Below are 69,715 nucleotides of genomic sequence, written 5' to 3'. Positions count from 1 at the left end.
AGCTCCCATCGCTAAGGAGCTCCCATTGCTAAGGAGCTCCCATTGCTAAGGAGCTTCCGTTGCTAAGGAGCTCCCATTCCGAAGGAGCTCCCATCGCTAAGGAGCTCCCATCGCTAAGGAGCTCCCATTGCTAAGGAGCTCCCATCTCTAAGAAGCTCCCATCGCTAAGGAGCTCCCATCGCTAAGGAGCTCCCATTGCTAATGAGCTCCCATTGCTAAGGAGCTCCCATTGCTTAGGAGCTCCCATTGCTAAGGAACTCCCATCGCTAAGGAGCTTCCATTGCTAACGCGCTCCCATGGCTAACGTGCTTCCGTTGCTAAGGAGCTCCCATTGCTAAGGAGCTCCCATTGCTAAGGAGCTCCCATCACTAAGGAGCTCCCATTGCTAAGGAGCTCCCATCTCTAAGAAGCTCCCATCGCTAAGGAGCTTCCATCGCTAACGAGCTCCCATCACTAACGCGCTCCCATTGCTAAGGAGCTCCCATTGCTAAGAAGCTCCCAGTGATAAGAAGCTCTCATTGCTAAGAAGCTCCCATTGCTAAGGAGCTCCCATCTCTAAGGAGCTCCCATTGCTAACGTGCTTCCATTGCTAAAGAGCTCCCATTGCTAAGAAGCTCCCATTGCTAAGGAGCTCCGATTGCTAACGCACTCCCATTGCTAAGGAGATCCTATTGCTAAGGAGCTCCCATTGCTAAGGAGCTCCCATTGCTAAGGAGCTCCCATTCCTAAGGAGCTCCCATTGCTAAGGACCTCGCATCGCTAAGGAGCTCCCATTCCTAAGGAGCTCCCATCGCTAAGGAGCTCCCATTGCTAAGGACCTCCCATCGCTAAGGAGCTCCCATTCCTAAGGAGCTCCCATTGCTAAGGAGCTCCCATCGCTAAGGAGCTCCCATTGCTAAGGAGCTCCCATTGCTAAGGAGCTCCCGTTGCTAAGGAGCTCCCATCGCTAAGGAGCTCCCATTGCTAAGGAGCTCCCATCGCTAAGTAGCTCCCATTGCTAAGTAGCTCCCATCTCTAAGGAGCTCCCATCGCTAAGGAGCTTCCATCCCTAACGCGCTCCCATCACTAACGCACTCCCATTGCTAAGGAGCTCCCATGCTAAGAAGCTCCCATTGCTAAGAAGCTCCCATTGCTAAGAAGCTCCCATTGCTAAGGAGCTCCCATTGCTAAGGAGCTCGCATTGATAACGCACTCCCATTGCTAAGGAGCTTCCATTGCTAACGTGCTCCCATTGCTAAGGAGCTTCCATTGCTAAGGAGCTCCCATTGCTAAGAAGCTCCCATTGCTAACGTGCTCCCATTGCTAAGGAGCTCGCATTGATAACGCACTCCCATTGCTAAGGAGCTTCCATTGCTAACGCGCTTCCATTGCTAAGGAGCTCCCATTGCTAAGAAGCTCCCATTGCTAAGAAGCTCCCATTGCTAAGGAGCTCGCATTGATAACGCACTCCCATTGCTAAGGAGCTTCCATTGCTAAGGAGCTCCCATTGCTAACGCACCCCCATTGCTAATGCGCTCCCATTGCTAAGGAGATCCTATTGCTAAAGACCTCCCATTGCTCAGGAGCTCCCATTGGTAACGCGCTTCCATTGCTAAGGAGCTCCCATTGCTGAGGAGCTTCCATTGCTAAGGAACTCCCATTGCTAAGGAGCTCCCGTTGCTAAGGAGCTCCCATCGCTAAGGAGCTCCCATTCCTAAGGAGCTCCCATCGCTAAGGAGCTGCCATTGCTAAGGAGCTCCCATTGCTAAGGAGCTCCCATTGCTAAGGAGCTCCCGTTGCTAAGGAGCTCCCATCGCTAAGGAGCTCCCATTCCTAAGGAGCTCCCATTGCTAAGGAGCTCCCATTGCTAAGGAGCTCCCATTGCTAAGGAGCTCCCGTTGCTAAGGAGCTCCCATTGCTAAGGAGCTCCCATTGCTAAGGAGCTCCCATTGCTAAGGAGCTGCCATCTCTAAGGAGCTCCCATTGCTAACGCGCTCCCATTGCTAAGGAGCTCCCATTGCTAAGGAGCTCCCATTGCTAAGGAGCTCCCATTGCTAAGAAGCTCCCATTGCTAATGCGCTCCCATTGCTAAGGAGATCCTATTGCTAAGGAGCTCCCATTGCTAAGAAGCTCCCATTGCTAAGAAGCTCCCATTGCTAAGGAGATCCTATTGCTAAGGAGATCCTATTGCTAAGGAGCTCCCATTGCTAAGGAGCTCCCATTGCTAAGGAGCTCCCATCGCTAAGGAGCTCCCATCGCTAAGGAGCTCCCATTCCTAAGGAGCTCCCATCGCTAAGGAGCTCCCATTGCTAAGGACCTCCCATCGCTAAGGAGCTCCCATTCCTAAGGAGCTCCCATTGCTAAGGAGCTCCCATCGCTAAGGAGCTCCCATTGCTAAGGAGCTCCCATTGCTAAGGAGCTCCCGTTGCTAAGGAGCTCCCATCGCTAAGGAGCTCCCATTGCTAAGGAGCTCCCATCGCTAAGTAGCTCCCATTGCTAAGTAGCTCCCATCTCTAAGGAGCTCCCATCGCTAAGGAGCTTCCATCCCTAACGCGCTCCCATCACTAACGCACTCCCATTGCTAAGGAGCTCCCATGCTAAGAAGCTCCCATTGCTAAGAAGCTCCCATTGCTAAGGAGCTCCCATTGCTAAGGAGCTCGCATTGATAACGCACTCCCATTGCTAAGGAGCTTCCATTGCTAACGTGCTCCCATTGCTAAGGAGCTTCCATTGCTAAGGAGCTCCCATTGCTAAGAAGCTCCCATTGCTAACGTGCTCCCATTGCTAAGGAGCTCGCATTGATAACGCACTCCCATTGCTAAGGAGCTTCCATTGCTAACGCGCTTCCATTGCTAAGGAGCTCCCATTGCTAAGAAGCTCCCATTGCTAAGAAGCTCCCATTGCTAAGGAGCTCGCATTGATAACGCACTCCCATTGCTAAGGAGCTTCCATTGCTAAGGAGCTGCCATTGCTAACGCACCCCCATTGCTAATGCGCTCCCATTGCTAAGGAGATCCTATTGCTAAAGACCTCCCATTGCTCAGGAGCTCCCATTGGTAACGCGCTTCCATTGCTAAGGAGCTCCCATTGCTAAGGAGCTTCCATTGCTAAGGAGCTCCCATTGCTAAGGAGCTCCCGTTGCTAAGGAGCTCCCATCGCTAAGGAGCTCCCATTCCTAAGGAGCTCCCATCGCTAAGGAGCTCCCATTGCTAAGGAGCTCCCATTGCTAAGGAGCTCCCATTGCTAAGGAGCTCCCGTTGCTAAGGAGCTCCCATCGCTAAGAAGCTCCCATTCCTAAGGAGCTCCCATTGCTAAGGAGCTCCCATTGCTAAGGAGCTCCCATTGCTAAGGAGCTCCCGTTGCTAAGGAGCTCCCATTGCTAAGGAGCTCCCATTGCTAAGGAGCTCCCATCGCTAAGGAGCTGCCATCTCTAAGGAGCTCCCATTGCTAACGCGCTCCCATTGCTAAGGAGCTCCCATTGCTAAGGAGCTCCCATTGCTAAGGAGCTCCCATTGCTAAGGAGCTCCCATTGCTAAGGAGCTCCCATTGCTAAGGAGCTCCCGTTGCTAAGGAGCTCCCATTGCTAAGGAGCTTCCATTGCTAAGGAGCTCCCATTCCTAAGAAGCTCCCATTCCTAAGCAGCTCCCATTGCTAATGCGCTTCCATTGCTAAGGAGCTCCCATTGCTAAGGAGCTCCCATTGCTAAGAAGCTCCCATTGCTAATGCGCTCCCATTGCTAAGGAGATCCTATTGCTAAGGAGCTCCCATTGCTAAGAAGCTCCCATTGCTAAGAAGCTCCCATTGCTAAGGAGATCCTATTGCTAAGGAGATCCTATTGCTAAGGAGCTCCCATTGCTAAGGAGCTCCCATTGCTAAGGAGCTCCCATTGCTAAGGAGCTCCCATTGCTAAGGAGCTCCCATCTCTAAGGAATTCCCATTCCTAAGGAGCTCCCATCGCTAAGGAGCTCCCATTGCTAATGCGCTCCTATTGCTAAGAAGCTCCCATTGCTAAGGAGCTCCCATCTCTAAGGAGCTCCCATTGCTAAGGAGCTCCCATTGCTAAGGAGCTCCCATTGCTAAGGAGCTCCCATTGCTAAGGAGCTCCCATCGCTTAGGAGCTCCCATCGCTAAGGAGCTCCCATCGCTAAGGAGCTCCCATCGCTAAGGAGCTCCCATCGCTAAGGAGCTCCCATCGCTAAGGAGCTCCCATTGCTAACGCGCTTCCATTGCTAAGGAGCTCCCATTGCTAAGAAACTCCCATTGCTAAGAAGCTCCCATTGCTAAGGAGCTCCCATTGCTAACGTAATCCCATTGCTAAGGAGCTTCCATTGCTAAGGAGCTCCCATTCCTAAGAAGCTCCCATTGCTAAGGAGCTGCCATTGCTAACGCGCTTCCATTGCTAAGGAGCTCCCATTGCTAAGGAGAACCCATCGCTAAGGAGCTTCCATTCCTAACGTGCTCCCATTGCTAAGGAGCTCCCATTGCTTAGGAGCTCCCATTGCTAACGCGCTCCCATCGCTAACGTGCTTCCGTTGCTAAGGAGCTCCCATTGCTAAGGAGCTCCCATCGCTAAGGAGCTCCCATTCCTAAGGAGCTCTGATTGCTAAGGAGCTTCCATTGCTAACGCGCTCCCATCGCTAACGTGCTTCCGTTGCTAAGGAGCTCCCATTGCTAAGGAGATTCCATTGCTAAGGAGCTCCCATCGCTAAGGAGCTCCCATTGCTAAGGAGCTCCCATTGCTAAAGAGCTCCCGTTGCTAAGGAGCTCCCATCGCTAAGGAGCTCCCATTCCTAAGGAGCTCCCATTGGTAAGGAGCCCCCGTTGCTAAGAAGCTACCATCGCTAAGGAGCTCCCATTGCTAAGGAGCTCCCATCGCTAAGGAGCTCCCATTGCTAAGGACCTCCCATCGCTAAGGAGCTCCCATTCCTAAGGAGCTCCCATTGCTAAGGAGCTCCCATCGCTAAGGAGCTCCCATTGCTAAGGAGCTCCCATTGCTAAGGAGCTCCCGTTGCTAAGGAGCTCCCATCGCTAAGGAGCTCCCATTGCTAAGGAGCTCCCATCGCTAAGTAGCTCCCATTGCTAAGTAGCTCCCATCTCTAAGGAGCTCCCATCGCTAAGGAGCTTCCATCCCTAACGCGCTCCCATCACTAACGCACTCCCATTGCTAAGGAGCTCCCATGCTAAGAAGCTCCCATTGCTAAGAAGCTCCCATTGCTAAGGAGCTCCCATTGCTAAGGAGCTCGCATTGATAACGCACTCCCATTGCTAAGGAGCTTCCATTGCTAACGCGCTTCCATTGCTAAGGAGCTCCCATTGCTAAGAAGCTCCCATTGCTAAGAAGCTCCCATTGCTAAGGAGCTCGCATTGATAACGCACTCCCATTGCTAAGGAGCTTCCATTGCTAAGGAGCTGCCATTGCTAACGCACCCCCATTGCTAATGCGCTCCCATTGCTAAGGAGATCCTATTGCTAAAGACCTCCCATTGCTCAGGAGCTCCCATTGGTAACGCGCTTCCATTGCTAAGGAGCTCCCATTGCTAAGGAGCTTCCATTGCTAAGGAGCTCCCATTGCTAAGGAGCTCCCGTTGCTAAGGAGCTCCCATCGCTAAGGAGCTCCCATTCCTAAGGAGCTCCCATCGCTAAGGAGCTCCCATTGCTAAGGAGCTCCCATTGCTAAGGAGCTCCCATTGCTAAGGAGCTCCCGTTGCTAAGGAGCTCCCATCGCTAAGAAGCTCCCATTCCTAAGGAGCTCCCATTGCTAAGGAGCTCCCATTGCTAAGGAGCTCCCATTGCTAAGGAGCTCCCGTTGCTAAGGAGCTCCCATTGCTAAGGAGCTCCCATTGCTAAGGAGCTCCCATCGCTAAGGAGCTGCCATCTCTAAGGAGCTCCCATTGCTAACGCGCTCCCATTGCTAAGGAGCTCCCATTGCTAAGGAGCTCCCATTGCTAAGGAGCTCCCATTGCTAAGGAGCTCCCATTGCTAAGGAGCTCCCATTGCTAAGGAGCTCCCGTTGCTAAGGAGCTCCCATTGCTAAGGAGCTTCCATTGCTAAGGAGCTCCCATTCCTAAGAAGCTCCCATTCCTAAGCAGCTCCCATTGCTAATGCGCTTCCATTGCTAAGGAGCTCCCATTGCTAAGGAGCTCCCATTGCTAAGAAGCTCCCATTGCTAATGCGCTCCCATTGCTAAGGAGATCCTATTGCTAAGGAGCTCCCATTGCTAAGAAGCTCCCATTGCTAAGAAGCTCCCATTGCTAAGGAGATCCTATTGCTAAGGAGATCCTATTGCTAAGGAGCTCCCATTGCTAAGGAGCTCCCATTGCTAAGGAGCTCCCATTGCTAAGGAGCTCCCATTGCTAAGGAGCTCCCATCTCTAAGGAATTCCCATTCCTAAGGAGCTCCCATCGCTAAGGAGCTCCCATTGCTAATGCGCTCCTATTGCTAAGAAGCTCCCATTGCTAAGGAGCTCCCATCTCTAAGGAGCTCCCATTGCTAAGGAGCTCCCATTGCTAAGGAGCTCCCATTGCTAAGGAGCTCCCATTGCTAAGGAGCTCCCATCGCTTAGGAGCTCCCATCGCTTAGGAGCTCCCATCGCTAAGGAGCTCCCATCGCTAAGGAGCTCCCATCGCTAAGGAGCTCCCATCGCTAAGGAGCTCCCATTGCTAACGCGCTTCCATTGCTAAGGAGCTCCCATTGCTAAGAAACTCCCATTGCTAAGAAGCTCCCATTGCTAAGGAGCTCCCATTGCTAACGTAATCCCATTGCTAAGGAGCTTCCATTGCTAAGGAGCTCCCATTCCTAAGAAGCTCCCATTGCTAAGGAGCTGCCATTGCTAACGCGCTTCCATTGCTAAGGAGCTCCCATTGCTAAGGAGAACCCATCGCTAAGGAGCTTCCATTCCTAACGTGCTCCCATTGCTAAGGAGCTCCCATTGCTTAGGAGCTCCCATTGCTAACGCGCTCCCATCGCTAACGTGCTTCCGTTGCTAAGGAGCTCCCATTGCTAAGGAGCTCCCATCGCTAAGGAGCTCCCATTCCTAAGGAGCTCTGATTGCTAAGGAGCTTCCATTGCTAACGCGCTCCCATCGCTAACGTGCTTCCGTTGCTAAGGAGCTCCCATTGCTAAGGAGATTCCATTGCTAAGGAGCTCCCATCGCTAAGGAGCTCCCATTGCTAAGGAGCTCCCATTGCTAAAGAGCTCCCGTTGCTAAGGAGCTCCCATCGCTAAGGAGCTCCCATTCCTAAGGAGCTCCCATTGGTAAGGAGCCCCCGTTGCTAAGAAGCTACCATCGCTAAGGAGCTCCCATTGCTAAGGAGCTCCCATCGCTAAGGAGCTCCCATTGCTAAGGACCTCCCATCGCTAAGGAGCTCCCATTCCTAAGGAGCTCCCATTGCTAAGGAGCTCCCATCGCTAAGGAGCTCCCATTGCTAAGGAGCTCCCATTGCTAAGGAGCTCCCGTTGCTAAGGAGCTCCCATCGCTAAGGAGCTCCCATTGCTAAGGAGCTCCCATCGCTAAGTAGCTCCCATTGCTAAGTAGCTCCCATCTCTAAGGAGCTCCCATCGCTAAGGAGCTTCCATCCCTAACGCGCTCCCATCACTAACGCACTCCCATTGCTAAGGAGCTCCCATGCTAAGAAGCTCCCATTGCTAAGAAGCTCCCATTGCTAAGGAGCTCCCATTGCTAAGGAGCTCGCATTGATAACGCACTCCCATTGCTAAGGAGCTGCCATTGCTAACGTGCTCCCATTGCTAAGGAGCTTCCATTGCTAAGGAGCTCCCATTGCTAAGAAGCTCCCATTGCTAACGTGCTCCCATTGCTAAGGAGCTCGCATTGATAACGCACTCCCATTGCTAAGGAGCTTCCATTGCTAACGCGCTTCCATTGCTAAGGAGCTCCCATTGCTAAGAAGCTCCCATTGCTAAGAAGCTCCCATTGCTAAGGAGCTCGCATTGATAACGCACTCCCATTGCTAAGGAGCTTCCATTGCTAAGGAGCTGCCATTGCTAACGCACCCCCATTGCTAATGCGCTCCCATTGCTAAGGAGATCCTATTGCTAAAGACCTCCCATTGCTCAGGAGCTCCCATTGGTAACGCGCTTCCATTGCTAAGGAGCTCCCATTGCTAAGGAGCTTCCATTGCTAAGGAGCTCCCATTGCTAAGGAGCTCCCGTTGCTAAGGAGCTCCCATCGCTAAGGAGCTCCCATTCCTAAGGAGCTCCCATCGCTAAGGAGCTCCCATTGCTAAGGAGCTCCCATTGCTAAGGAGCTCCCATTGCTAAGGAGCTCCCGTTGCTAAGGAGCTCCCATCGCTAAGAAGCTCCCATTCCTAAGGAGCTCCCATTGCTAAGGAGCTCCCATTGCTAAGGAGCTCCCATTGCTAAGGAGCTCCCGTTGCTAAGGAGCTCCCATTGCTAAGGAGCTCCCATTGCTAAGGAGCTCCCATCGCTAAGGAGCTGCCATCTCTAAGGAGCTCCCATTGCTAACGCGCTCCCATTGCTAAGGAGCTCCCATTGCTAAGGAGCTCCCATTGCTAAGGAGCTCCCATTGCTAAGGAGCTCCCATTGCTAAGGAGCTCCCATTGCTAAGGAGCTCCCGTTGCTAAGGAGCTCCCATTGCTAAGGAGCTTCCATTGCTAAGGAGCTCCCATTCCTAAGAAGCTCCCATTCCTAAGCAGCTCCCATTGCTAATGCGCTTCCATTGCTAAGGAGCTCCCATTGCTAAGGAGCTCCCATTGCTAAGAAGCTCCCATTGCTAATGCGCTCCCATTGCTAAGGAGATCCTATTGCTAAGGAGCTCCCATTGCTAAGAAGCTCCCATTGCTAAGAAGCTCCCATTGCTAAGGAGATCCTATTGCTAAGGAGATCCTATTGCTAAGGAGCTCCCATTGCTAAGGAGCTCCCATTGCTAAGGAGCTCCCATTGCTAAGGAGCTCCCATTGCTAAGGAGCTCCCATCTCTAAGGAATTCCCATTCCTAAGGAGCTCCCATCGCTAAGGAGCTCCCATTGCTAATGCGCTCCTATTGCTAAGAAGCTCCCATTGCTAAGGAGCTCCCATCTCTAAGGAGCTCCCATTGCTAAGGAGCTCCCATTGCTAAGGAGCTCCCATCGCTTAGGAGCTCCCATCGCTAAGGAGCTCCCATCGCTAAGGAGCTCCCATCGCTAAGGAGCTCCCATCGCTAAGGAGCTCCCATTGCTAACGCGCTTCCATTGCTAAGGAGCTCCCATTGCTAAGAAACTCCCATTGCTAAGAAGCTCCCATTGCTAAGGAGCTCCCATTGCTAACGTAATCCCATTGCTAAGGAGCTTCCATTGCTAAGGAGCTCCGATTCCTAAGAAGCTCCCATTGCTAAGGAGCTGCCATTGCTAACGCGCTTCCATTGCTAAGGAGCTCCCATTGCTAAGGAGAACCCATCGCTAAGGAGCTTCCATTCCTAACGTGCTCCCATTGCTAAGGAGCTCCCATTGCTTAGGAGCTCCCATTGCTAACGCGCTCCCATCGCTAACGTGCTTCCGTAGCTAAGGAGCTCCCATTGCTAAGGAGCTCCCATCGCTAAGGAGCTCCCATTCCTAAGGAGCTCTGATTGCTAAGGAGCTTCCATTGCTAACGCGCTCCCATCGCTAACGTGCTTCCGTTGCTAAGGAGCTCCCATTGCTAAGGAGATTCCATTGCTAAGGAGCTCCCATCGCTAAGGAGCTCCCATTGCTAAGGAGCTCCCATTGCTAAAGAGCTCCCGTTGCTAAGGAGCTCCCATCGCTAAGGAGCTCCCATTCCTAAGGAGCTCCCATTGGTAAGGAGCCCCCGTTGCTAAGAAGCTACCATCGCTAAGGAGCTCCCATTGCTAAGGAGCTCCCATCGCTAAGGAGCTCCCATTGCTAAGGAGCTCCCATTGCTTATGAGCTCCCATTGCTAAGGAGCTCCCATCGCTAAGGAGCTCCCATTCCTAAGGAGCTCCCATTGCTAAGGAGTTCCCATCGCTAAGGAGCTCCCATTGCTAAAGAGCTCCCATTGCTAAGGAGCTCCCGTTGCTAAGGAGCTCCCATCGCTAAGGAGCTCCCATTCCTAAGGAGCTCCCATTGCTAAGGAGCCCCCGTTGCTAAGGAGCTACCATCGCTAAGGAGCTCCCATTCCTAAGGAGCTCCCACCGCTAAGGAGCTCCCATTGCTAAGGAGCTCCCATTGCTTATGAGCTCCCATTGCTAAGGAGCTCCCATCGCTAAGGAGCTCCCATCCCTAAGGAGCTCCCATTGCTTATGAGCTCCCATTGCTAAGGAGCTCCCATCGCTAAGGAGCTCCCATTCCTAAGGAGCTCCCATTGCTAAGGAGCTCCCATCGCTAAGGAGCTCCCATTGCTAAGGAGCTCCCATTGCTAAGGAGCTTCCGTTGCTAAGGAGCTCCCATTCCAAAGGAGCTCCCATCGCTAAGGAGCTCCCATCGCTAAGGAGCTCCCATTGCTAAGGAGCTCCCATTGCTAATGAGCTCCCATTGCTAAGGAGCTCCCATTGCTTAGGAGCTCCCATTGCTAAGGAACTCCCATCGCTAAGGAGCTTCCATTGCTAACGCGCTCCCATGGCTAACGTGCTTCCGTTGCTAAGGAGCTCCCATTGCTAAGGAGCTCCCATTGCTAAGGAGCTCCCATCACTAAGGAGCTCCCATTGCTAAGGAGCTCCCATCTCTAAGAAGCTCCCATCGCTAAGGAGCTTCCATCGCTAACGAGCTCCCATCACTAACGCGCTCCCATTGCTAAGGAGCTACCATTGCTAAGAAGCTCCCAGTGATAAGAAGCTCTCATTGATAAGAAGCTCCCATTGCTAAGGAGCTCCCATCTCTAAGGAGCTCCCATTGCTAACGTGCTTCCATTGCTAAGGAGCTCCCATTGCTAAGAAGCTCCCATTGCTAAGGAGCTCCGATTGCTAACGCACTCCCATTGCTAAGGAGATCCTATTGCTAAGGAGCTCCCATTGCTAAGGAGCTCCCATTGCTAAGGAGCTCCCATTCCTAAGGAGCTCCCATTGCTAAGGACCTCCCATCGCTAAGGAGCTCCCATTCCTAAGGAGCTCCCATCGCTAAGGAGCTCCCATTGCTAAGGACCTCCCATCGCTAAGGAGCTCCCATTCCTAAGGAGCTCCCATTGCTAAGGAGCTCCCATCGCTAAGGAGCTCCCATTGCTAAGGAGCTCCCATTGCTAAGGAGCTCCCGTTGCTAAGGAGCTCCCATCGCTAAGGAGATCCCATTGCTAAGGAGCTCCCATCGCTAAGTAGCTCCCATTGCTAAGTAGCTCCCATCTCTAAGGAGCTCCCATCGCTAAGGAGCTTCCATCCCTAACGCGCTCCCATCACTAACGCACTCCCATTGCTAAGGAGCTCCCATGCTAAGAAGCTCCCATTGCTAAGAAGCTCCCATTGCTAAGAAGCTCCCATTGCTAAGGAGCTCCCATTGCTAAGGAGCTCGCATTGATAACGCACTCCCATTGCTAAGGAGCTTCCATTGCTAACGTGCTCCCATTGCTAAGGAGCTTCCATTGCTAAGGAGCTCCCATTGCTAAGAAGCTCCCATTGCTAACGTGCTCCCATTGCTAAGGAGCTCGCATTGATAACGCACTCCCATTGCCAAGGAGCTTCCATTGCTAACGCGCTTCCATTGCTAAGGAGCTCCCATTGCTAAGAAGCTCCCATTGCTAAGAAGCTCCCATTGCTAAGGAGCTCGCATTGATAACGCACTCCCATTGCTAAGGAGCTTCCATTGCTAAGGAGCTCCCATTGCTAACGCACCCCCATTGCTAATGCGCTCCCATTGCTAAGGAGATCCTATTGCTAAAGACCTCCCATTGCTCAGGAGCTCCCATTGGTAACGCGCTTCCATTGCTAAGGAGCTCCCATTGCTAAGGAGCTTCCATTGCTAAGGAGCTCCCATTGCTAAGGAGCTCCCGTTGCTAAGGAGCTCCCATCGCTAAGGAGCTCCCATTCCTAAGGAGCTCCCATCGCTAAGGAGCTCCCATTGCTAAGGAGCTCCCGTTGCTAAGGAGCTCCCATTGCTAAGGAGCTCCCGTTGCTAAGGAGCTCCCATCGCTAAGGAGCTCCCATTCCTAAGGAGCTCCCATTGCTAAGGAGCTCCCATTGCTAAGGAGCTCCCATTGCTAAGGAGCTCCCGTTGCTAAGGAGCTCCCATTGCTAAGGAGCTCCCATTGCTAAGGAGCTCCCATTGCTAAGGAGCTGCCATCTCTAAGGAGCTCCCATTGCTAACGCGCTCCCATTGCTAAGGAGCTCCCATTGCTAAGGAGCTCCCATTGCTAAGGAGCTCCCATTGCTAAGAAGCTCCCATTGCTAATGCGCTCCCATTGCTAAGGAGATCCTATTGCTAAGGAGCTCCCATTGCTAAGAAGCTCCCATTGCTAAGAAGCTCCCATTGCTAAGGAGATCCTATTGCTAAGGAGATCCTATTGCTAAGGAGCTCCCATTGCTAAGGAGCTCCCATTGCTAAGGAGCTCCCATCGCTAAGGAGCTCCCATTCCTAAGGAGTTCCCATCGCTAAGGAGCTCCCATTGCTAAGGACCTCCCATCGCTAAGGAGCTCCCATTCCTAAGGAGCTCCCATTGCTAAGGAGCTCCCATCGCTAAGGAGCTCCCATTGCTAAGGAGCTCCCATTGCTAAGGAGCTCCCGTTGCTAAGGAGCTCCCATCGCTAAGGAGCTCCCATTGCTAAGGAGCTCCCATCGCTAAGTAGCTCCCATTGCTAAGTAGCTCCCATCTCTAAGGAGCTCCCATCGCTAAGGAGCTTCCATCCCTAACGCGCTGCCATCACTAACGCACTCCCATTGCTAAGGAGCTCCCATGCTAAGAAGCTCCCATTGCTAAGAAGCTCCCATTGCTAAGAAGCTCCCATTGCTAAGGAGCTCCCATTGCTAAGGAGCTCGCATTGATAACGCACTCCCATTGCTAAGGAGCTTCCATTGCTAACGTGCTCCCATTGCTAAGGAGCTTCCATTGCTAAGGAGCTCCCATTGCTAAGAAGCTCCCATTGCTAACGTGCTCCCATTGCTAAGGAGCTCGCATTGATAACGCACTCCCATTGCTAAGGAGCTTCCATTGCTAACGCGCTTCCATTGCTAAGGAGCTCCCATTGCTAAGAAGCTCCCATTGCTAAGAAGCTCCCATTGCTAAGGAGCTCGCATTGATAACGCACTCCCATTGCTAAGGAGCTTCCATTGCTAAGGAACTCCCATTGCTAACGCACCCCCATTGCTAATGCGCTCCCATTGCTAAGGAGATCCTATTGCTAAAGACCTTCCATTGCTCAGGAGCTCCCATTGGTAACGCGCTTCCATTGCTAAGGAGCTCCCATTGCTAAGGAGCTTCCATTGCTAAGGAGCTCCCATTGCTAAGGAGCTCCCGTTGCTAAGGAGCTCCCATCGCTAAGGAGCTCCCATTCCTAAGGAGCTCCCATCGCTAAGGAGCTCCCATTGCTAAGGAGCTCCCATTGCTAAGGAGCTCCCATTGCTAAGGAGCTCCCGTTGCTAAGGAGCTCCCATCGCTAAGGAGCTCCCATTCCTAAGGAGCTCCCATTGCTAAGGAGCTCCCATTGCTAAGGAGCTCCCATTGCTAAGGAGCTCCTGTTGCTAAGGAGCTCCCATTGCTAAGGAGCTCCCATTGCTAAGGAGCTCCCATTGCTAAGGAGCTCCCATTGCTAAGGAGCTCCCATCTCTAAGGAATTCCCATTCCTAAGGAGCTCCCATCGCTAAGGAGCTCCCATTGCTAATGCGCTCCTATTGCTAAGAAGCTCCCATTGCTAAGGAGCTCCCATCTCTAAGGAGCTCCCATTGCTAAGGAGCTCCCATTGCTAAGGAGCTCCCATTGCTAAGGAGCTCCCATTGCTAAGGAGCTCCCATCGCTTAGGAGCTCCCATCGCTAAGGAGCTCCCATCGCTAAGGAGCTCCCATCGCTAAGGAGCTCCCATCGCTAAGGAGCTCCCATCGCTAAGGAGCTCCCATTGCTAACGCGCTTCCATTGCTAAGGAGCTCCCATTGCTAAGAAACTCCCATTGCTAAGAAGCTCCCATTGCTAAGGAGTTCCCATTGCTAACGTAATCCCATTGCTAAGGAGCTTCCATTGCTAAGGAGCTCCCATTCCTAAGAAGCTCCCATTGCTAAGGCGCTGCCATTGCTAACGCGCTTCCATTGCTAAGGAGCTCCCATTGCTAAGGAGAACCCATCGCTAAAGAGCTTCCATTCCTAACGTGCTCCCATTGCTAAGGAGCTCCCATTGCTTAGGAGCTCCCATTGCTAACGCGCTCCCATCGCTAACGTGCTTCCGTTGCTAAGGAGCTCCCATTGCTAAGGAGCTCCCATCGCTAAGGAGCTCCCATTCCTAAGGAGCTCTGATTGCTAAGGAGCTTCCATTGCTAACGCGCTCCCATCGCTAACGTGCTTCCGTTGCTAAGGAGCTCCCATTGCTAAGGAGATTCCATTGCTAAGGAGCTCCCATCGCTAAGGAGCTCCCATTGCTAAGGAGCTCCCATTGCTAAGGAGCTCCCGTTGCTAAGGAGCTCCCATCGCTAAGGAGCTCCCATTCCTAAGGAGCTCCCATTGCTAAGGAGCCCCCGTTGCTAAGGAGCTACCATCGCTAAGGAGCTACCATTGCTAAGGAGCTCCCATCGCTAAGGAGCTCCCATTGCTAAGGAGCTCCCATTGCTTATGAGCTCCCATTATTAAGGAACTCCCATCGCTAAGGAGCTCCCATTCCTAAGGAGCTCCCATTGCTAAGGAGCTCCCATCGCTAAGGAGCTCCCATTGCTAAAGAGCTCCCATTGCTAAGGAGCTCCCGTTGCTAAGGAGCTCCCATCGCTAAGGAGCTCCCATTCCTAAGGAGCTCCCACCGCTAAGGAGCTCCCATTGCTAAGGAGCTCCCATTGCTTATGAGCTCCCATTGCTAAGGAGCTCCCATCGCTAAGGAGCTACCATCGCTAAGGAGCTCCCATTGCTAAGGAGCTCCCATTCCTAAGGAGCTCCCATTGCTAAGGACCTCCCATCGCTAAGGAGCTCCCATTCCTAAGGAGCTCCCATCGCTAAGGAGCTCCCATTGCTAAGGACCTCCCATCGCTAAGGAGCTCCCATTCCTAAGGAGCTCCCATTGCTAAGGAGCTCCCATCGCTAAGGAGCTCCCATTGCTAAGGAGCTCCCATTGCTAAGGAGTTCCCGTTGCTAAGGAGCTCCCATCGCTAAGGAGCTCCCATTGCTAAGGAGCTCCCATCGCTAAGTAGCTCCCATTGCTAAGTAGCTCCCATCTCTAAGGAGCTCCCATCGCTAAGGAGCTTCCATCCCTAACGCGCTCCCATCACTAACGCACTCCCATTGCTAAGGAGCTCCCATGCTAAGAAGCTCCCATTGCTAAGAAGCTCCCATTGCTAAGAAGCTCCCATTGCTAAGGAGCTCCCATTGCTAAGGAGCTCGCATTGATAACGCACTCCCATTGCTAAGGAGCTCCCATTGCTAAGAAGCTCCCATTGCTAACGTGCTCCCATTGCTAAGGAGCTCGCATTGATAACGCACTCCCATTGCTAAGGAGCTTCCATTGCTAACGCACTTCCATTGCTAAGGAGTTCCCATTGCTAAGAAGCTCCCATTGCTAAGAAGCTCCCATTGCTAAGGAGCTCGCATTGATAACGCACTCCCATTGCTAAGGAGCTTCCATTGCTAAGGAGCTCCCATTGCTAACGCACCCCCATTGCTAATGCGCTCCCATTGCTAAGGAGATCCTATTGCTAAAGACCTCCCATTGCTCAGGAGCTCCCATTGGTAACGCGCTTCCATTGCTAAGGAGCTCCCATTGCTAAGGAGCTTCCATTGCTAAGGAGCTCCCATTGCTAAGGAGCTCCCGTTGCTAAGGAGCTCCCATCGCTAAGGAGCTCCCATTCCTAAGGAGCTCCCATCGCTAAGGAACTCCCATTGCTAAGGAGCTCCCATTGCTAAGGAGCTCCCATTGCTAAGGAGCTCCCGTTGCTAAGGAGCTCCCATCGCTAAGGAGCTCCCATTCCTAAGGAGCTCCCATTGCTAAGGAGCTCCCATTGCTAAGGAGCTCCCATTGCTAAGGAGCTCCCGTTGCTAAGGAGCTCCCATTGCTAAGGAGCTCCCATTGCTCAGGAGCTCCCATTGCTAAGGAGCTGCCATCTCTAAGGAGCTCCCATTGCTAACGCGCTCCCATTGCTAAGGAGCTCCCATTGCTAAGGAGCTCCCATTGCTAAGAAGCTCCCATTGCTAATGCGCTCCCATTGCTAAGGAGATCCTATTGCAAAGGAGCTCCCATTGCTAAGAAGCTCCCATGGCTAAGAAGCTCCCATTGCTAAGGAGATCCTATTGCTAAGGAGATCCTATTGCTAAGGAGCTCCCATTGCTAAGGAGCTCCCATTGCTAAGGAGCTCCCATTGCTAAGGAGCTCCCATTGCTAAGGAGCTCCCATCTCTAAGGAATTCCCATTCCTAAGGAGCTCCCATCGCTAAGGAGCTCCCATTGCTAATGCGCTCCTATTGCTAAGAAGCTCCCATTGCTAAGGAGCTCCCATCTCTAAGGAGCTCCCATTGCTAAGGAGCTCCCATTGCTAAGGAGCTCCCATTGCTAAGGAGCTCCCATTGCTAAGGAGCTCCCATCGCTTAGGAGCTCCCATCGCTAAGGAGCTCCCATTGCTAAGGAGCTCCCATCGCTAAGGAGCTCCCATCGCTAAGGAGCTCCCATCGCTAAGGAGCTCCCATTGCTAACGCGCTTCCATTGCTAAGGAGCTCCCATTGCTAAGAAACTCCCATTGCTAAGAAGCTCCCATTGCTAAGGAGCTCCCATTGCTAACGTAATCCCATTGCTAAGGAGCTTCCATTGCTAAGGAGCTCCCATTCCTAAGAAGCTCCCATTGCTAAGGAGCTGCCATTGCTAACGCGCTTCCATTGCTAAGGAGCTCCCATTGCTAAGGAGAACCCATCGCTAAGGAGCTTCCATTCCTAACGTGCTCCCATTGCTAAGGAGCTCCCATTGCTTAGGAGCTCCCATTGCTAACGCGCTCCCATCGCTAACGTGCTTCCGTTGCTAAGGAGCTCCCATTGCTAAGGAGCTCCCATCGCTAAGGAGCTCCCATTCCTAAGGAGCTCCGATTGCTAAGGAGCTTCCATTGCTAATGCGCTCCCATCGCTAACGTGCTTCCGTTGCTAAGGAGCTCCCATTGCTAAGGAGATTCCATTGCTAAGGAGCTCCCATCGCTAAGGAGCTCCCATTGCTAAGGAGCTCCCATTGCTAAGGAGCTCCCGTTGCTAAGGAGCTCCCATCGCTAAGGAGCTCCCATTCCTAAGGAGCTCCCATTGCTAAGGAGCCCCCGTTGCTAAGGAGCTACAATTGCTAAGGAGCTCCCATTGCTAAGGAGCTCCCATCGCTAAGGAGCTCCCATTGCTAAGGAGCTCCCATTGCTTATGAGTTCCCATTGCTAAGGAGCTCCCATCGCTAAGGAGCTCCCATTCCTAAGGAGCTCCCATTGCTAAGGAGCTCCCATCGCTAAGGAGCTCCCATTGCTAAAGAGCTCTCATTGCTAAGGAGCTCTCGTTGCTAAGGAGCTCCCATCGCTAAGGAGCGCCCACCGCTAAGGAGCTCCCATTGCTAAGGAGCTCCCATTGCTTATGAGCTCCCATTGCTAAGGAGCTCCCATCGCTAAGGAGCTACCATCGCTAAGGAGCTCCCATTGCTAAGGAGCTCCCATCCCTAAGGAGCTCCCATTGCTTATGAGCTCCCATTGCTAAGGAGCTCCCATCGCTAAGGAGCTCCCATTCCTAAGGAGCTCCCATTGCTAAGGAGCTCCCATCGCTAAGGAGCTCCCATTGCTAAGGAGCTCCCATTGCTAAGGAGCTCCCGTTGCTAAGGAGCTCCCATTCCGAAGGAGCTCCCATCGCTAAGGAGCTCCCATCGCTAAGGAGCTCCCATTGCTAAGGAGCTCCCATTGCTAATGAGCTCCCATTGCTAAGGAGCTCCCATTGCTTAGGAGCTCCCATTGCTAAGGAACTCCCATCGCTAAGGAGCTTCCATTGCTAACGCGCTCCCATGGCTAACGTGCTTCCGTTGCTAAGGAGCTCCCATTGCTAAGGAGCTCCCATTGCTAAGGAGCTCCCATCACTAAGGAGCTCCCATTGCTAAGCAGCTCCCATCTCTAAGAAGCTCCCATCGCTAAGGAGCTTCCATCGCTAACGAGCTCCCATCACTAACGCGCTCCCATTGCTAAGGAGCTCCCATTGCTAAGAAGCTCCCAGTGATAAGAAGCTCTCATTGCTAAGAAGCTCCCATTGCTAAGGAGCTCCCATCTCTAAGGAGCTCCCATTGCTAACGTGCTTCCATTGCTAAGGAGCTCCCATTGCTAAGAAGCTCCCATTGCTAAGGAGCTCCGATTGCTAACGCACTCCCATTGCTAAGGAGATCCTATTGCTAAGGAGCTCCCATTGCTAAGGAGCTCCCATTGCTAAGGAGCTCCCATTCCTAAGGAGCTCCCATTGCTAAGGACCTCCCATCGCTAAGGAGCTCCCATTCCTAAGGAGCTCCCATTGCTAAGGAGCTCCCATCGCTAAGGAGCTCCCATTGCTAAGGAGCTCCCATTGCTAAGGAGCTCCCGTTGCTAAGGAGCTCCCATCGCTAAGGAGCTCCCATTGCTAAGGAGCTCCCATCGCTAAGTAGCTCCAATTGCTAAGTAGCTCCCATCTCTAAGGAGCTCCCATCGCTAAGGAGCTTCCATCCCTAACGCGCTCCCATCACTAACGCACTCCCATTGCTAAGGAGCTCCCATGCTAAGAAGCTCCCATTGCTAAGAAGCTCCCATTGCTAAGAAGCTCCCATTGCTAAGGAGCTCCCATTGCTAAGGAGCTCGCATTGATAACGCACTCCCATTGCTAAGGAGCTTCCATTGCTAACGTGCTCCCATTGCTAAGGAGCTTCCATTGCTAAGGAGCTCCCATTGCTAAGAAGCTCCCATTGCTAACGTGCTCCCATTGCTAAGGAGCTCGCATTGATAACGCACTCCCATTGCTAAGGAGCTTCCATTGCTAACGCGCTTCCATTGCTAAGGAGCTCCCATTGCTAAGAAGCTCCCATTGCTAAGAAGCTCCCATTGCTAAGGAGCTCGCATTGATAACGCACTCCCATTGCTAAGGAGCTTCCATTGCTAAGGAGCTCCCATTGCTAACGCACCCCCATTGCTAATGCGCTCCCATTGCTAAGGAGATCCTATTGCTAAAGACCTCCCATTGCTCAGGAGCTCCCATTGGTAACGCGCTTCCATTGCTAAGGAGCTCCCATTGCTAAGGAGCTTCCATTGCTAAGGAGCTCCCATTGCTAAGGAGCTCCCGTTGCTAAGGAGCTCCCATCGCTAAGGAGCTCCCATTCCTAAGGAGCTCCCATCGCTAAGGAGCTCCCATTGCTAAGCAGCTCCCATTGCTAAGGAGCTCCCATTGCTAAGGAGCTCCCGTTGCTAAGGAGCTCCCATCACTAAGGAGCTCCCATTCCTAAGGAGCTCCCATTGCTAAGGAGCTCCCATTGCTAAGGAGCTCCCATTGCTAAGGAGCTCCCGTTGCTAAGGAGCTCCCATTGCTAAGGAGCTCCCATTGCTAAGGAGCTCCCATTGCTAAGGAGCTGCCATCTCTAAGGAGCTCCCATTGCTAACGCGCTCCCATTGCTAAGGAGCTCCCATTGCTAAGGAGCTCCCATTGCTAAGAAGCTCCCATTGCTAATGCGCTCCCATTGCTAAGGAGATCCTATTGCTAAGGAGCTCCCATTGCTAAGAAGCTCCCATGGCTAAGAAGCTCCCATTGCTAAGGAGATCCTATTGCTAAGGAGATCCTATTGCTAAGGAGCTCCCATTGCTAAGGAGCTCCCATTGCTAAGGAGCTCCCATTGCTAAGGAGCTCCCATTGCTAAGGAGCTCCCATCTCTAAGGAATTCCCATTCCTAAGGAGCTCCCATCGCTAAGGAGCTCCCATTGCTAATGCGCTCCTATTGCTAAGAAGCTCCCATTGCTAAGGAGCTCCCATCTCTAAGGAGCTCCCATTGCTAAGGAGCTCCCATTGCTAAGGAGCTCCCATTGCTAAGGAGCTCCCATTGCTAAGGAGCTCCCATCGCTTAGGAGCTCCCATCGCTAAGGAGCTCCCATTGCTAAGGAGCTCCCATCGCTAAGGAGCTCCCATCGCTAAGGAGCTCCCATCGCTAAGGAGCTCACATTGCTAACGCGCTTCCATTGCTAAGGAGCTCCCATTGCTAAGAAACTCCCATTGCTAAGAAGCTCCCATTGCTAAGGAGCTCCCATTGCTAACGTAATCCCATTGCTAAGGAGCTTCCATTGCTAAGGAGCTCCCATTCCTAAGAAGCTCCCATTGCTAAGGAGCTGCCATTGCTAACGCGCTTCCATTGCTAAGGAGCTCCCATTGCTAAGGAGAACCCATCGCTAAGGAGCTTCCATTCCTAACGTGCTCCCATTGCTAAGGAGCTCCCATTGCTTAGGAGCTCCCATTGCTAACGCGCTCCCATCGCTAACGTGCTTCCGTTGCTAAGGAGCTCCCATTGCTAAGGAGCTCCCATCGCTAAGGAGCTCCCATTCCTAAGGAGCTCCGATTGCTAAGGAGCTTCCATTGCTAATGCGCTCCCATCGCTAACGTGCTTCCGTTGCTAAGGAGCTCCCATTGCTAAGGAGATTCCATTGCTAAGGAGCTCCCATCGCTAAGGAGCTCCCATTGCTAAGGAGCTCCCATTGCTAAGGAGCTCCCGTTGCTAAGGAGCTCCCATCGCTAAGGAGCTCCCATTCCTAAGGAGCTCCCATTGCTAAGGAGCCCCCGTTGCTAAGGAGCTACAATTGCTAAGGAGCTCCCATTGCTAAGGAGCTCCCATCGCTAAGGAGCTCCCATTGCTAAGGAGCTCCCATTGCTTATGAGTTCCCATTGCTAAGGAGCTCCCATCGCTAAGGAGCTCCCATTCCTAAGGAGCTCCCATTGCTAAGGAGCTCCCATCGCTAAGGAGCTCCCATTGCTAAAGAGCTCTCATTGCTAAGGAGCTCTCGTTGCTAAGGAGCTCCCATCGCTAAGGAGCTCCCACCGCTAAGGAGCTCCCATTGCTAAGGAGCTCCCATTGCTTATGAGCTCCCATTGCTAAGGAGCTCCCATCGCTAAGGAGCTACCATCGCTAAGGAGCTCCCATTGCTAAGGAGCTCCCATCCCTAAGGAGCTCCCATTGCTTATGAGCTCCCATTGCTAAGGAGCTCCCATCGCTAAGGAGCTCCCATTCCTAAGGAGCTCCCATTGCTAAGGAGCTCCCATCGCTAAGGAGCTCCCATTGCTAAGGAGCTCCCATTGCTAAGGAGCTCCCGTTGCTAAGGAGCTCCCATTCCGAAGGAGCTCCCATCGCTAAGGAGCTCCCATCGCTAAGGAGCTCCCATTGCTAAGGAGCTCCCATTGCTAATGAGCTCCCATTGCTAAGGAGCTCCCATTGCTTAGGAGCTCCCATTGCTAAGGAACTCCCATCGCTAAGGAGCTTCCATTGCTAACGCGCTCCCATGGCTAACGTGCTTCCGTTGCTAAGGAGCTCCCATTGCTAAGGAGCTCCCATTGCTAAGGAGCTCCCATCACTAAGGAGCTCCCATTGCTAAGCAGCTCCCATCTCTAAGAAGCTCCCATCGCTAAGGAGCTTCCATCGCTAACGAGCTCCCATCACTAACGCGCTCCCATTGCTAAGGAGCTCCCATTGCTAAGAAGCTCCCAGTGATAAGAAGCTCTCATTGCTAAGAAGCTCCCATTGCTAAGGAGCTCCCATCTCTAAGGAGCTCCCATTGCTAACGTGCTTCCATTGCTAAGGAGCTCCCATTGCTAAGAAGCTCCCATTGCTAAGGAGCTCCGATTGCTAACGCACTCCCATTGCTAAGGAGATCCTATTGCTAAGGAGCTCCCATTGCTAAGGAGCTCCCATTGCTAAGGAGCTCCCATTCCTAAGGAGCTCCCATTGCTAAGGACCTCCCATCGCTAAGGAGCTCCCATTCCTAAGGAGCTCCCATTGCTAAGGAGCTCCCATCGCTAAGGAGCTCCCATTGCTAAGGAGCTCCCATTGCTAAGGAGCTCCCGTTGCTAAGGAGCTCCCATCGCTAAGGAGCTCCCATTGCTAAGGAGCTCCCATCGCTAAGTAGCTCCAATTGCTAAGTAGCTCCCATCTCTAAGGAGCTCCCATCGCTAAGGAGCTTCCATCCCTAACGCGCTCCCATCACTAACGCACTCCCATTGCTAAGGAGCTCCCATGCTAAGAAGCTCCCATTGCTAAGAAGCTCCCATTGCTAAGAAGCTCCCATTGCTAAGGAGCTCCCATTGCTAAGGAGCTCGCATTGATAACGCACTCCCATTGCTAAGGAGCTTCCATTGCTAACGTGCTCCCATTGCTAAGGAGCTTCCATTGCTAAGGAGCTCCCATTGCTAAGAAGCTCCCATTGCTAACGTGCTCCCATTGCTAAGGAGCTCGCATTGATAACGCACTCCCATTGCTAAGGAGCTTCCATTGCTAACGCGCTTCCATTGCTAAGGAGCTCCCATTGCTAAGAAGCTCCCATTGCTAAGAAGCTCCCATTGCTAAGGAGCTCGCATTGATAACGCACTCCCATTGCTAAGGAGCTTCCATTGCTAAGGAGCTCCCATTGCTAACGCACCCCCATTGCTAATGCGCTCCCATTGCTAAGGAGATCCTATTGCTAAAGACCTCCCATTGCTCAGGAGCTCCCATTGGTAACGCGCTTCCATTGCTAAGGAGCTCCCATTGCTAAGGAGCTTCCATTGCTAAGGAGCTCCCATTGCTAAGGAGCTCCCGTTGCTAAGGAGCTCCCATCGCTAAGGAGCTCCCATTCCTAAGGAGCTCCCATCGCTAAGGAGCTCCCATTGCTAAGCAGCTCCCATTGCTAAGGAGCTCCCATTGCTAAGGAGCTCCCGTTGCTAAGGAGCTCCCATCACTAAGGAGCTCCCATTCCTAAGGCGCTCCCATTGCTAAGGAGCTCCCATTGCTAAGGAGCTCCCATTGCTAAGGAGCTCCCGTTGCTAAGGAGCTCCCATTGCTAAGGAGCTCCCATTGCTAAGGAGCTCCCATTGCTAAGGAGCTGCCATCTCTAAGGAGCTCCCATTGCTAACGCGCTCCCATTGCTAAGGAGCTCCCATTGCTAAGGAGCTCCCATTGCTAAGAAGCTCCCATTGCTAATGCGCTCCCATTGCTAAGGAGATCCTATTGCTAAGGAGCTCCCATTGCTAAGAAGCTCCCATGGCTAAGAAGCTCCCATTGCTAAGGAGATCCTATTGCTAAGGAGATCCTATTGCTAAGGAGCTCCCATTGCTAAGGAGCTCCCATTGCTAAGGAGCTCCCATTGCTAAGGAGCTCCCATTGCTAAGGAGCTCCCATCTCTAAGGAATTCCCATTCCTAAGGAGCTCCCATCGCTAAGGAGCTCCCATTGCTAATGCGCTCCTATTGCTAAGAAGCTCCCATTGCTAAGGAGCTCCCATCTCTAAGGAGCTCCCATTGCTAAGGAGCTCCCATTGCTAAGGAGCTCTCATTGCTAAGGAGCTCCCATTGCTAAGGAGCTCCCATCGCTTAGGAGCTCCCATCGCTAAGGAGCTCCCATTGCTAAGGAGCTCCCATCGCTAAGGAGCTCCCATCGCTAAGGAGCTCCCATCGCTAAGGAGCTCACATTGCTAACGCGCTTCCATTGCTAAGGAGCTCCCATTGCTAAGAAACTCCCATTGCTAAGAAGCTCCCATTGCTAAGGAGCTCCCATTGCTAACGTAATCCCATTGCTAAGGAGCTTCCATTGCTAAGGAGCTCCCATTCCTAAGAAGCTCCCATTGCTAAGGAGCTGCCATTGCTAACGCGCTTCCATTGCTAAGGAGCTCCCATTGCTAAGGAGAACCCATCGCTAAGGAGCTTCCATTCCTAACGTGCTCCCATTGCTAAGGAGCTCCCATTGCTTAGGAGCTCCCATTGCTAACGCGCTCCCATCGCTAACGTGCTTCCGTTGCTAAGGAGCTCCCATTGCTAAGGAGCTCCCATCGCTAAGGAGCTCCCATTCCTAAGGAGCTCCGATTGCTAAGGAGCTTCCATTGCTAATGCGCTCCCATCGCTAACGTGCTTCCGTTGCTAAGGAGCTCCCATTGCTAAGGAGATTCCATTGCTAAGGAGCTCCCATCGCTAAGGAGCTCCCATTGCTAAGGAGCTCCCATCGCTAAGGAGCTCCCATTCCTAAGGAGCTCCCATTGCTAAGGAGCTGCCATTGCTAACGCGCTTCCATTGCTAAGGAGCTCCCATTGCTAAGGAGAACCCATCGCTAAGGAGCTTCCATTCCTAACGTGCTCCCATTGCTAAGGAGCTCCCATTGCTTAGGAGCTCCCATTGCTAACGCGCTCCCATCGCTAACGTGCTTCCGTTGCTAAGGAGCTCCCATCGCTAAGGAGCTCCCACCGCTAAGGAGCTCCCATTGCTAAGGAGCTCCCATTGCTTATGAGCTCCCATTGCTAAGGAGCTCCCATCGCTAAGGAGCTACCATCGCTAAGGAGCTCCCATTGCTAAGGAGCTCCCATCCCTAAGGAGCTCCCATTGCTTATGAGCTCCCATTGCTAATGAGCTCCCATTGCTAAGGAGCTCCCATTGCTTAGGAGCTCCCATTGCTAAGGAACTCCCATCGCTAAGGAGCTTCCATTGCTAACGCGCTCCCATGGCTAACGTGCTTCCGTTGCTAAGGAGCTCCCATTGCTAAGGAGCTCCCATTGCTAAGGAGCTCCCATCACTAAGGAGCTCCCATTGCTAAGGAGCTCCCATCTCTAAGAAGCTCCCATCGCTAAGGAGCTTCCATCGCTAACGAGCTCCCATCACTAACGCGCTCCCATTGCTAAGGAGCTCTCATTGCTAAGAAGCTCCCATTGCTAAGGAGCTCCCATCTCTAAGGAGCTCCCATTGCTAACGTGCTTCCATTGCTAAGGAGCTCCCATTGCTAAGAAGCTCCCATTGCTAAGGAGCTCCGATTGCTAACGCACTTCCATTGCTAAGGAGTTCCTATTGCTAAGGAGCTCCCATTGCTAAGGAGCTCCCATTGCTAAGGAGCTCCCGTTGCTAAGGAGCTCCCATCGCTAAGGAACTCCCATTCCTAAGAAGCTCCCATCGCTAAGGAGCTCCCATTGCTAATGCGCTCCTATTGCTAAGAAGCTCCCATTGCTAAGGATCTCCCATTGCTTAGGAGCTCCCATTGCTAAGGAGCTCCCATTGCTAAGGAGCTCCCATTGCTAAGGAGCTCCCATTGCTAAGGAGCTCCCATTGCTTAGGAGCTCCCATTGCTAAAGAGCTCCCATCGCTAAGGAGCTACCATCGCTAAGAAGCTCCCATTGCTAACGGGCTTTCATTGCTACGGAGCTCCCATTGCTAACGCGCTCCCATTGCTAAGGAGCTCCCATGGTAAGGAGCTTCCATCACTAACGCGCTCCCATCACTAACGCGCTCCCGTTGCTAAGGAGCTCCCATTGTTAAGGAGCTCCCATTGCTAACGCGCTCCCATTGCTAAGAAGCTCCCATTGCTAAGAAGCTCCCATTGCTAAGAAACTCCCATTGCTAAGGAGCCTCCATCGCTAAGGAGCTTCCATCGCTAAGGAGCTCCCATCGCTAAGGAGCTCCCATTGCTAAGGAGCTCCCATCGCTAAGGAGCTCCCATCGCTAAGGAGCTCCCATTGCTAACGCGCTTCCATTGCTAAGGAGCCCCATTGCTAAGAAGCTCCCATTGCTAAGAAGCTCCCATTGCTAAGGAGCTCCCATTGCTAACGTAATCCCATTGCTAAGGAGCTCCCATTGCTAAGGAGCTCCCATTGCTAGGGAGCTCCCATCGCTAAGGAGCTCCCATTCCTTAGGAGCTCCCATCGCTAAGGAGCTCCCATTGCTAAGGAGCTCCCATTGCTAATGCACTCCCATTGCTAAGGAGCTCCCATTGCGAAGGAGCTCCCATTGCTAAGGAGCTTCCATCGCTAAGGAGCTTCCATCGCTAAGGATCTCCCATCGCTAAGGAGCTCCCAGTGCTAAGGAGCTCCCATTGCTAACAAGCTCCCATTGCTAACTTGCTTCCATCGCTAAGGAGCTACCATTGCTAATGCGCTCCTATTGCTGAGGAGATCCCATTGCTAAGGAGCTCCCATTGCTAAGGAGCTTCCATCGCTAAGGAGCTTCCATCGCTAAGGATCTCCCATCGCTAAGGAGCTCCCATTGCTAAGGAGCTCCCATTGCTAACAAGCTCCCATTGCTAACTTGCTTCCATCGCTAAGGAGCTACCATTGCTAATGCGCTCCTATTGCTGAGGAGATCCCATTGCTAAGGAGCTCCCATTGCTAATGCACTCCCATTGCTAAGGAGCTTCCATTGCTAAGGAGCTTCCATTGCTAAGGAGCTCCCATTGCTAAGGAGCTCCAATCGCTAACAAGCTCCCATCGCTAATACGCTCCTATTGCTACGAAGCTCCTTTTGCTAAGGAGCTCCCATCGCTAAGGAGCTCCCATCGCTAAGGAGCTCTCATTGCTAAGGAGCTCCCATCGCTAAGGAGCTCCAACGGCTAGCAAGCTCCCATCGCTAAGGAGCTCCCATTCCTAAGGAGCTCCCATTGCTAAGGAGCTCCCATCACTAAGGAGCTCCCATTGCTAAGGAGCTCCCATTGCTAAGGAGCTTCCATCGCTAACAAGCTCCCATAGCTAACACGCTCCCATTGCTAAGGAGCTCCCATTGCTAAGGAGCTCCCATCGCTAAGGAGCTCCCATTGCTAACACGCTCCCATTGCTAAGGGTCCTCCATTGCTAAGGAGCTCGCATCGCTAAGGAGCTCCCATCGCTAAGGAGCCTCCATCGCTAAGGAGCTTCCATCGCTAAGGAGCTCCCATCGCTAAGGAGCTCCCATCGCTAAGGAGCTCCCATTGCTAACACTCTCCCATTGCTAAAGCGCTCCCATTGCTAAGGAGCTCCCATTGCTAACACTCTCCCATTGCTAATGTGCTCCCATTGCTAAGGAGCTCCCATTGCTAACACTCTCCCATTGCTAATGCGTTACCATTGCTATCGAGCTCCCATTGCTAAGGAGCTCCCATTGCTAAGGAGCCGCTGCAGGGAACGTGCCCCCCTGCGAATGCGCCCCCCTGTGAACGCGCCCCCCCTGTGAACACACTCCCATCGCGAATGTGTTCCCACTGCGAACGCGCCCCCCTGCGAAAGCACCCCCTGTGAACGTGCCCCCTGCGAACACGCTCCCATTGTGAATGTGCCCCGCTGCTAACGCGCCCCCCCCCTTGCGAACGCACTCCCATTGCTAACTAGCTTGCTTGTCTGCAGGCCCTCTGGAACCCCATACCTCCCTGTGCTTGTCCTCACCTCGTTTCCTAAGGTTGTTCTTGACATTTTACATCCTGAGGCCACGCCAGTGGGAGGTGGAGCAGGGGAGTCGATGGCGCTGGAGGAGATGAAGCAGGGGAGCCGATGGCGCTGGAGGAGATGGAGCAGGGGAGCCGATGGCGGGAGATGGAGCAGGGGAGCCGATGGTGGGAGATGGAGCAGGGGAGCCTATGGCGCTGGGGAGATGGAGCAGGGGAGCCGATGGCGCTGGGGAGATGGAGCAGGGGAGCCGATGGTGGGAGATGGAGCAGGGGAGCCGATGGCGCTGGGGGAGATGGAGCAGGGGAGCCGATGGCACTGGGGGAGATGGAGCAGGGGAGCCGATGGCGGGAGATAGAGCAGGGGAGCCGATGGCGCTGGGGGAGATGGAGCAGGGGAGCCGATGGCGCTGGGGGAGATGGAGCAGGGGAGCCGATGGCGTTGGGGGAGATGGAGCAGGGGAGCCGATGGCGCTGGGGGAGATGGAGCAGGGGAGCCGATGGTGCTGGGGGAGATGGAGCAGGGGAGCCGATGGCGCTGGGGGAGATGGAGCAGGGGAGCCGATGGCGCTGGGGGAGATGGAGCAGGGGAGCCGATGGTGCTGGGGGAGATGGAGCAGGGGAGACGATGGCACTGGGGGAGATGGAGCAGGGGAGCCGATGGCGCTGGGGGAGATGGAGCAGGGGAGCCGATGGCGCTGGGGGAGATGGAGCAGGGGAGCCGATGGTGGGAGATGGAGCAGGGGAGCCGATGGCACTGGGGAAGATGGAGCAGGGGAGCCGATGGCGCTGGGGGAGATGGAGCAGGGGAGCCGATGGCGCTGGGGAGATGGAGCAGGGGAGCCGATGGCGGGAGATGGAGCAGGGGAGCCGATGGCGGGAGATGGAGCAGGGGAGCCGATGGCTCTGGGGGAGATGGAGCAGGGGAGCCGATGGCGGGAGATGGAGCAGGGGATCCGATGGTGCTGGGGGAGATGGAGCAGGGGAGCTGATGGCGCTGGGGGAGATGGAGCAGGGGAGCCGATGGCGCTGGGGGAGATGGAGCAGGTGGAGCCGATGGTGGGAGATGGAGCAGGGGAGCCGATGGCACTGGGGGAGATGGAGCAGGGGAGCCGATGGCACTGGGGGAGATGGAGCAGGGGAGCCGATGGTGGGAGATGGAGCAGGGGAGCCGATGGTGCTGGGGGAGATGGAGCAGGGGAGCCGATGGGGGAGATGGAGCAGGGGAGCCTATGGCGCTGGCGTCTCTCTGCCCTGTTGACCTTTGGGAACAGGGTCTTTGCCACTGAAATTCGGTTCGGGATCTTGAGATCACACTCGGTTTGGGATGGGTCCTGATTCCAATGACAGGTGGCCTTTGAAGAAGGTCTGACACAAGAGACATGTGAGCTCATTGCAGGGTCTTGGGAATCCGCGGGGCAGTTGTTCCGAACGCTGATCCGTGGTGACTGTTAAACGTGTGACCACCTTCTTCCTGTTAGTCCCCGTCCCTTCGAGTTGCTTATCACGACCTTCATTTAACAGAAATTAATTAATTAATTAATTAAATTAATTTATAAAATCTTTATTGTTGAAAGTATTACATACGTCCCCTTTCCCCCCATTGACTCCCCTCTAACCCACCCCCTCCCCCGGCCCCACTGTCTGTCCGTGGGTTATGCGTATGTGCACACCAGGTCTTTGGTTGATCACCTCCCACCCACCCACCGTCCCCACCTTCCCTCCCCACCTTCCCTCCGAGATTCCGCACTCTGTTCCCTGCTTCCATGTCTTGGATCCACTCCATTCATCAGTTTATTGTGTTCATTAGATTCCACATATGAGTGAGATCATGTGACACTTGTCTTTCTCTGACTGGCTTATTTCACGTAGCATGATCCTCTCCAGGTCCCTCCATGCTGTCTCAGAGGGTAAGAGATCCTTCTTTTTTACTGCTGCTTAGTATTCCATGGTGTAAATGTACCACAGCTTTTTTATCAACTCATCTCCTGATGGGCCCTGGGGCTGTGTCCAGGTCTTTGCTATTTAACAGACATTCCTGGTTTCCAAGGCCGAGTCCATCCGCTATCTCCCCTCAGGCTTGTGCCTTCGGAGGCTGGAGAACTCGGCTGCCAGCCTTCCGAGTGCCCTGCGGCTCCCGCCACAGTGTGGTGCCTTAAACCACAGGAGCGAGTTCGTGTGCATTCTGGAAGCCGCAGTCAGCCGGGTGTGAGCGGGCGGTGCTTCGTGGAGGCTCCGGGGTCTGGGGCTGGACACCACCCCAGCTTCCACCTCTGTCTGGGTGCGGCCTCCTGCCCGGCATCTGTGCCATATCTTCTTGTTTGTTGTTTGCTGTTAATCCTTACCCAAGGATATTTTTTCCATTGAATTTTAGAGAGAGTGGAAGGGAGGGGGAGAGACAGAGAGACAGAGAGAAACATCAGTGTGAGAGAGACACATCGAATGGTTGCCTCCCACACTCGCCCTGACCAGGGCCAGGGATTGAGCCTGCAACCAAGGTACCTGCCCTCGACTGGAATCCAACCCAGGACCTTTCAGTCCATGGGCTGGCGCTCTATCCACGGAGCCAAGCCGGCCAGGGCTGTCTTTGGAGGCCACAGTCATGGGACTTGGGACCCATCCCAAACTGAGTGTGATCGCAAGATCCTGCCCCGAATTCCGTTGGCAAAGATCACGTTTCCAAACGAGTCAGCCAGGCAGACGGCTGCTGGCGCCATGGGCTCCCCTGCTCCATTTCCCTCCAGCATCGGCCCCGGATGTGAGCAGGAGTCCCGCCAGGCTCCCGCCGCTCACTGTCACGGGGCAAGAGCTAGGCGTCCGGTCACAGGCCTCCTTCCCGCCTTCCATGCTTCCCCATGCGTTCCTACACTTCCCCATGCGTTCCCACGCTTCCCCATGTGTTCCCACGCTTCCCCAAGTGTTCCCACGCTTCCCCACGCGTTCCCACGCGTTCCCATGTGTTCCCACGCTTCCCCATGTCTTCCCACACTTCCCCACGCTTCCCCACATGTTCCCACACTTCCCCATGTGTTCCCACACTTCCCCCACGCTTCCCCATGCTTCTCTACGCATTCCCACAGCCTGACAAGCCACATGCGTTGCCCACCAAGTCCCCGTAAGCAGCCGAGTGTGTGGGTGTGGTGGTCTGTGCACAAGCAACATGCTTTTACTTTGAATCCTCACCAAGGGTGTGTTTTTATTGACCTTAGAGAAAGAGGGAGGGTGGGAGAGAGAGAAACATCGATGTGAGAGAGAAACATTGATCGGGTGCCTCTCACTGTCGCCCCACCCAGGGGCTGACCCTGAAACCTGGGCATGTGCCCTGGCGGAATGGAACCCGCAATCTTCTAGGTGCCTGGGATGACACTCCAACTAACTGCGCCCCCGGCCGGGCACAGGAGCCTCCTCCATGACCTTGGTGTGTATGTTTGTGTTGGGGGGTCTCTCACAGCTTCGCATCCTTGCTCTTATTCTTTGCAATTGTCTCTAAAACAGACAGACACACAAAACCACGGACGTTTGATAGGAACACGGGGGAAGGTGGGAGGTCACGCAGCCACCAGTCATGCTGATGCTGTGACACCCGCCCCGCCCCCCCCCCCCCCCCCCCCCGCCCTGTAGCACTGTCCCAGGCCAGGTCCTGTGCACCTTCACCATGGGGGCCGCAGGCATCCGTGTGGGCGGGACTGGCCCTGCCGGAGTCACACGGGCTCCTGGGAGACAGTCGCACGGGCTCCTGAGTGGGAGGCCGTGTGGGTGTGGGACGGAGTGTGCTGTCCTCTCCTGGGTGCTCAGGGGAGAGGCACCGAGCAGGAGGGCGGAAGCTGCTGAGTGCGTGGAGGCAGGCACCGGGGAAGGGGGCACCGGGGAAGGGGGCACCGGGGAAGGGGGCACTGGGGAAGAGGTCTGAGCAAAGGCTCGGGCACAAGGCACACGGTGGGCCCCAGTGGGAGGTGCCCAAGTGTGTGTGTGTGAGGACCTGTGTGTGTGTGTGTGTGTACCTGTGTGTGTAGAGGACATGTGTGTGTGTATGTGTGTGTGTGTGAGGACCTGTGTGTGTGAGAACCTGTGTGTGTGAGGACATGTGTGTGTGTGTGTGTGTGTGCGCGCGTGCACCTGTGTGAGGACCTGTGTGTGAGGACCTGTGTGTGTGAGTACCTGTGTGTGTGTAGAGGACATGTGTGTGTGTGCACATGTGTGAGGACCTATATGTCTGTGTGCACGTGTGTGAGGACCTGTGTGTGTATGTGAGGTCCTGTGTGTGTGTGAGGACCTGTGTGTGTGTGTGTATGTGTGTGGATGTGTGTGAGGACCTATGTGTGTGTGTGTGCTGTGTGTGGGCGTGCAGGATGCAGCCAATCAATGATTTTCTCTTGTTATTGATGTTTCTATCTCTCTCTCCCTCTCCCTCTCTGAAATCAATAATAATAATAAAAGCTTTTAAAAAAAGAAGAAGAAGAAAGAAAGAAGAGGAGATGGGACACAGACACTCAGAGGGATGGCCACGTGAGGACCCGGGGAAGGTGGCCGTCCACACGCCCAGGAGAGAGGCCTCAGGGGAGCCAGCCCGCAGCACCTGCCCTGGGACTCGGGCTCCAGAACGGGGAACGTCTCTGGGTGCTGTTCTGCTTCCTGTGGGTGCTGACTGACCCCCACACAGTGTCCTGTTTCTGGCCACGGCCAGTCCTGCCCCAGCCCCGGACACCCATGTGGCTCCCGGCGCTCCCTGGTTGCTGGGCCGCCTTCCTCACCTGCTGGGCTGGATGCTGGCTGAAGCGGGGACGGGAGAAGGCGGAGGGGGGCAGGTCGTGGGGCTGGGAGAGGGTGCCTCCCCTCCCCCCACACGCGTCCATGGGCTGTGGACTCACGAGGCGCCAGCACAGGGGGATCCCGGGAGGCATGGATGTTTAAGGAGCTTTTATTGTCGGTAAACACACACACCGAACACACTGAACACACCAGTAGAGACAAAGAATGGGCTCCAGAAGATTAACAAAAAACAAAAAGCGGCCCAAGCTACAAGGTGCGTTTCCTGGGAACCAGCTCTCTGCGTGTCCCCTGCGTCACGGGGTCCGCGTCTCCCTCCTTCCCGTCCGGACCTGCCAATGGGCGCTCCCTGGGGATCGGGACGTCTGTCCACCTGCCAGTCCCCAAGGCCGGCGTGTTCTCCGCCCAGTGCTCTCGGCTCTCAGTCCCCCTCCCCGGAGCAGGGGCTACCTGGGAGGGTGAGGGGGTGGGACTCAGGCCTGGGCTTTGACCCGGGCCCTCTGGGCACGCTGCACCTCCACACCATGTCCCGCCTCTGTCCAGGGCGGCTGGGTCCCACCTGCTGGGACCTGGTCACCAGGCCCTGCCCCAGGAGGCTTGTGGGCCGATGCCCACCCTCCCTTGGTGGTACCATCCTGCCCCCAGGGCCCCGCAGCAGCCCCGCCAGGCCCCGCTCCGAGGGTGTGCTCTGGTGGAGGCGGCTGAGCGACCGTCAGGGCCCACGTGGAGCTTTCTGGGGGGACTCAGCACCTCCCGGGAGCCCTGCCTCCTGCTCCTGCCCACACACTGGGGGCCGGGCCTCCGCCCCTCAGGATTGGACTCTTCCCCTCAGGACTGGACTTGCAGCCCAGGCAGTGACGTCCTGGGGAGGGACACGCCGCCCGGAGGCCTTGGTGGCCACACGATCCCCGGCTGCGTGGAGGGGCCGGTGGGCATCCGTCAGCTCAGGTTGGAGCAGAACCTGCTGTCCACTCGGTTCTCCAAAGGGGCAGGTCCCAGGCGGGATGCAGCCTACGATGGCCATGAGGCCAGAGGGCGGGGTGCAGGCCCAGGGTGTCTGGGCTTCGAGGGTCAGAGGGCAGCGAGGTCAGAGGGCGGAGGAACATGCGTTGCAGCAGGTAAACCGGCGGGCGGGGGCCTCGGCGGGTTGGGGCAGCTGGTGCTTGCTGGGAGGGACGCTAAGCCCCTTGTCCGATCATGTTCCTGTAGTCGGGGACGATGGTCCTTTTCAGGTCGGCCACCGAGGAGAAGATCCACTTCACCTGCGGGGGGAGGGGGTAGGGCCCGTCAGCCTCTGCGGGCTGGGGTCAGGTGGGCCGGCAGGGGCCGGCATGGGGCAGTGAGGGACAATGTGAGAACAGTGAGGGACAGTGAGGGAGAGTGAGTGACAATATGGGGACAGTGAGGGACAGTGAGGAACAGTGAGGGACAGTGAGGGACAGTGAGTGACAATATGGGGACAGTGAGGGACAGTGAGGAACAGTGAGGGACAATGTGGGGACAGTGAGGGACAAAGTGGGGATAGTGAGGGACAGTGAGGGATAGTGAGTGACAATATGAGGACAGTGAGGGACAAAGTGGGGACAGTGAGGGACAGTGAGGGATAGTGAGTGACAATATGAGGACAGTGAGGGACAAAGTGGGGACAGTGAGGGACAGTGAGTGACAATATGGGGACAGTGAGGGACAAAGTGGGGACAGTGAGGGACAGTGAGGGATAGTGAGTGACAATATGGGGACAGTGAGAGACAAAGTGGGGACAGTGAGGGACAGTGAGGGACAGTGAGGGACAGTGAGTGACAATATGGGGACAGTGAGGGACAAAGTGGGGACAGTGAGGGGCAAAGTGGGGACAGTGAGGGACAGTGAGGGACAATGTGGGGACAGTGAGGGACAGTGAGGGACAAAGTGGGGACAGTGAGGGATAGTGAGGGACAAAGTGGGGACAGTGAGGGACAGTGAGGGACAAAGTGGGGACAGTGAGGGGCAAAGTGGGGACAGTGAGGGGCAAAGTGGGGACAGTGAGGGACAAAGTGGGGATAGTGAGGGACAGTGAGTGACAATATGGGGACAGTGAGGGACAAAGTGGGGACAGTGAGGGACAGTGAGGGACAGTGAGTGACAATATGGGGACAGTGAGGGACAAAGTGGGGACAGTGAGGGACAGTGAGGGATAGTGAGTGACAATATGAGGACAGTGAGGGACAAAGTGGGGACAGTGAGGGACAGTGAGGGATAGTGAGTGACAATATGGGGACAGTGAGGGACAAAGTGGGGACAGTGAGGGACAGTGAGGGACAATATGGGGACAGTGAGGGACAAAGTGGGGACAGTGAGGGGCAAAGTGGGGACAGTGAGGGGCAAAGTGGGGACAGTGAGGGACAATGTGGGAACAGTGAGGGACAGTGAGGGGCAAAGTGGGGACAGTGAGGGGCAAAGTGGGGACAGTTAGGGACAATGTGGGGACAGTGAGGGACAGTGAGGGACAATATGGGGACAGTGAGGGACAAAGTGGGGACAGTGAGGGGCAAAGTGGGGACAGTGAGGGGCAAAGTGGGGACAGTGAGGGACAATGTGGGGACAGTGAGGGACAGTGAGGGGCAAAGTGGGGACAGTGAGGGGCAAAGTGGGGACAGTTAGGGACAATGTGGGGACAGTGAGGGACAGTGAGGGACAATATGGGGACAGTGAGGGACAATGTGGGGACAGTGAGGGACAGTGAGGGGCAATGTGGGGACATTGAGGGGCAATGTGGGGACAGTTAGGGACAATGTGGGGACAGTGAGGGACAGTGAGGGGCAATGTGGGGACAGTGAGGGGCAATGTGGGGACAGTTAGGGACAATGTGGGGACAGTGAGGGACAGTGAGGGGCAATGTGGGGACAGTGAGGGACAATGTGGGGACAGTGAGGGGCAATGTGGGGACAGTGAGGGACCATGTGGGGACAGTGAGGGACAGTGAGGGACAATGTGGGGACAGTGAGGGACCATGTGGGGACAGTGAGGGACAGTGAGGGGCAATGTGGGGACAGTGAGGGACCATGTGGGGACAGTGAGGGACAGTGAGGGACAATGTGGGGACAGTGAGGGACAGTGAGGAACAGTGAGGGACAGTGAGGAACAGTGAGGGACAATGTGGGGACAGTGAGGGACAATGTGGGTACGGCATGGGGATGGCGTGGAGATGGTATGAGGACAGTGTGAGGACAGAGTGGGGACAGTGTGGGGATGGCATGGGGCATGTGGGGTGCGTGAGGCGTGTGAGGCGCATGGGGTGCGTGGGGCGTGTGGGGTGCATGGGGCATGTGAGGCGCGTGGAGCGTGTGAGGCGTGTGGGGCGTGTGAGGCGCATGGGGTGCGTGGGGCGTGTGAGGCGCGTGGGGCGTGTGGGGTGCGTGGACATGTGGTGCGTGTAGGGTGCGTGGGCACGTGGGGCGTGTGGGGTGCGTGGACATGTGGGGCGTGTGGGGTGCGTGGGCATGTGGGGCGTGTGGGGCGTGTGGGGTGCGTGGACATGTGGTGCGTGTGGGGTGCGTGGGCACGTGGGGCGTGTGGGGCGTGTGGGGCGCGTGGGGCATGTGGGGTGCATGGGCACGTGGGGCGTGTGGGGCGTGTGGACATGTGGTGCGTGTGGGGTGCGTGGGCACATGGGGCGTGTGGGGCGTGTGAGGCGCGTGGGGCATGTGAGGCGCGTGGGGCGTGTGGGGTGCGTGGGCACGTGGGGCGTGTGGGGCGTGTGAGGCGCATGGGGCGTGTGGGGTGCGTGGGCACGTGGGGCGTGTGGGGCATGTGAGGCGTGTGGGGCGTGTGGGGTGCGTGGACATGTGGTGCGTGTGGGGTGCGTGGGCACGTGGGGTGTGTGGGGCGTGTGAGGCGCGTGGGGCGTGTGGGGCTTGTGGGGCGTCTGAGGCGCGTGGGGCACGTGGGGCACGTGGGGCGTGTGGGGCGTGTGAGGCACATGGGGCGTGTGGTGCGTGTGTGGTGTGTGGGGTACGTGGGCATGGCATGGAGCGCGTGAGGCGTGCGGGAGCCCACCTTGAAGAGCGTGACGGTGGCACTGTAGCACACGCTGAGCAGGAAGAGGGTGATGAAGATGGAGATGGTGGTCCACAGCCCGTCCAGCTCCCCGTCCTGGGCCTCGGCACAGCTCTCGTCCAGGAGCAGCTCTGCGCAGGGAGGGGGGTCAGTGCGGGGCCGCGGGGGCTGGCGGCTGTGGGGGCCGGTGTGGGGCTCCCTGTGATGGGGGGCCCCTCCTAGGGGGGCCCATGGTGCTCGGCTACCCCATCCTCCATCTCAGCCCCAGCTCTCAGTCTGGCCCGGGCTGCCCCCTCCTCTCTGCCACTCGCACGGGGCCCTGGGGGACAAGGTGGGCTGACCCGCCGTCCAGCCCGCTCTCTCGTCCACCAGCCCCTCTGCCGCTCCCACTGGGGTCAGAGGGCAGGAGGGCCCTGCCTGGGGAAGGGCCTGAGCCAGGTCCAAGTTGGGAGTGCAGGACAGTGGGATGGCCGAGGCCGGTGGGTGTGTGGGGAGGACTTCTGTGTGTGGGGAGTGTAGGTGCCTGGGAAGGGGGAGGGGCGTCTGGGCTGGTCAGTGTGGGGGTGAGCTGCTGAGTGACCCTGGGGCGTTGGGGAGAGTGGGGCCAGGCTGGTGCGCGTGGTGGGGGTTCCCAGGACCCGCTCTGTTCTCTGGTCTGGGCCTGTGCAGGGTGCCTCATGGGAGGCCCCCGCAGTGCAAGGCCTGTCTCTGTGTGATACGTGTGCATGCGCGTGTGCGCGCGCGCGCGCGCGCGCGTGTGTGTGTGTGTGTGTGTGTGTGTGTGTGTGTGTGTGTGGCCACGTGTGCTGGTGCTGGTCTGTGGGAGTGCCTTGCTTTCCATGGGTCTGGCTCAGTGTCCCTGTGGCCTCTGGACCGTCCCTGCCCGGGACCCAGGGCTGCCCACCTCTGCCTCTTTGGGGCAATCGGGTGAGTGTCCTCATAAGCGGACAGGCCTGGCCCAGGCGGGATGTGGCCCACAGAGCCCCCTCGCCCGAGGGAGGGTGGGAGGCTTGGTCTCGAGGGCACGAGGGCCTGTCCCACACCACGGGCCAGTGTGCTCCTGTGCGGGCACAGAGCCACGTCCGGGAGCCCTGGGGACCAGTGGACAAGGCACCCTGGAGACCAGGCCCTGCCCACAGCGGGGCTTGCTCAGAGGCGGGCACCCCGGCCCTCCTGCCCCTGAGGGGCACCTCCTGCCCCCGTCCACATCTCCTGATCGAGTCCTCGCCGGCCGGGGGTGTGGGGTGTGGGTGAGGAGTGGCTCCGCGGGGAGGCCGTCCCGCCCTGGCACCTGCAGGCTCGCCGGCTCTGGGTCCCGCCCCAGCGGTGCCGACCAGCCTGCGAGCCGGCCTGCCCTCCGCCCCAGAAAGAACCACGACAGTGTCGCTCGCAGGGTCCCAGGGCCGCGCTGGGTGCTTTATTGAGTGCTGGTGCCCGAGGGTATGTACAGGGGGCGCCGGGCGCTGCTCATTTACCCGGGCTCCGGGAGACGGACTTCTGGGCGTAGTGGTTGTGCAGGGCCTCGTGCATCACCTCGCACATGAAGTTGTCCCCCTGCTGCCACCGGGCCTTGTCCACGGAGAGCTTGCTGTACAGGAAGAAGGCGCCCTCCTGGTCCTTCTGGGGCGGGGTCGAGGAGTACTTGGTCTCGGGCTCCGGCCGCCCGTTGCTCTGCCACTCCACGCTGATGTCCGGCGGGAAGAAGTCCTTGACCAGGCAGGTCACACTGACCTTGTCCCTGGCCATCTCGTCCGCGTGTGGGCCCAGGACGTACACCTGCGGCTCCCGGAGTTGCCCTGTGGGAGGGGGTCAGCACAGACGGTCACTCCCAGGTGGGGGGCTGGCCCCCCCATCCCCGGCCCCGGGCCCCCCTGTCTGCTCCCCACCTCTGGCCTTGGAGATGGTCCTCTCGATGGGGGCCGGGATGGCCTTGTTGTTGACCTTGCACTTGAACTCCTTGCCCTTCAGCCAGTCCTGGTGCATGATGGCGAGGGAGTTGACCACGCGGTAGGTGCTGTTGAACTGCTGCTGCTGCGCCGTCACCTTCTCCGTTCTCACATGTGCGCCGTCCATGTACCAGGTGAACTCGACGTCCAGGTCTTCCGGGGCCACGTCCACCACCAGGCACGTGACCTCAGGCGTCCGGGAGATCATGAGGGTGTCCTTGGGTTTCGGGGGGAAGATGAAGACCGAGGGCCCTCCCAGGGTCTCACAAGCTGGGGGGAGACAGTGGCCAGGGGTCAGCCCTGGGCGGGCCTCCCCGGGGCAGGTGCTCCCCCTGGGCGTCCTCCTGGGGTGGTCTACTCACCTGGGCACGTGCAGGGGGTGGGGGTGGGTTCAGTTAGGGACACTGCAAAGGGAACAGGCTGAGGGTTACCGGGGCCCCGGAGGGCACGGCCCTGGGGGTGGGCTTAGGTCAGGGCCAGAACCCACCCTGTGGCTCCAGAGCCTGTGCCCACCCTGGGCCTGGTGGTGATTCCCAGAGGACCCCTCCCCGAGCTTGGGGAGCCCGTCTGCACTCCCCCCACTGCCCTGGGCTGGGGCAGCCATCTCTGCTCTGTGGCTTGTCTCCGTGGCTGGGTGCTCACCGATCTTGTCCACCTTGGTTTCGCTGGCCGGGTGGGCTACGTTGCAGGTGAAGGTCTGGCCGGCCGAGCTGGTGGGCACCGTCACCATGCTGCTCAGAGAGTAGAGGCCCGCGCGGAGGACGGATGGGAAGGTGTGCACCCCGCTGGTCAGGGCGCCCGAGTTCCAGGACACAGTCACGGGCTCCGGGAAGTAGCCAGAGACCAGGCAGCCCAGGGACACCGTGGAGCCGGACGTGGTGCCACATTTGGGGGACAGCGGGAAGACTGACGGGGCCGTGGTGGAGGCTGTAAGAGAGGGGCCACGTGACTGCCAGGTCTCACCCTACCGAAGCCTGGGCAGGGCATTGGGGGCCCAGGCCTGGGACAGCGCTGAGCCCCGTGCCCGTGGCCCATGGGCTCCCAGAAGATGCAAACCGGCTGCCCGTGCTGCTCTGCCACCCAGGGCCTCCGGCCTCCAGCCGCGGGTGCCCGGCTCAGCAGCTCAGCCAGCGCTGCCCGGGCTGGAGCCCCCGCCCCAGCCCTGGTCCTCGCTGAGCCTTGGAGCCCGAACTGGTGGCTCTTGCTCTGCCTGCCTTCCACGGTCCCTGAGCCCACCGTGCTGTTGCCCTGCCTGGCCCTGCCCTGGCGAGGGCCTCTGTCCACAGCCCACAGCCCCTGCCCTTCTGGGTCAGCGCTGCAGCCAAGGCACTGCCTGGCCCCCAACCCCACCTGGAGCCCCTCCGTGGGAGGGCCCCCCCGCTCCCTGCAGCCCCCCAGCCCGGGCTGCGCCTCTGCACCCAGCAGTCTCTCACGCTTGCCCCTCCCCCCGGCGCTGCCCCCTCGCTGCCCCAGCTCCTGCCTGTCCAGAGCCCTCCTGCCGGGTCCTTCCTCAGTCCTGCCCACTCAGCATGGCTTGGAGCCTGGCACTGGCCTTGGCAGCCTTCTGCATGGTGTCAGTGCCCCTGACTCCTGTGTGGCCCCATCAGCTCAGCCCCAGGGCCCTGCCCCGCTGCCCCTACCCCCTGCTCAACCCCCACCTCACCCTGGGCTCCTTTAGCTCAGGCCCTGCCTTAGCCCCGAGCTCCCTCCCAGCTCAGCTGGACAAACTGCCTGCTGCTCAGGGCTCCCAGCCCAGAGGCTGCCTCCCTCTCAGTGCCCTGCAGGCTTACCCCCTCCAGCTGCTCTCCACAAGCCTTCCCTGCCCCCCACTCTCCCACCAGGCCTCTTCCTGGGCCTTCAGAGGAGCTCAGGCCTCTGTCCTCCAGTCTCTGCCTTTGCCCATCTGAATCTCATTTCTGCCAGCTCTAGCCCAGCCCCCTGCCCTGGGCCTCAGCCCCCTGCCCTGGGCCTCAGCCCCCCTGCCCTGGGCCTCAGCTCCCTGCCCTGGGCCTCAGCACCCCTGCCCTGGGCCTCAGCTCAGCCCCCCAGCCCTGGGCCTCAGCCCCCCTGCCCTGGGCCTCAGCCCCCCTGCCCTGGGCCTCAGCCCCCTGCCCTGGGCCTCAGCTCCTTGCCCTGAGCCTCAGCCCCCTGCCCTGGGCCTCAGCTCAGCCCCCGAGCCCTGGGCCTCAGCCTCCCTGCCCTGGGCCTTAGCCCCCTGCCCTGGGCCTCAGCTCAGCCCCCGAGCCCTGGGCCTCAGCCCCCAAACCCTGGGCCTCAGCTCCCCTGCCCTGGGTCTCAGCACTGACCCCGGCCAGGAGCTTGGCTTCCTGCACTCAGGCCCTTGGGCTCAAGCCAGGGCTGCTGTGTCCTCCCCTGACCTGCCCCCTGCCCTACACCCTGCCCCTTTTCACTGGAGCCCCTGGCCAACAATGCCCCCTCCGCCTACTGCCCTATGATCCCGCTCTACCTACCTGCTCACCCCAGCCCTTTTGTCCCCTGGCTCCTGGGCAGCTCCCTGCCCTCCCACCGGCCCCTGCTCACCTGCATAGCTCTGCCAGCTCCCCCGGCTCCTGGGTAGCACCCTGCCCTCCCACCAGCCCCTGCTCACCTGCATAGCTCTGCCAGCTCCCCCGGCTCCTGGGCAGAACCCTGCCCTCCAACCTGCCCTCCCTGCTCACCTGCATAGCTCTGCCAGCTCCCACCCAGCTCCTGGGCAGCACCCTGCCCTCCCACCAGCCCCCCTGCTCACCTGCATAGCTCTGCCAGCTCCCCTGGCTCCTGGGCAGCTCCTGCCCTGCCACCAGCCCCTGCTCACTTGCATAGCTCTGCCAGCTCTCACCCAGCTCCTGGGCAGCTCCTTGCCCTCCCACCTGCCCCCTGCTCACCTGCATAGCTCTGCCAGCTCCCACCCAGCTCCTGGGCAGCTCCCTGCCCTCCCACCTGCCCCTGCTCACCTGCATAGCTCTGCCAGCTCCCACCCAGCTCCTGGGCAGCTCCCTGCCCTCCCACCGGCTCCCTGCTCACCTGCATAGCTCTGCCAGCTCCCCCGGCTCCTGGGCAGCTCCTGTCCTCCCACCTGCCCCCTGCTCACCTGCATAGCTCTGCCAGCTCCTCTAGCTCCTGGGCAGCTCCTGCCCTCCCACCGGCCCCTGCTCACCTGCATAGCTCTGCCAGCTCCCACCCAGCTCCTGGGCAGCTCCCTGCCCTCCCACCTGCCCTCCCTGCTCACCTGCATAGCTCTGCCAGCTCCCCTGGCTCCTGGGCACCTCCTGCCCTCCTACCAGCCCCCTGCTCACCTGCATAGCTCTGCCAGCTCCCACCCAGCTCCTGGGCAGCACCCTGCCCTCCCACCTGCCCCCCTGCTCACCTGCATAGCTCTGAGCTCCCTGCCCTTCTGGGCAACTCCTGCCCTCCCACCAGCCCCCTGCTCACCTGCATAGCTCTGCCAGCTCCCACCCAGCTCCTGGGCAGCTCCCTGCCCTCCCACCGGCCCCTGCTCACCTGCATAGCTCTGCCAGCTCCCCCGGCTCCTGGGCAGCTCCTGCCCTCCCACCTACCCCCTGCTCACCTGCATAGCTCTGAGCTCCCTGCCCTTCTGGGCAGCTCCCTGCCCTCCCACCTGCCCCCTGCTCACCTGCATAGCTCGGCCAGCTCCCACCCAGCTCCTGGGCAGCTCCCTACCCTCCCGCCGGCCCCTGCTCACCTGCATAGCTCTGCCAGCTCCCACCCAGCTCCTGGGCACCTCCCGCCCTCCTACCAGCCCCCTGCTCACCTGCATAGCTCTGCCAGCTCCCACCCAGCTCCTGGGCAGCTCCCTGCCCTCCCACCAGCCCCTGCTCACCTGCATAGCTCTGCCAGCTCCCTGCCCTTCTGGGCAGCTCCCTGCCCTCCCACCTGCCCCCTGCTCACCTGCATAGCTCTGCCAGCTCCCACCCAGCTCCTGGGCAGCTCCCTGCCCTCCCACCAGCCCCCTGCTCACCTGCATAGCTCTGCCAGCTCCCACCCAGCTCCTGGGCAGCTCCCTGCCCTCCCACCGGCCCCTGCTCACCTGCATAGCTCTGCCAGCTCCCCCGGCTCCTGGGCAGCTCCTGCCCTCCCACCTACCCCCTGCTCACCTGCATAGCTCTGAGCTCCCTGCCCTTCTGGGCAGCTCCCTGCCCTCCCACCTGCCCCCTGCTCACCTGCATAGCTCGGCCAGCTCCCACCCAGCTCCTGGGCAGCTCCCTACCCTCCCGCCGGCCCCTGCTCACCTGCATAGCTCTGCCAGCTCCCACCCAGCTCCTGGGCACCTCCCGCCCTCCTACCAGCCCCCTGCTCACCTGCATAGCTCTGCCAGCTCCCACCCAGCTCCTGGGCAGCTCCCTGCCCTCCCACCAGCCCCTGCTCACCTGCATAGCTCTGCCAGCTCCCTGCCCTTCTGGGCAGCTCCCTGCCCTCCCACCTGCCCCCTGCTCACCTGCATAGCTCTGCCAGCTCCCACCCAGCTCCTGGGCAGCTCCCTGCCCTCCCACCAGCCCCCTGCTCACCTGCATAGCTCTGCCAGCTCCCCTGGCTCCTGGGCACCTCCCGCCCTCCTACCAGCCCCCTGCTCACCTGCATAGCTCTGCCAGCTCCCACCCAGCTCCTGGGCAGCTCCCTGCCCTCCCACCAGCCCCTGCTCACCTGCATAGCTCTGCCAGCTCCCCCGGCTCCTGGGCAGCACCCTGCCCTCCCACCTGCCCCCTGCTCACCTGCATAGCTCTGAGCTCCCTGCCCTTCTGGGCAACTCCTGCCCTCCCACCTGCCCCCTGCTCACCAGCATAGCTCTGCCAGCTCCCACCCAGCTCCTGCCCTCCCACCAGCCCCCTGCTCACCTGCATAGCTCTGCCAGCTCCCACCCAGCTCCTGGGCAGCTCCCTGCCCTCCCACCTGCTGCCCTCCCACCGGCCCCTTCTCACCTGCAGTTGTTGTCCATAAAGTTCCTGGCCTGCCGTAGCCTCTGCCCCTTCTTCCCTAAGATCCCGTCCCTACAGGTCAATGAGCTCCACCTGCGCTGCGTGTCTCCCCACAGCTGCCGCTGGGCCTCCTGCCAAGCCCAGAGCCCTCAGCCCAGTAGCCCCACTCCTGGTCTCATTCCTTCCCGGCCGAACTGGGCTTTGCTCCCTGGAGCCTCCAGCTGCCCGCCCTCTCCCCTACAGCCTCTGCCCACCCTGCCCTCCCCCAGAGCAGACCCCTCCTCACTCCCCACTGGGAGCCCCTCTGGACCTTTGCTCTTTCCAGTTGCTGGTCAGCTGCCCTGTGCCCGGCAGCTGCTGGCCCTGAGCCCTGGACCCTGTCACCTGCCCACCCATGGAGCTGCCCACTGAGCCTGCGCTCTGGGCACAGGAGCCCACGTCCACCTCCCCGCTGGGCCCCGCCACCGGCCGCCCTCAGCCCCGGGCCCCATGGCCTCGGCCTCTGACTCAGCCCATTGGCCTGGACAGGCCCTCAGGCCACCTGGGGGACCTCTTCCTTTGCCGCATCACGCCAGCCACCTCCGTGTGTCCCCAGCTCAGACCACTGGCATCCGGGCGGGGTCCCGCCGTGGCTGCCCCAGCCCTGCTCTCTGGTCCGGGCAGCCCTGGGCTCCTGCCCCCTGCTCGCTACCTTCCTCTCAGGCCCTGGCCCAGCTGCTCCTGTCACTCTGTGGGTCCCCGAGGGCCTGGTCTCCCCTCACCTCCTGGGGCCAGTTCCACTGTCCCTCCCTCGGCCCTGCTCTGTAGGGACCCCACTCACCACGGGCGGGAGCTGTGGAGGCAGTGCCCCCGGCCTGCCCGCTCTTGCCCCCAGTGCATGTGGCTCCTGGTGGCTGTGGCTGTGCCCACAGGCCCACGTACTAGGAGTTGGTAGCTGGGCCCCTGAGATGTGAACTGCCTCCCCTCCCACCCCCCTCCCACCCCCGCGAAGACTAAGAACGGGATTGAAACCCATGTCAGGGCTCGCTTCCCGAAGTTCCCTTTTCTCTGGGTGGTTTCTCTGTCAAGGGGCCTGGGGGAGTCCAGACGCAGCAGAGGGCCCCTCACGTGGGTGTGTGGGTTGGGTGAGGCGGGCATCCAGGGCCCAGGGGACAGAGTGAGAATCTCCTGTCACGCGCTCTGCCCCCCATGGGGCCAGGCTCTCCCCGAGGCCCCTGGCTTCCCCAGCCTCGTTGACACCTCCCCCTGCCCGGCCAGCGTGGGTGTGGGCACAGGCATCCGGTCACAGTCTGCAGCCCAGCCCAGGCTCCCCCATCCACCCACCGAGGTGGCTCCCAGGAACCAGCCGTCCTCAGCGCCCTGCCTCTGCCCTCCTTTCCTCTCTGGCTCCACCCGTGGCCTGATCATTGACCATGTGACCATGGTGCTGACCACGGTCAGAGGGAAGCGGCCCCCCAGGCTCAGATGTGCAACGACAGAGTTCACAGCGGGCGCTGGTGCCCGAAAATGCCCCTCTGGCTGGGACCGCGAGCAGCCCTCCACCTCTCTGAGGGCGCGGACCCACCAAAAGGGCCTTGGACCCTCAGTGTCTGCGTCTCATGCTGCAAGTCCCAGGTCTGGCCTTGGCTTAGGGGAGCTGGGAGGCACCAGAGTCCCCACCCCTGAAGTGCCGGGGGCCAGCAAGGCCATGGGGAGGGGCCGGGCATCCCTTCTTTCAAGGGGTCCGTGGGCAGGACTTCAGTATCTGCAGGGCCCAGTGCCCAGGTGCCCCGGAGCACCCGTCCTGTTGTTTGTCAGCCAACAGTCCCCTGGGCCCCTCCGCCTGTCCTGCCATCCAGCCCTCACGCCATCTCTCACGGTTTGTGATTTCTCACATCCAAGTCCCAGATCCTGGTCCCGGGGTGCACAGGAGCCTCAGCGAGGGGCTCAAAGGCTCCACCTGGGGTGCAGGGCCGGGGCTGGGCGGGCTCCGGGTCCCTCTCTGCTGCACGGTGCCGGGGCCGTGTCTCCTGAGCTCCTGCCTTCAAGGCCCAGCGGTGGTCCTTCTGCGGCCCTCCCCGCAGAGGTGGTCAGGCGGCCTGTGGGCTCTGGGCTCCGGGGAAGGAAGTGACCCCGCCTCGCCCAGGGCAGGGCATGGGGCGGGAGGAGCCCATGGCACTGTGAAAACGTCAGGCCACAGCCTTGGGGAAGGACGTGTCCTCCGGTCCCTCCCCAGGGCAAACTGATGGTCTACCCGGCTCCCTCCACCTGGCTTCCTCCCCACGGTGCTCAGGCACCTCGAGCTCCTGTCCAGCCTGCGGTGCCCAGCTGTGCGAGCTGTGGGCGCTGCTTACGGTTGCCAAAGAAGCACTCCAGGGGACAGATGTGCGAGGACAGAGTTCACGGTGGTCACTGGGCCCTGAAAAATGCCCCTCTGGCTGAGAAAGCGTGCACCCCTCCACCGCTCTGAGGGCCCGGACCCCACCACAAGGGACGGAATCTCTGGGCAGCTCATCGTAGACTTGGGGGAAACCCGAGAGCATTGAGGCCGGTGGGTGTTTGCCCGTCGAGTCCACTCCCACCTGTATGCCCAGGTTTCTGCAAATCGCATAGACCACCTGCTGCTGGTCACTGGTGTGGAAGCCGAGCTGCCCGTCCCAGTGGTGGGGGTGGTGTCAGGAAGATCTGTCTCTAGGGGCACAGGTGCTGCCATTCGGACCGGGGGTGGGCGTGGGGTGGCCGCAGTGGCTGGCGAGGGTGTGACAAAGTGACCCAGGTATCCACGCACCGGGCTATCTCAGGACCCCGGCACCTGCCCTATTCCAGTTCCCGAGGCCCATTCGATCCAGACAGATCCTCTCACATAAGAAAGTCAGCGAGGCTTGTGGTTCAGTGGCTGAGCATTGACCTATGAACCAGGAGGTCATAGTTTGATTCCAGCTCAGGGCACATGCCTGGGTTGCAGGCTCGATCCCCAGTGTGGGTTGTCAGGAGGCAGCTAGTCCATGATTCTCTCTCATCCTTGATGTTCTATCTCTCTCTCCCTCTCCCTTCCTCTCTGAAATCAATAAGTCAGCGATGCTGAGTTTGCCTAGAGTGGAATTGTGAGCCGGCGTGTTGGATCTGGGCCTGGCTTTCAGGAACAAGAGAAAAGAGAGGCTTGAAAGGGTTAAAGAGAATAAAACGGGGCAGAGAACAACGTATTGTGCTTAGCAGATGCCTTGCAGAAAGCTTGCAGCCTTGAGTACCACATAACACAGATAACCACTGGCCACCTGACGCTGGGAGGAGCCAAGGACGGACTGGACCCTCGCGTCAGCAGAGCGTCACGCAGCAGCAGAAGTTAATAAAAACCTGACTCTCCCTTCAGTCTCCGCTGATGCCTTTTCCAGACTCAGGCCACCTGCACCCGGGTGCCTGGAGTAAAATCTTTTCTGATGCATATGGCTTCATGTCATTGGTGTGCGACCTCGGTCCACTCCCAACTTTCCAGGCCTCTGAGGGTGTTCACAGGAGTCCCTTCCCGTGGCCCCGTCCCCACGTGGGAATCAATCCTTTCATCATCACTAATGGCCCTCTTTGTCTCTGTGACTCCTTTTTGTATTTATTCTTAATTTTTGTTAATCCTCACCTGGGGAAATTACATTTTGATTGGGCAGTTTAGTCCATTCACATTTAATTTAATTGTACATAGCCAAGGGCCTACTCTGGCCATTTTGTTACTGGTTTTCTGTCTATCTTGTAGCTATTTCACTCCTTTTCTTTCTTGCTCTCTTCCTCGGTGTTTCATTAATTTTTTTTTGGTGGTGATAGCCTTTGATTTCTTCATTGTTCAATGTGTATAAAGTTTTAGTTTTGCACCATAGTGCCTGCACCTGAACATCTGTTAAGAGGGTAGATTTTATATTAAGGCCTGGGATGGAGTAGGAACCAGGTGGAGGGGTGATATGGGGGGAATAAAAGGAGGACATCTGTAATACTCTCAACAATAAAGATTTTAAAAAAGAATTTATATGCATATAGGCATAACCCATGGACACAGACAATAGTGCGGTGAAGGCCTGAGGAGGGGGCGGGAGTGGTGTGGAGGGGTCAATGGGGGGAAGTAAGGGGACATCCGTAATTTTTCAACAATAAAGGTAAATTAAAAACTAAACTAAAAAAAATAAGACTCATAGATTTGTATAATGTAAGGCATGAGCCACAATCTTAACCTTGGACTTTAGTTAATAATAATAAATATATATATTTAATATATTTTTAAAAAATTACTTTATTTTTTCAATCCTCACTTGAGAATTTTTTTTCATTGATTTTTAGAGAGAATGGAAGGGAAGGAAGAGAGAGAGAGAGAGAGAGAGAGAGAGAGAGAGAGAGAGAGAGAGATCAGAGAGACACATCAACTGGTTGCCCCTGCACATGCCCTGACTGGGGCTGAGGATCCCACCTACAATTGAAGTACATGCCCTTGACTGGGAATGGAAACTGCTACCATTTGGTGCAAGGGGTGACGCTCTAACCACTGAGAAAACCGGCCAGGGCAATACTGTTTTAATATTGGTTCTTTGTTTATAACAAACTAGAGGCTTGGTGCATGAAAATTCATGCACTGGAGGGGGGTCCCTCAGCCAGGCCTGCCCCCTCTCACAGTCTGGGAGCCCTCAGGGCAGGAGGCAACTTGGCAATCGGGGAAGGCGATGCCTTATCACACCTCTGCTGCTGTCACTAAGCCTCAGTCTGTTCTGGTTACCTGAGCCTCGGGTGGCCCTGGGAGGCTGGGCAGCCACCATCCAAGACTTGCCTGTGCCTCAGGCCAGCCCTGGGTGACAGGGGGGCTGAGGAGACTGGGGGACTCCAGAGCACACCTGCCACCCTGGCGGGGCTGAAGGGACTGAGCACCACCATCTTTGACGGCATGGCAGTCAATTAGCATATTCCCTCTTTATTGGCTGTGGGCACTGCCATAGTTGTGACAGCGTGAGGGTCAATTAGCATATTCCCTCTTTATTAGTTAGGATAGTCCTAAATGCTGATGCAATATACTTACAATAGGTAAAGATGTGCCGGCCAGCGTGGCTCAGTAGTTGAGCGTTGACCTATGAACCAGGAGATCACGGTTTGATTCCCGGTCAGGAGACATGCCTGGGTTTCGGCCTCACTCCCCAGTGTGGGATGCACAGGAGACACCTGCTCTCTCATCATTGATGTTTCTATCTCTCTCTCCCTCTCCCTTCCTCTCTGAAATCAATACAAATATATTTTTTAAAAAACAAACAAAAAAATAGGTAAAGATGTGGTTCCTGAGGGGCACTGTAATATGGAAACTCTGTACTGTCTGCTTAGCTCGTTTGTAAACCTAACCCCCCTCCCCACCTCCTCTCCATCCCCCCAAACAGTATGCCATTCAGAAAAACAAGAACAAGCACCGCAGACAGCGACTCGCCCAGGCGGCGGGCCGGGCAGCACCGTGGACAGCGACTCGCCCAGGTGGCGGGCCGGGCACCACCATGGACAGCGGCTCGCCCAGGAGGCGGGCCAAGCAGCACGGTGTACAGAGGTCTGGAGGCTGCGGGGACAGACACTGCATAGCCATTGTCTCCTGTGGAAAGGCAGCCGCCGGGGACAGCACAGCCCTACAGCAGGAGTTTACAGAGGAAGAAAGCATCTGGACCTTTGCATCGTGACCTCATGCACCTAAGGTCACCGGCTACACCCATATGTAGTCTAGGAGTCATGCGTGCATCACCCATGAGCGCCCCACAGAGAAGACTGGGTGCATGCAGTGTGGTGGGTGGAATTCTCAGATGGTCCCTCATTTTTTGTTCAATTATATTTTTATTGATTTCAGAGAAGAAGGAACAAGGGGAGAAAGACAGAAACATCACTGATGAGAGAGAATCATCGATGGGCTGCCTCCTGCACGCCCCACACAGGGGAGCGAGGCCGAGCATATGCCCTAACCAGGAATTGAACCGTGACCTCCTGGTTCATAGGCCAACGCTCAACAACTGAGCCACGCCGACTGGGCTTTTTGTTGTTAATTCTTACCCGAGGATATTTTCCCATTGAGTTTTAGAGAAAGTGGAAAGGAGGGAGGGAGTGGGAGAGAAACACTGATGTGAGAGACACATCGATCCGTTGCCTCCTGCATGTGCACCCACCGGAGCCAGGGATGGGCATGAACCTGCAATCTAGGTCCATGAGAATGGAATGTGCGACCCTTTGGTGTGTGGGCCAGAGCTCTAACCACTGAGCACCACCGGCCAGCACAGTCCTTCATTTTGATATAAAATCCGTATATATATTAACTAATTCTTTTCTTTCCCGTCTCCCCATTCTGCTACCATTTAACGTAAGATGCGTTCGTGTGAGTTACCGTGGCTCAGGGTTAAGCGGCTGTCCAGGTCTGGCCATTTTCCAGCAAGGACAGAAATGGGCAGCGCCCAGGGACAGGGAAAGGGGGTACTGGCTTCGTGTCCTCTGGGAGGAGGGCTGGCACGTTTCCGCTGCCTGTGAGACATTTCACTCTGCGGAGGGTGAAATTACTTGCCAACAGGAGTCCAAGGGGCCGTGTGTGGTGCTGTGGTGAGTTTGGTCTGTCATCTTAGCTAAGCGCTCACTACACTTCTCGGGACTCTCTTCCTGGGAGGCCCAGAGGAGGGTGGCCATGACAGGAAGTCACACAGCGTTGGGAAAGCAGAGCGAAGCGGCAGTCCTCAGGGTTGGAAGGCTGGAGCCGGGCCCAGGTGACGAGCGTGCTTGCTGCCACTGACCTGCGGACCCGGCTTGTCAGGCCTGATTGAGGTGTGGGAGGGCGCGTGTCCTGTCGTCACAACTGCTGGGACAGATGTTTCTGCACTGAGGGGGGGGCACTGCGGGGGGAGCCTGTAGTGACGAGGAGCTCAGGGCACGGGGGCCCACGAGACCACCACGCGCCTCTGGCAGACCGATTCCCGCAGCGGCGGGGCCAGCAGGTGCTCACTGGGGACGAAAAGGGACGTCGTGCTGGACGCAGCCCCAGCTCTCGGAAACCACGGGACAGCGTCCCGGGGCAGCTGGGCTGCGGTCCAGGCAGGGTCCTGCCGAGGCGCCAGAAGCTGTGAGGTCAGGTGTGCATTGATGACAATATGTTTCACCCCCGGTGTCAGGGGCTGTTCTAATTTGTAAACATATTTTTATTGATTTCAGAGAGGAAAGCAGAGGGAGAGAGAGATAGAAATGTCAATGATGAGAGAGAATCATAGATGTGCTGCCTCCTGCACACCCCACATTGGAGACGGAGCCCACAACCCGGGCATGTGCCCTGACCGGGAATCGAACCATGACCTCCTGGTTCATAGGTCGACGCTCACCCATTGAGCCATGCCGGCTGGGTAGGAGCTGTTTTATAAATGTGTTTCCTGGACAGAATGAACTTCAAGAACCGAATCCTGGCCCAGCCAGGCACCCACGCACTCAGGGGAAGCATGGGCATGGACTGTGGTGCCCAGACTTCCTCCTGGCCGCCCAGGGGCCTGTGGATAGGGCTCCAGGTGCAAATCCAAGGGCAGAGGGAAAAGTCAAGACATGTTCCCTTGGGAACAGCCAGGAGACAGCTGTGACCCAATGGGGGCTCCTGAGGGTGGGGTGGGGCTGGAGGGCGGGGCTCGGGTAGAAGGCCCAGCAATGATGTCTTTGAGGCTCTGAGACCCTCAGCCTCCAGCCTAGCGCCCTCCACCCTCTTCATTCGCTTGTTCGTTCGTTCGTTTGTTCCTTTGTTCATTCATTCCTCCTTTCAGGGGGTGTGGGTGCTGGGGTGCCCTGTCTCTGCTCCCACGGAGCTTAGTGTGGACACGGAGGCAGGACCAGGGGACATACAAGTTGTGCTGCCCTGGACGGAGAGAGCCGGTGTGGAGGCCACGGGGAGGCGGGCCAGCGGGCTGGTGGGCGAGCTCTGACTTTGCGCTCACGTGATGGGGACCCACCAGCGGGTTTGAGCCGTGGCTGCCAGGACAAGTCAGGTTTCAAAAGACCACCCTGGCCGCGGGTGGAGGGGGCAGCCTGGAGGGGCGGCAGGTGTGGCTGTGAAGCAGGAGGCCGGCTGCACACAGTGGCGGACAGAGGGCCATGGGTCCATGGGGCAGGTGGTCATTTGCTCAGATGGCAGAGTGGGCGAGCGGGCTCAGAGGGAATCATGCTGAGAGCTGGACAGTGGCTGCCTCTGTGACAGTTGAGGTGAGCATGCAGGGACGGTGCACCAGGCTGTGGCCGAGTAAAAGGCATCCTGACGCTGCCACTCCTGTATGTTTGCTGAGCGCTTTCTACCTGCCTGGAGGGTCCTACCTGCCTGGAGGGTCCTACCTGCCTGGAGGGTCCTACCTGCCTGCTGGGTCCTACCTGTCTGCTGGGTCCTACCTGCCTGGAGGGTCCTACCTGCCTGGAGGGTCCTACCTGCCTGCTGGGTCCTACCTGCCTGGAGGGTCCTACCTGCCTGCTGGGTCCCACCTGTCTGGAGGGTCCTACCTGCCTGCTGGGTCCTACCTGCCTGCTGGGTCCTACCTGCCTTCTGGGTCCCACCTGTCTGGAGGGTCCTACCTGCCTGGAGGGTCCTACCTGCCTGCTGGGTCCTACCTGCCTGCTGGGTCCTACCTGCCTGCTGGGTCCCACCTGTCTGGAGGGTCCTACCTGCCTGCTGGGTCCTACCTGCCTGCTGGGTCCTACCTGCCTGGAAGGTCCTACCTGCCTGGAGGGTCCTACCTGCCTGGAGGGTCCTACCTGCCTGGAGGGTCCTACCTGCCTGGAGGGTCCTACCTGCCTGGAAGGTCCTACCTGCCTGCTGGGTCCTACCTGTCTGCTGGGTCCTACCTGCCTGGAAGGTCCTACCTGCCTGCTGGGTCCTACCTGCCTGGTAGGTCCTACCAGCCTGCTGGGTCCCACCTGTCTGGAGGGTCCTACCTGCCTGCTGGGTCCTACCTGTCTGCTGGGTCCTACCTGCCTGGAGGGTCCTACCTACCTGGATGGTCCTACCTGCCTGGAGGGTCCTACCTGCCTGCTGGGTCCTACCTGCCTGCTGGGTCCTACCTGCCTGGAAGGTCCTACCTGCCTGCTGGGTCCTACCTGTCTGCTGGGTCCTACCTGTCTGCTGGGTCCTACCTGCCTGGAGGGTCCTACCTGCCTGGAGGGTCCTACCTGCCTGGAGGGTCCTACCTGCCTGGTAGGTCCTACCAGCCTGCTGGGTCCCACCTGTCTGGAGGGTCCTACCTGCCTGCTGGGTCCTACCTGTCTGCTGGGTCTTACCTGCCTGGAGGGTCCTACCTGCCTGAAGGGTCCTAACTGCCTGGAGGGTCCTACCTGCCTGGAGGGTCCTACCTGCCTGGAGGGTCCTACCTGCCTACTGGGTCCTAACTGCCTGGAGGGTCCTACCTCCTGGGTCCTACCTGCCTACTGGGTCCTACCTCCTGGGTCCTACCTGCCTACTGGGTCCTACCTGCCTGAAGGGTCCTGCCTGCCTGATGGGTCCTACCTGCCTGGAGGGTCCTACCTGCTGGGGGTCATGAGGAAGCAGCAGAGAGCTCTGTTCTCTTGGAGGCAACTTTCTAGGTGAAACCGAGAATAACCGACAGGGATAAGTGAGCCACAGAAGTTGCTGGAAGGAGGCTCAGTGGGAAGTCTGAGGGCTGGCCTTCCATTAGGGTGGTGGGACCTCACACAGAGCTGAAGGGGATGAGGGGGAGCCTCATGGCCTGGTACAGCCTATGAGGGGACAAATAGGGATGGAGAGACAGGAGGCCAGGGCAGGCCAGGCCATGCAAGGACCCCATTCTGATTTCTGATAAAATGTGAGGACTTTTCAGGCTGTGGAGAGCTGGGGTCTCATCTGAGATCTTGAAACAGGGCTCTGGGGGTGGGCAGGGCGACCCTGCGGGTGTGACCCTGGGCCTCTGGCAGGGAGACAGCATGGCCAGGTGAGGAGAGCAGGTGAGGCGTTGGCCGGACGGGACAGGGTGGAGCAGCAGTGTGCTCCTTTCCTCAGCTGCTGGGGCAAATGGTCCCCAGCGGGTCCTCGCCCAGCCTCGCTGGGCAGTGTTCACGGTGTGGTTGGGCCCGGCCCTCTCCCCTCCAACAGGCTCCAGAGAGAATCTGATTGGTCTTTTCCAGCTTCTGGGGCACCCACACCCCTGGGCCCCTGGCAGTCCCCATGGCTGCCCCCGTGGCTGTCCCCAGTGGCCATGCCCTGTGATAGCCCACCGTGTTTTTCCATGTGGCAGTCCCCCATAGCTGTCCCTCTTGTCTGTCCTTCGTGGCTGTCCCCATGACTGTCCCCTGTGACTGTCTCCCATGGCTGTCCCCCATGGCTGTCCCCTGTGGCTGTCCCCCGTGGCTGTCCCCCATGGCTGTCCCCCGTGGCTGTCCCCCGTGGCTGTCCCCCATGGCTGTCCCCCATGGCTGTCCCCCGTGGCTGTCAACCGTGGCTGTCCCCCATGGCTGTCCCCCATGGCTGTCCCCCGTGGCTGTCCCCTGTGGCTGTCCCCCATGGCTGTCCCCCATGGCTGTCCCCCATGGCTTTCCCCCATGGCTGTCCCCATGGCTGTCCCCCATGGCTGTCCCCCATGGCTGTCCCCCATGGCTGTCCCCCGTGGCTGTCCCCTGTGGCTGTCCCCCATGGCTGTCCCCCATGGCTGTCCCCTGTGACTGTCCCCTGTGGCTGTCCCCTGTGACTGTCCCCCATGGCTGTCCCCCGTGGCTGTCCCCCGTGGCTGTCCCCCGTGGCTGTCCTGTGGCTGTCCCCCATGGCTGTCCCCCATGGCTGTCCCCCATGGCTGTCCCCCGTGGCTGTCCCCCGTGACTGTCCCCCATGGCTGTCCCCCATGGCTGTCCCCCGTGGCTGTCCCTCGTGGCTGTCCTGTGGCTGTCCCCCATGGCTGTCCCCCATGGCTGTCCCCCATGGCTGTCCCCCGTGGCTGTCCCCTGTGACTGTCCCCCATGGCTGTCCCCCATGGCTGTCCCCCATGGCTGTCCCCCATGGCTGTCCCCCGTGGCTGTCCCCATGGCTGTCCCCCGTGGCTGTCCCCCATGGCTGTCCCCCGTGGCTGTCCCCAGTGGCTGTCCCCCATGGCTGTCCCCCATGGCTGTCCCCCATGGCTGTCCCCTGTGGCTCTCCCCCGTGGCTGTCCCCCGTGGCTGTCCCCTGTGGCTGTCTGTGACTGTCCCCCATGGCTGTCTCTCATGGCTGTCCCCCATGGCTGTCTCTCATGGCTGTCCCCCATGGCTGTCTCTCATGGCTGTCCCCCATGGCTGTCTCTCATGGCTGTCCCCCGTGGCTGTCCCCTGTGGCTGTCTGTGACTGTCCCCCATGGCTGTCTCTCATGGCTGTCCCCCATGGCTGTCTCTCATGGCTGTCCCCCATGGCTGTCTCTCATGGCTGTCCCCCGTGGCTGTCTGTGGCTGTCCCCCATGGCTACCCCTGTAGCTGTCCCCCATGGCTGTCCCCAATAGCTGTCTCCCGTGGCTGTCCCTCTTGGTTGTCCCCCGTGACTATCCCATGTGGCTGTTCCCATGGCTGTCCCTCTTGGCTGTCCCCCATAACTATCCCCTGTGGCTGTCCCCCATGACTATCCCCTGTGGCTGTTCCCCCATGGCTGTCTCCAGTGGCTGTCCTCGTGGCCGTCCCCCATGGCTGTCCCTGTGGCCGTCCCCACGCAGCTGGCTGCGCAGCAATAAGTGCCAGCTTCTCTCTGTGATGACACTGCCCAGCGACAAGAAGAGTCCTCCCACCTCAATATCCTGACTGACAGGTTCCGGGAATGTGTGTGTGAAGCCTGTATGTTGCCTGTAGGCTGGCACATGTGTGCCTGTGCGTGTGTGCACATGTGTGCATTCGTGTGTGAACTGTGTACAGGAGCATGTTGCATGCGTGCACTGTGCATGTTGCTTCTGTGTGAGCTGTGTGTGCGTATACATCTGTGCACCTGCAGAGTGAGCCTGCACGTGTATGTTCAGTGTGGAATAGGGCTTCCCAGACCAGTCCGTGGCAGCCCTGCTGTGAGCGGGCTCTCAGCACCCTGGTCCCGTGGCCAGAGGCGGATCATGACGGCCGGGACAGAAACAGGAGGCAGGTGCAAGGTGCCAGAACTGTTTATGGGCTAGCCAGCGGGCGGATGGGAGGAGGCGCCTGGGTCAGGGCCGGCTCTGCGGCCAGGCTTGCAGTGTTCCTGCGAGGGCCTTGGGGGGCTCCCTCAGGCCAGGCCAGTGCCCACGGCCCACTGCCCTCCTGCCCGGGTTTCCCGGCTCCGCACAGTCCCTGGCCGGCTCCAGCGAGCCCCCTGGACGTCCCTGCCCTTCACCTTGACGAAGGTGACGAAGCCGCTGTAGAGCAGGGTGAGGAGGAAGAGGGCCACGAAGGTGGGCCACAGGCGGCCGGCATCGTCCAGGTCGGCAGAGCCATCACAGTCCTCGTCCATGCTCAGGGGGCCCCAGAGGGGCGGGGCCGGACCTGGGGAGGAAGCGGCGCCGGGTGAGGTCAGTCCTGCGGCCTCACAGCGCACAGCGGCAGCTGCATGCCGGTGACAGCTCACACCGTCCAGTGCCCGCCCCGTCACCCACTCGACAGGCATCTACAACCGGCCTTCTCATGGCTAGGCCTGTGCCCGGCACAGCAGAACCAGATAGGTCACAGCACCGATTGGGGCAGGGGAACCAGAACGAAACATGGGCACATAAGTCCACACACGTGTGACCAGAAAGCCAGGGAGGCGCCGGCAGTGAGAAGATGCAGACGCACAGGGACTGGCCCCGGGGGCCTGGCCATGGAGCCTCCCTCAGAAGTGGCAGCTGGGCCCGGCCATACGGCTCAGTGGCTGAGCATCGACCTATGAACCAGGAAGTCACGGTTCACTTCCCGGTCAGGGCACATGCCTGGGTTGCAGGCTCTATCCCTAGTCTCTCATCATTGATGTTTCTATCTCTCTTTCCTTCTCTCTCTCTGCAATCAATAACAATATTTAAAAGTATATACAGTATTTGGAAGTGGCAGCTGTGATGAGTTGTGGAAGGCAAGATATTGCCAACCAGGCAAAGAGAGGAGGGAACAGCATTCTAAGCGAAAGGAACAGCATGCATGGATGCCCTGTGTTGGGAGAGAGCCTGGCCCAGGAGGACGGAGGGGCAGGAGGCCAGGCCCAGGATGGGTGCAGGCCTGGATGGCGGCAGGAGGAGTGGCAGGGCTGTGAGCCAGGGCATGCACCAGGTTGGAGTATGGCATCGTCATCCTGCTGGATTGGGGTGGGGGTGGGGGGACTTGCCCAGCCTTGGGCTGGGCGCCCAGGGCCAGACAGGAAGCGGGCCTGGGTACCAGCTTGCAGCACAGGCAGCCGGGCCCCTTGTTGGTGGTATGGGGTGTGGGAGGTGGGCCGGGCACGAGTGAGTGCCAAGGCTTTGCAGTCTGTCAGCTCTAACAATGAAAAGCGGGCACAACTTTGCTTTTCTCGTCATTTTATTCTTCGAGTAATTAGTGATTTATTCCTATCACATGCTCCGAACTCAGGGGTCCTGGGTGAAATGGAGATTTAAAGGGCAGCCGTCTATCACCACAGAGACTCAGAGCCGGGCTGGGGCCTGGGGCCTGGGGCCCGGATCCCTCGTGACCAGCCCGGCGGGCAGGGCCGTCTCTGCGACCCGCGCAGCCTGTGGTGCTCTGGACACCGGGCACAGGTTGGCAGGTGAGCACTGGGCGGCCTGGATGGTGTCCTGCTCATGGCCTGGCCCAGCGTGCCCATCCCATCCCCCTGGGGCCTGGCGGGCGAGGACGGGGCAGGGTCTGGGTGCCGTGCCCAACAGGCGACCTGGCAGGAAGCCTCAGAGGGGAGGGTGAGCCCCACCCTGCGAGTTCCGGTGCCCTCCACGGTCAGCGTGGGGTCCAGCCCTCCCTTCAGGGTGCACACGGCTCCCAAGGTGCTGGGACGGGTCCTAGGGACCCTGGAGAGGCTCGGACATCCCGGGGGGGAGAGCCGTCTGCGGTGACCACCCGATGTCCACCCCGGAGGAGGCCCTGCGCCGTGCCCAGTGATGGGTGTGTCTCCACAGGAAATGGCTGCTCCTCGGGACCTGGCAGGGGGGCCCCCGCCTCCTGCCCTCCTGGGTCAGCACCCAGTGTGGGGACACCAGGAATGGGTGAGACTGACAGGTGTCAGGTCACCCAAATCACCAAGTGTGGGGACAGCAAGTGCAAACTCCAGATACCAAGCTGGCCTGGTGGGGCTGTCCCGGGGGGCGGCACAGACCGAGGGCCACTGTGCCGGCTGCCCGCCCCCCAGCCCTGTGCCCAGAGGGGGTGCCTCACCTGCAGTGTCCAGGCTCCAGCTGGCGTTGAGCAGCCTCCCCGAGGCCGGGTGCCTGACCTCGCACGTGTAGGTGGCCAGCGGGGGGCCGGGGGCGGCCGGGACCCGCAGGACGCTCCAGGTGCGGAACGCGCTGGTTCCCGGCTCGGCTGTGGGCGCCGCGGTGGCAAACCAAGAAGCGTCCACCTGGCGCGGGCCGTCCTGCCAGGTGAGGAGCAGCTCCGGGGGCGAGAAGCCCGCCACCTCGCACAGGAGCCAGGAGGCCGCCCCGGCAGAGCCGTGAGCTCCAGGCGTGGCCAGGACCCGGACGGCGAGGCTGCTGGGCGCCGTGGCGGCTGCGGGGAGAAGCCTGGTTGTGCCCGGGCCACGGGCAGCCTCTGGAGAATGCGTGTCCTTGTGGGCGGAGATGGCCAGAAGGGCTGTGGAGAGAGGACATGGGAGGCCCTGGCCCGTTCCTTCCCTGCTCCCCCTGGTCTGCCCCCAGGGACTGGCCTCAGAGAAAGGGGTCCAGCACCCCAGCTTCTGGCTGGGACCCAGGCCGGGGTCTGGGCATGGTGACTGGATCCCTCGTGACCCCTGGGTTCAGGGGGTTGGGGGCCCTGAAGGGGAAGTGGGTGGGTGAGGGGGGTCACCTCCTGGTATGCCCATGGTCGGGGCTGTGGCCGCTCTGTGGCCCCAGCTGTGAGGTGCAGGTCTGAGCCCCACCCCGGCCACATGGTCCCTGCGTCGGTGCCCGGAGTGCGCTCCGGTTCTGGCGGGACCCTGTTGGCCTGGTGGCAGTGACCCACTGCCAGGTGCTCAAGGACCATCCGTACGGCAACATCTTCTATGGTTTAGGGTGTGGACAGCCAGCAGGTGAACGGGCCACAGACCGACAGCAGGCCAGGAGCAGCACGCTTGTAAAGGGACACGCCCTGGCTGGTGTGGCTCAGTGGATAGAGCGTCGGCCCACAGACTGAAGGGTCCCGGGTTCGATTCCAGTCAAGGGCATGTACCTCGGTTGCAGGCTCAATCCCTGGCGCAGGTTTGGGTGTGTGGGGGAGGAACCAACCGATGTGTCTCTGTCACATCAACGTTTCTCTCTGTCTCTCCCTCTCCCTTTCCCTTTCTCTAAAAATCAATGGAAAAAATCCTCAGGTGAGGATTAACAAAAAAAAAATGATAAAATGAAAGGACACATCGTACATGTGTCTCCATCCGTCCGATACTGGAAGGCCCATCCCCAGGGCGTTCTGGACGCGACAGCAGGCACCAACTGCAGCTGGGGGTGTGGGCGTCCGGACCAGCAACCTTGGGGGGCCACCGCAGGCCGGGACGCCCTGTGTCTGCCCAGCACACCTCTGCGGGCACTGGCAGCCCGCTCAGAGCAGGAGCACCGTCTTCTGGCGTGGCAGACACCGGGCAAACCACGACCCCAGCCTTCAGGAGGTGCCCTGTGTTTCTGTGAGGGCCGGGGGGCGGGTTCCGCACTCCTGGCTGCTCTGGCAATGAGTCCCCACAAAAGCCTCCAGAACAAGCACATGTCTCAGCCTGGCCCACGGGCAGGTGCGTCCCGGCGCTGGCCCGGGGCCCTCCTCGTCCACCGTGCTCCCTGCAGAGTGACCTAGGCGGGTCCTTGGCACCTGAAGGGCCTCAGTGGCACTCAACACAGGGCCCGGCATATGGTAGATGCTCAGTAGCCGTAATTTCAGGGCCCCGGCCTTCCTGACCGGAATGTGACTGAAGATTCCAGAAGCCATGGAGGGCTGACCGCAGGAGGCAGCCGAAGGCATGGACAGGCGGGCAGGGGTAAGCTGGCAGAGGGGCTCCTCACCTGGGCCTCTGGCAGTGGTGGGGGCCGGGGTGAGTTTCTCTGAGAGAGGTGGCCCGTGGGTCACGGAGAGGGCCTGGGTTTCCCAAGACGCTGAAATCAGAGGGGCAGTGGGCAGCCGAGGTCAGAGAGCATCGTGGGCGCAGGGGGGACAGGCTGCCGGGTGGACGGGAAGACATGGGTAGGGCCGGGGAGGGGGACAGGAGGGGCCGGGTTGGGCTGCTGCCTCCAGCACTCTGGGGATAGGGGTGGAAGGGACTGGGTTCGAACGCTGGAGCTGGAGCGGCTGAGGGCAGAGTGGGGGTAGGGAGCAAGCTGCTTTGAGGGGTGGCTGGGTGCCCATCGGGGCCCAGTCCCTGCTTTGGTCCTTGAGGTCAGGCCCTGGGAGATGCTGGGACATGCTGGAGGCCACCCACCTGGCCACTGGAAGGTCTTGGACGTGTGATTGGCGCTGCAGACGAGTAAGCCAGGCTTCCAGACGACGGTTCGGTAGAAGAGGTAGGTGACCCTCTGCGTGAAATTCCCAATCACAACGTCCTTGGCGAGCAGCTCCTCTGTCCCTCTGTGCCAGGTGGCTGAGCTGGACCCCGTCACCAGGCAGGCCAGGGTCACGGACATGCCTGCTTTTGGGGCCTTGCACTCTGCGACCATGGGGAACACAGTCACCTCAGAAGCATCACCTGGAAGACAGACAGGTGGTGCTTCTGAGGCCGGACACTCCCAGGGCACAGGGCAGTGTGAGAGGAGAGGTCCCCGTCCTGGGAGGCCTGGCAGAGCCCTGGAGGGGAGGCCCAGACAAACCCCGGTCCCCTTGCTCTATGCATCTCCTGTTCTAACCCCTCCCATGGAGCCGCGAGGGGTGGAGGGATACCCCAGGTCAGGGTGTGCCCTGGGGGATGGGCCTGGGGGCCTCAGTTGCCCGGCAGGTGAGGCAGAGCATGGCTGGACTTGTGTGTCGTCACCTGAGCAGCAGTGAGGTCAGCCCTTCCTGTCCCCATCTCCTGCTCCCAAGGGCTCTGCTGCTTGGGACCAGCCTGTCAGTGACTTTGGTCTCAGAGGGGGTGTTCAGCCCTGCCCTGGGGGAATCTGGGGGCACACAGCTCCATCCGCCAATGTCCAGACAGGTGGCTCCCTGCAAGTGCTTCAGGTCTGGATGCTTGTAGGGCTGTCACTCATGGACACTGGGCTCTGGGACGGGCAGTTCCCTGATGGGTTGGCTCACAGCTTCCTCATCCTTTCTGTGGGGACCTGGGTGACCAAGGTGGATGTGCCATATGGGTCCCTAAGGGTACTGCTCTATCTTAGTCTCATGGCACCTCTTCTCCAAGCCCCCACCTCTTCCCATGTCCCTGCCCCCATATTGCCTGTCGGTGCTGGGACAGGGCCACAGGTCCCTGTGATTCAGCCAGCATGCAAGCCATCTGGCTGGGCAGTGCACCATGCCCTCTCTGCAGGTCCTCTGGTGGCAGAGCCCACTGCACTGCTCTCCCAAGCATCTGGTGACCCTGCTCTCATCTTTTCCTGGGCTTTCTCAGCAGGGCTATCTCCCCTCCCTGTAAAGTAACCAGGTCCTGCTGGACTCAGGTGGTTCCAAACCCCATAGGACTTTGTCTTTATAGGAGGGGGACTTGGACACAGAGACACACACGGAGAGGTCATGCACAGAGGAGCTCTACAAGTGGAGGGCGTCAGCAGTTCCCAGAGCAGCGGTGGGAGAGTGTCTGGCCATCCCCCTGCAACCTGGGGTCACCGGCCCTATGACCCTTGACCTCAACTCCCAGACTCCAGGTCTACGACAGTGAATTTCTGTTGTTTAAGCCCACGGGTCTGTGGGACTACGGTACAGCTGACATAGGAAATAAATGTGGACCTTAGTACCAGAAGTGGGGTGTGATGTCACCAACACCTAGGAGTGTGGTTGTAGCTTTAGAACTGGGTGGTGGGTGGAGGCCTGGAAGGTCTGAGGTGAGGGTTAGAAAACCCAAACTGGGGAGCATTTGAGATCTTGCTTTCCAGCATTGTCGTCATTTAGGTTCAAATAAATTCTTACAAAAATTCTCTACAGAGGGGGCATTGGAAGATGGTGGTCCAGTAGGGGATCTGTCTCCCATAACCTTCCAGAATTTAACTGGAATTTAAACTAAATTGGAGAATATTCACCCTGAAAGAGCAGATGAAGTCTGGCTGGAGGGGAGACTTTAAACAAAGAAGGGCAGAAACCACATGGAGACTGCACCTGTACAGAAGCTCAGAGAATGTAGTTGGGGTTGAGCCTCACAGTTAGCCAGCCTGAGAGGAGATGCCAGCCATGAATGGGACAACAATAATCAAGATCCAATTATAACAGGAGGGCCTAAATAACACACAAAAGGGTCACTCCTAGAGCATCCAGCTCAGGAGTTCAAAGAGACAGAACCAAGTGGGTCCCATATTTACTACAAAAGGCTACACCACAAAGACTGGGAATCATAGCAAGTATATCTAATACATAGAAATAAACACAAAGAGACAACTAAGATGGGGAGACAAAAAAACAACAACCTCCAAATGGAAGAAAATGAGGAATCTCCAGAAAAAGACCTAAATGAGGTAAGTAAACTATCAGACATAGAGACCAGAGTAATGATTATAAAGATTCTTAAGGAATTTAGTAAGAACTACAAGGAACTTAGTGGAAACTACATCAATATGACAAAGGACATAGAAACCATGAACAAGAAATAAAGAATACTATATCTGACATAAAGAATACACTGAAGCCCTAGCTGGTTTGGCTCAGTGGATAGAGCATCAGCCTGCGTACTGAAAGATCACGGGTTTGATTCCAGTTAAGGGCACATGCCTGGGTTGTGGGATCAATCCCCAGTGTGGGGTGTGCAGGAGGTAGCCAATCAATGATTATCTCTCGTCATTTATGTTTCTATCTCTCTCTCCCTCTCTCAAATCAATAAAAATATATATTTAAAAAATAAATTAATTAAAAAAAGAATACACTGGAAGGAATTAAAAGTGGGCTTGATGAAGCAGAGTATCGAATCAGTGATTTGGAAGACAAGGTAGGAGAAAACATTCAATTAGAGCAGCAAAAAGAAAAAAAAACCTTAAAACACATGAGGAGAGTTCAAGGGAACTTTAGATCAACATGAAATGGAATAACATCTGCATCACAGGGGCATTAGAGAGAGAAGAAAGTGAGCAAGGGATAAATAACCTGTTTGAAGAAATAATGATAGAAAACTTCCCTAATGTGGTGAAGGAAAAAGTCATACAGGTTCAGGAAATACAGTGTCCCAATTGAGATGAACACAAAATAACCCACACCAGACACATCATAATTAAAATGGCAAACATTAAAGACAAAGAGAGAATTTTAAGGGCAGCAAGAAAAAGACAGTCAGATACCTACAAGGGAGCTCCCATAAGGCTGTCACCTTATTTCTCAGCAGAAAAACTACAGGACAGAAGGGAAAGTATTCAAAGTAATGAAAAGCAAGGATCGGAAACAAAGACTACTCTATCCAGCAAGGCAATCATTCAAAATTGAAAGTGAAATAAAGAGCTTCCCAGACCAAAAAGAAAAAGACTAAAGGAGTTTATTACCAACAAACCAGCATTTCAAGAAATGCTAAAGGGACTTTTGTAAGAAGAATATATAAATACTAGAGGCCTGGTGCATGAAATTCATGAACGGGGGGGGGGGGGGGAGTCCCCTCAGCCCAACTTGCACCCTCTCCAATTCGGAACCCCTTGAAGGACATCCCTCTCACAATCTTGGGCCACTGGTTTCTAATTGCTCACCTGCCTGCCTGCCTGGCCACCCCTAACTGCACCCCCCCGCCCCCGCTGGCCTGGTCACCCCTCATTGCCTCTGTGTGCCAGCCTGATTGCCCCTAACTCCCTCTGCCTCCCACCAGCCTGGTCACCCCTTACCATCCCCCTGCCAGCCTGGTCACCCCCAACTGCTCCCCTCTGCCAGTCTGGTCTCCCATAACTTCCCCCCCTGCTGGCCTGGTTGCCCCCAGCTGCACCCCTCCCACTGGCCTGGTCACCCCTAACTGCCCCTTCCCGCTGATCTGGTCAGTTCTTACTGTCCCCCTACCCGCCTGGTCACCCCCAACTGCCTCCCTCTGCCAGCCTGGTCACTCCCAACTGGCCCCTCCTGCCAGCCTGGTCACCCCTCATGGCCCCCCCCCCCACCGGCCTGGTCGCCCAATGCAGCCTGCTGTTCAGTTGTTTGGTCCTCCCTCACTAACCTCCCTGCTGGCCTGGTTGCTCCACACAGCCTGCTTGTTCAGTCGTTTGGTCATCCCTCACTAACCCTCCTGCCAGCCTGGTCGTAGGCAGCCATCTTGTGAGGGCGTGAGGGTTAATTTGCATATTACCTCATTATTATATAGGATATATATACTAGAGGCCTGGTGCATGAAATTCATGCAAGGGGGGGAGGAGAGGGTCCTCTCAGCCCAGCCTACACCCTCTCCAATCTGGGACCCCTCAGGGGATGTCTGACTGCTGGTTTAGGTCCAATCCTGGGGATCAGGCCTAAACCGGCAGTCAGACATCCCTCTCACAATCCTGGACCACTGGCTCCTGACCGCTCACCTGCCTGCCTGCCTGATTGTCCCTAACTGCCCCCCCCCCCCCGCCAGCCTGATAACCCTTAACCGCCTCTGCCTACCAGCCTGATAGCCCCTCACTGTCCCCTCTGCTGGCTGGTCGCCCCTAACTAACCCCCTGCTGGCCTGATCACCACCAACTGCCCCCCGCACTGGCCTGGTTGTCCCCAACTGCCCCCCCTCTTGGCCTGGTTGCCCCACACAGCCTGCTGCTCTGTCATTTGGTTGCCCCTCACCCCCCTGCCAGCCTGGTTGCCCCATGCAGCTTGCTGCTCAGTTGTTTGGTTGTCCCTCACTAACCCCCCAGCCGGCCTGGTTGCCCCACATATCCTGTTTAGTCGTCCATTTGGTTGCAATGGTCACTTAGGTTTTTATATATATAAATGGCAATAAATAAATACTTATCAATGATAACCTTGAATATAAATGGATGAAATGCTCCAATAAAAAGATATAGGTTAGCTAATGGGTAAAAAAACATAACCCATATATATGCTGTCTACAAGAGACCCGCCTCTGAACAAAAGATTCATACAGATTGAAAGTGAAGGGATGGAAAAGAATTATCCAAGCAAATTAAAATGAAAAATAAATAAATGGGGGTAGCAATACTGATATCTTACAAAATAGACTTCAAAATAGACTTCACAAGAGACAATGAAGGTCACTACATAATAGAAAGGGATCAATCCAACAAGAGGATATAACCCTGGTAGACGTATATGCACCCAATATAGGAGCACCTAAAAATATTAAACAACTGCTAGAGGACTTTAAGGGAGATATCGACAGTAATATAGTCATATTAGGGGACTTTAACACCTTGCTGACTTCACTTAATATGTTTTTCAGACCAAAAAAAATCAGTAAGGAAACAGTGACTTTAAATGAAACACTATATCAGATGGATTTAATTGACATTTACAGAACATTTTATACTAAAGCAGCAGAATATACATTCTTCTTAAGTGCACATGAAACATTCTCAAAGATAGACCACATATTAGGACACAACTAAGTCTTTAAAAGTTTAAGAAGATTGAAATTATATCAATCATCTTCTCAGATCACAATAGCATGAAACTAAAAATCAACTACAATAAAAAACCCTAAAAACATTCAAATACATGGAGGCTAAATAGAATGCTATTAAACAATGAATGGGTTACTAATGGGATCAAGGAGGAACTACAAAACTTCCTGGAAACAAATGAAAATGAACACACAACCCCAAATCTATGTGACACTGCAAAAGCAATCCTGAGAGAGAAGTTCATAGCATTCCAGGCCTACCTGAAGAAACTAGAAAAATATCAAATAAACAATCTAACCCCACAACTAAAAGAATTAAAAAGGGAACAGCAAGCCCAGCCAGAGTGACTCAGTGGTTGAGCATCGACCTATGAACTAGGAGGTCACAGTTAAATTTCCAGTCAGGGCACATGCCTGGGTTGCAGGCTCAATCCCTTCTTCTCTGAAATTAATAAAAATATATTTTTAAAAAGAAAGAGAACAGCAAGAATAGCCCAGAGTAAGCATAAGGAAGAAAATGAAAATCAGAGTGGGTATAAATGACAAAGAGACTAAAAATTCAATACAAAAGATCTATGAAACCAAGAGCTGCTTCTTCAAAAATATAAATAAGATTGATGGCCATTTAGCCAGACGAAGGAGAGAGAACTCAAATAAATAAAATTAGAAATGAAAGAGGCAAAATAATAACTGACACCACAATAGATGCAGAAAAAGCACAGAAATATAAAATATTATAAGAAAACTAGAGGCCCGGTGCATGAAATTCATGCAGGGGTGTGTGTGTCCCTCAGCCCAGCCTGCACCCTCTCCAATCTAGGACCCACTGGGATCGGGCCTAAATGGGCAGTTGGACATCCCTCTCACAATCCAGGACTGCTGGCTCAAACTGCTTGCCTGCCTGCCTGCCTGATTGCCCCTAACCGCTTCTGCCTGCCAGCCTGATCACCCCCTAACCACTCCCCTGCCAGCCTGATCAACGCCTAACTGCTCCCCTGCCAGCCCGATTGCCCCTAACTGCCCTCCCCTGCTGCCCCAGTAACCCCAAATTGCCCTCCCTTCCCAGTGCGGTCGCCCCTAAATGCCCTCCTATGCAGGCCTGGTCCCCCCCAACTGCCCTCCCTTACAAGCCTGGGTCCCCCCAAACTGTCCTCCCCTGCAGGCTTGGTCTCCTCCAACTGCCATCCTCTGCCTGCCCGTTCACCCCTAACTGCCCTCCCCTGCAGGCCTGATCGCCCCCAACTGCCCTCCCTTGCAGGCCTGGTCCCTCCCAACTGCCCTCCCCTGCTGGTCTGATCGCTCATAGCTGCCCTTCCCTGCTGGCCATCTTGTGGCAGCCATCTTGTGTCCACATGGAGCCGCCATCTTTGACCACATGGGGGCGGCCATCTTGTGTGTTGGAGTGATGGTCAATTTGCATATTACTCTTTTATTAGATAGGATACTATGAAACCTCAATGCCAACAAACTTGACAAGCTGGGTGAAATAGACAAATTCTTGGAAACATACAATCTTCCAAAACTCAATCAGGAGGAATCAGAAAAGCTGAATAGATCAATAACAACTAATGAAATTGAATTAGTAATAATAATAATAATAATAATAATAATAATAATAAACCTCGCAGCAAACAAAAGTCCTGGACCAGATGGATTTACAGGAGAATTTTACCAAACATTCATCTTCCTCAAACACCTATCTTTCTCAAACTATTCTAAAAAATTCAAGAGGAGGGAAAACTTCCAAACTCTTTTTATGAGGCCAGCATTATCCTAATTCCTAAACCAAATAAAGACACTACAGAGAAAGAAAATTACAAGCCAATATCCCTGATGTATATAGATGCTAAAATCCTCAACAAAATATTAGCAAATCAGATCCAGCAATACATTAAAAAGATCATACACCATCACCAAGTGGGATTTATTCCAGGGATGCAAGGTTGGTACAATGTTTGCAAGTCAATAAATATGATACATCACATAAACAAAATGAAGGATAAAAATCACATGATCATATCAATAGACACAGAAAAAGCATTTGACAAAATCCATAACCCACTTAAAAATATATATGTTTTTATTTATTTTAGAGAGAGAAGAAGGGAGAGGGATAGAGAGATGGAAACATTGATGAGAGACAAACATGGATTGGCTGCCTCCTACATGCCCCGACTGGGGATTGAGCCCCAAACCTGTGCATGTGCCCTGACCAGGAATTGATCTAGTGACCTCTTGTTTCATGGGTCGGTGCTCAACCAATGAGCCACTTTACTGAGAATTTTTTCATAAAAATTCTCAGTAAAGTGGAATAGAGGGAAAATACCTCGACATAATAAAGGCCATATATGAGACACCTACAGCCAACCTCATACTCAATAGGCAAAAACTAAAAGCATTTCCTTTAAGATCAGGAACAAGACAAGGATATCTGCTTTCACCACGCTTATTCAGCACTAGAGGCCCGGTGCACAAAATTTGTGCACAGAGGGGAGGTCCCCTCAGCCTAGCCTGCACCCTCTCCAATCTGTGACCCCTTGGGGGATGTCCGACTGCCAGTTTAGGCCCAATCCCTGACTAAACTGGCAGTTGGACATCCCTCTCACAATCCTGGACTGCTGGCTCCTAATAGCTCACCTGCCTGCCTGCCTGCCTGGTTGCCCCTAACTGCCCCCCCTCTGGCCTGATTGCCCCTCACTGCCTCTGTGTGCTGGCCTGATCACCCCTTACTGCCCCCCCTGCCCTGCTGGCATGGTTGCCCCCAACTGCCCCCCTCTGCTGGCCTGGTTGCCCCTCACTGCCCCTCCTGCTGGCCTGGTCGCCCCTCACTGCCTCCCCTCCCCCCACCCCCGCTAGCCTAATCACCACCAACTGTCCCCCCGCTGGCCTGGTCGCCCCCCATTGACCTGGTCACCCCTAACTGCCCCCCCGCCACCAGCCTGGTCGCCTCTTACTGCTGCCCCCCTGCTGGCCTGATCACCCCCAACTGCCCCCCCTGCTGGCCTGGTCACCCCACCCAGCCTGCTGTTCAGTCGTTTGGTTGTCCCTCACTAATGCCCCTGCCGCCCGGGTCACGCCACGCAGCCTGCTTGTTCTGTAGTTTGGTTTCCCCTCACTAAACCCCTGCCGGCCTGGTTGCCCCACGCAGCCTGCTGTTCAGTTGTTTGGACGTCCCTCACTAACCCCCCTGCTAACCTGGTCATAGGCAGCCATCTTGTGAGGGTGTGAGGGTCAATTTACATATTACCTCTTTATTATATAGGATAGTACTAGAAGTCCTAGCCACAGCAATCAGACAAGAAGAAAAAATAAAAAGCATCCAAATTTGAAAGGAGGAAGTAAAATTCTTATTATTTGCAGATGATATGATATTATACATTAAAAAAAACAAAGACTCCACCAAAAACCTACTAGATTTATTAAATAAATTCAGTAAATAAGCAGTATACAAAATTAACATCCATGAATCAATGGCATTTTTATACACCAATAATGAATTCTCAGAAAGAAAGTTCAACAATCCCATATAACATTGCAACAAATAAATAAGATATTTAGGAATAAGCATAATCAAGGAGATGCAAGACCTGTACTCAAAAAACTATAGGGCATTGAAAGAAGAAATAGAGGAAAGTACAAACAAGTGGAAGCATATAACATGTTCATGGATTGGAAGAACTAATATAATAAAAAATGTCCATACTACCCAAAGCGATCTACAGAGTCAATGCAATCACTATGAACATGCTTTTTCTGTGTCTATTGATATGATCATGTGATTTTTATCCTTCATTTTGTTTATGTGATGTATCATATTTATTGACTTGCAAATATTGTACCAACCTTGCATCCCTGGAATAAATCCCACTTGGTGATGGTGTATGATCTTTTTAATGTATTGCTGGATCTGATTTGCTAATATTTTGTTGAGGATTTTAGCATCTATATTCATCAGAGATATTGGCCTGTAATTTTCTTTCTCTGTAGTGTCTTTATCTGGTTTTGAAATTATGATAATGCTGGAATCAGCATAGTTCACAGATCTAGAAAAAATACTCAAAAAATTTATATGGAACACCAACAAAAAGACCTTGAATAGCCACAGCAATCTTGAGAATGAAGAACAAAGTTGGAGGGATCACAATACCAGATATCAAACTATACTACAAGGTCATTGTAATCAAAACAGCCTAGTACTGGCACAAGAACAGGCATATAGATTGATGGAATAGAACATAGACCCCAGAAATTGACCCAAGCCATTATGCTCAATGAATATTTGACAGTTTGAAGTTTCCTCAAAAAATTAAAAGTTAAATTACCTTATGACCCAGCAATCCCCTTCTGGGAATATATCCTAAGAAACCCAAAACACCATTCAGAAATTATATAGGCACCTCATATTCACAATAGCACTATTTACAATAGCCAAGATTTGGAAACAACCCACGTGCCCAAGTGTGGATAAAAAAAAATGTGTGGTACATTTACACCACGTGTTACTATGCAGCTGTAAAAAAGAAGCATTTAATACCCGTTAATACAGCATGGAGGGCCCTGAAGAGTATTATGCTAATCAAAATAAGCTAGTCAGAGAAAGACAAATATCACATGATCTCACTTATATGTGGAATCTAATGAACAACATAAACGGATGAATAAAATAGATCCAGAGACATGGAAGCATGGAACCGACTGACAAATCTCAGAGGCAGTTGGGGAGGGGAGTTTGGGAAGAGATTAACTGAAGAACTTATATGCATATGTACATAACCCATGGGCACAGACAGTAGTGAGGTGAAGGCTGGGGGTGGGGCAGGAGCAGGGTGGAGGGGCACAAATGGGTGACATTTGTAATACTCTTAACACTAAAAATAAATTTTGTAAAAAAGCATTTAAAAAAGAA

General features: G+C 56.5%; 2 gene segments (V, D, J or C); both read right to left on the bottom strand.

Moving 5' to 3' along the window:
* Window positions 1-33,320: 33,320 nt before the first annotated feature.
* On the bottom strand, window positions 33,321-39,693 carry LOC307094711 (immunoglobulin heavy constant gamma 1-like). The segment is given in 7 exons: window positions 39,648-39,693; window positions 38,766-39,050; window positions 38,486-38,527; window positions 38,064-38,393; window positions 37,653-37,973; window positions 36,178-36,308; window positions 33,321-33,404 (listed from the first exon to the last, which is right to left on the bottom strand).
* A 15,558-nt stretch (window positions 39,694-55,251) lies between these two features.
* Window positions 55,252-59,812, bottom strand: LOC307094710 (Ig delta chain C region membrane-bound form-like). The segment is given in 3 exons: window positions 59,578-59,812; window positions 57,354-57,770; window positions 55,252-55,508 (listed from the first exon to the last, which is right to left on the bottom strand).
* Window positions 59,813-69,715: the final 9,903 nt, after the last annotated feature.

The sequence above is a fragment of the Cnephaeus nilssonii genome (assembly GCF_951640355.1).
Source record: "Cnephaeus nilssonii genome assembly, chromosome: 23".
Taxonomy (NCBI): Eukaryota; Metazoa; Chordata; class Mammalia; order Chiroptera; family Vespertilionidae; genus Cnephaeus; species Cnephaeus nilssonii.
The sequence above is the reverse complement of the archived record's forward strand: the minus strand, read 5'-3'. Positions and strand labels throughout refer to the sequence as shown.